This window comes from Dreissena polymorpha, chromosome 6 (genome assembly GCF_020536995.1).
Source record: "Dreissena polymorpha isolate Duluth1 chromosome 6, UMN_Dpol_1.0, whole genome shotgun sequence".
NCBI classification, from domain to species: domain Eukaryota; kingdom Metazoa; phylum Mollusca; class Bivalvia; order Myida; family Dreissenidae; genus Dreissena; species Dreissena polymorpha.
Genome location: NC_068360.1, coordinates 75,282,025 through 75,354,113, shown reverse-complemented (window position 1 = coordinate 75,354,113; position 72,089 = coordinate 75,282,025). Strand labels below are relative to the sequence as shown.

The window sequence follows — 72,089 nt, the reverse complement described above, 5'->3', positions numbered from 1 at the left end:
GACGTATGACCTTGAAGGATGACCTTGACCTTGACCCTTCACCACTCAAAATGTGCAGCTCCATGAGATACACAATGCATTTCAAATATAAAATTGCTAGCTTCAATATTGCAGAAGTGACATAACATGAGCAATTTTGACCAATATAGTTGACCTTGAAGGATGACCTCGACCTTGACCTTTCACCACTCAAAATGTGCAGCTCCATGAGATACACATGCTTGCCAAATATCAAGTTGCTATCTTCAATATTGCGAAAGTATTCATAAAATAAGCGATTTGGGCCACATATATTTGACCTCTGACCTTGAAGGATGACCTTGACCTTTCACCACTCAAAATGTGCAGCTCCATGAGATACACAAGCATGCCCAATATCAAGTTGCTATCTTCAATATTGCAAAAGTATGAATAAAACAAGGGCTGTTTGTAAAACATGCATGACCCCCATATGGGCTGTCCGTTGTAGTGGCAGCCATTGTGTGAATACGATTTTTGTCACTGTGACCTTGACCTTTGACCTAGTGACCTGAAAATCAATAGGGGTCATCTGCAAGTCACGATTAATGTACCTAAGAAGTGTCATGATCCTAGGCAAAAGCGTTCATGAGTAATCATCCGAAAATCATTTTACTATTTCAGGTCACCATGACCTTGACCTTTGACCTTGTGACCTCAAAATCAATAGGGGTCATCTGCAAGTTATGATCAATCTACCTATGATGTTTCATGATCCTAGGCGTATTCGTTCTTGAGTTATCATCCGAAAACCATTTTACTATTTCGGGTCACCGTGACCTTGACCTTTGACCTAGTGACCTCAATATCAATAGTGGTCATCTGCGAGTCATGATCAATCTACCCATGAAGTTTCATGATCCTAGGCATATGCGTTCTTGAGTTATCATCCGGAAACCATTTTACTATTTCGGGACACCGTGACCTTGACCTTTGACCTAGTGACCTCAAAATCAATAGGGGTCATCTGCAAATCATGATCAATCTACCCATTAAGTTTCATGATCCTAGGCTTATGCGTTCTTGAGTTATCATTCAAAAACCATTTTAATATTTCGGGTCACCGTGACCTCGACCTTTGACCTAGTGACCTCAAAATCAATAGGGGTCATTTGCGAGTCATGATCAATCTACCCATGAAGTTTCATGATCCTAGGCATATGCGTTCTTGAGTTATTATCCGGAAACTATTTTACTATTTCGGGTCACCGTGACTTTGACCTTTGACCTAGTGACCTCAAAATCAATAGGGGTCATCTACAAGTCATGATCAATCTACCCATGAAGTTTCATGATCCTAGGCGTATGCGTTCTTGAGTTATCATTAAAAAACCATTTTACTATTTCTGGTCACCGTGACCTTGACCTTTGACCTAGTGACCTCAAAATCAATAGGGGTCATCTGCGAGTCATGATCAATGTACCTATAAAGTTTCATGATCCAAGGCTCAAGCGTTTTTGAGTTATCGTCTGACAACCACCTGGTGGACGGACCGACAGACCGACCGACAGACCGACATGAGCAAAGCAATATACCCCCTCTTCTTCGAAGGGGGGCATAATAAGCGATTCGGGCCACATATATTTGACCTCTGACCTTGAAGGATGACCTTGACCTTTCGACACTCAAAATGTGCAGCTCCATGAGATACACATGCATGCCAAATATCAAGTTGCTATCTTCAATATTGCAAAAGTATTCATAAAATGAGCGATTTTGGCCACATATATTTGACCTCTGACCTTGAAAGATGACTTTGACCTTGACCGTTCACCACTCGAAATGTGCAGCTCTATGAGATACACATGCATGCCAAATATCAAGATGCTATATTCAATATAGCAAAAGTTATTGCAAAATGTTAAAGTTGGCGCAAACCAACCAACCAACAGACCAACCAACAAACCAACCAACCAACAGACCAACCAACAGACAGGGCAAAAAAAAAGTGGACCTAAACACAAAACTTAACCAAATTTTCAATTTTCTAAGTATAAAAAGGGCACATAATTCTGTCAAAACATTTTTTTAAATAAAATTCATTTTAATAATTAAATACTTACCCGCTATCCTTAGCTATACCTTCCCTGGTGGGTAAGCTTCTCCAGAAATCTTCAAGTGCCGGAATTCGGCCACCTCTCCTACTGAAAAAGATCAGGTTAAGCATAGTACAATGTAACCTAACCGGAAATCAAAAACCGCAACTCATCTTACTTTTCAAATTATATATGAAAATATAAAACGATGAGCGGGGTTGGGAGGTGGGACTTACCGATAGCAGGTAAGTATTTAATTATTAAAATGAATCTTATTTTTTAAAAAAATTGTTTTAATATCATAAATAATTACCTGCTATCCCTAGCTGATTTTGTAGCTATGGTGGGAGGTTCTCGTTATATTTTCCCATCACAGCAAAAAAAAACATACTCAGGTTTTTCAGCCAGGAATAGCAGAAATGTGTCCTCATACAATCTTCGTTAGTACAGTATTGTACTTAGTTTCAGAATAGGACCAGTACATTACGCCATGGAAGAAACTACTGTTTGATCAACCACACAAGGACTGGACATATATAAATTGTCCTGATGACACTCAAGAGAACGAAGATAGAATGAGGAAAAGGTGGTCGGATTCCTACAGAAAGCAGCTTGAAGCACTTTAGAAAGTGGAACATTATTAATATACGCCCACGAAGCCGAAAGAGCTTTTAACTCATGCGATCTTATCTTAAAAAGGGATAAATCTCTAGATGATAGAAACGAATACGCCTTCTTAATAGTCAAGGCTACCCAACGATAATTCAAAGCCTCAGACACCCCCCCTTTTAATGGAATGAAAAGTCTCTTACGAGAACCTCGAGTAGACTTTACTCTTAAGATAGAATTTAACGTCCTGACTGGGCAAAGAATTCTATCATTATCATTTTCATGTCCACAAATATTAGAGAGATTTGGAACTTTGAAGGATTATAAGCCATAAAGGGGAGTTGATTTTAAGCAATTAATCCTGGTTAACATAACAAATTTACAGATCCAAATGGTAAAGACCATAATAAGACGAAAACAGTCTTAAATATATATTGGGACTGTTAATAAGCCCGATGAAACAAAGGTTCATAGGAAGCTCATTAAGCAACCCAATTACACAAGCCAAAGCTATTAAGAAGGTAAATGAACGAAACACATAATGTTGACGTTTCATAGATTGGATCAGTATAAATATGTCTCTCTGAGATATGAAATTGACCTGTGAAAAAGTTTCCTGAAAGTAATTGTACAGGAGACTACAAAAAACAAGGTCGTAGAACCATAATCCCATGGTTCATTAATTAGTTTCCATGAAATTATGGCACAAACTCACGAAGAAGGCAAGATATTTACAGTTATGTAAAGTGGACGAATGTATAACAATCGCACACCCTGCTGGATCGATTTCTGTGAATTGCATTATTGACGTTTTTCAGTATTAAACTACGATCTATGATTACATTAGGATTACTATTAGCGTTCGATGATAAAAAACTTTTTCCGATTAACTTGTTTATACATCCACGCCATTGTAAACATAATGCCGCGCATGCGCAAATTATATTCCATTTAATCCAACGGAAAATAATTCGACAGAAAGAACTGCAAGACAAAATGCCCAACAGGGCGTTGAGACTACCTGGTATGTGTAAGACGATAGAGATTTTTTCTTGCAAAGAATGAAAAAGTTCCTGGTTTCCAGACAGACAGAGTGATAAAATGTTCACCTCTGTGTCTGGAAGTAAACAACGACAGATGTGTGGTAGTTGAAACGTCGGTTTATTGTCGTTTCATCTAATCCCCGTTCCGTCTAACTTATCGGTATAACAGACGTGAAGTCATTCCGTCAAACCGATGAGGTCAGCTCATCTATGTGTGAATTTGTATTGTTTCTGGTTCACACTAAGGCCTTCGTTTGCAATTACTAACAATAGTAATTATAAAAGACGTTATTTACTCAAAAGCACGCGTGGTTTGTGTTTGTGAGTTTTGGTATCACAGCTTTTGAGTTGTTGTTCGCACATCGGTGTTGTGGGTATAAATAAAATGTTTCACAAAGGAAAAGTCACAACTGATGTTTTGTCTGTTGACACCATACACTAAAGTCCCGAAAATGTGACTGGAAATTAGATACAGATAGAAAGACCGTTCGCATTTCTACATTGTTGATATGTTAATGTGATTCCTGATGAGACCACAACCCTGAAACTGTCAGACTGAATGCTTCCAGAGGAGCACCATACCCTTCCTTGATCGCGTCCGTCATAAGATACAGAGACGGTTGCGGAGGAAGAAGGAACACTCCTCTCAAGAGAGTCTACTCGTCTAGCCACCATTGAAGATGTGGTATAAACTACGGAAGAATTGGAATCTGTGATAACATATTGTCCGGAAACCATTTCCAACAAACTGAGAGGTTTGTAGTTTATAGTCCGTTCATTATGTTAGGATCAGATAAATCCTAAGGCACATTCCACAGTTCTGCTCGTTTGGAATGTCTATTAGCTGATTCCAACGATTGGAATACTGGTAAGATAGTAGAACCAATAGGAAGGCGTGTATCAATGCGAGAAGCATCATTAACAAACCTGTTGGAATCAATATTAATGACTATTTCCGTGATTGAGATTGTCGAATTAGTAGACATCTCCGCATGTATTGGGCAATAATCATCACTAAGATTTGAAATATCATTCATAAATCCGATTAATTGATTACAATTATTGATCCGTGACATCATTGGAATCTGCCTCTGAATCGGCTTCATTGTCTACAACACCAGAAGTGTGTAAATAATCAGCAGAAACAGAATGGAAATACTAGGCCTAGTATCATGTTCCAAATTGCTAGTATCTGATAATGATGAATGACCATCCACCAAATCAATCATCTGATAATTAAAACCAGAATATGGTAAATTATCAGAGTAAGTATCCGTAAGGTATCGCAACATTACAATCCGAGACAGGATAATAATGTGTAAGATACGAGTAGTCAGAGCGAGGCTGTCTACGTGAAGCATGATGACGAGCTTATACCTGCAAAACCGAGAATTAGATCGGATGCAATGGAAACGACGTCTCGTAGAGTAACGTCTCCTAGAGTCTCGAGATGATCGGAAACGATCAAATTGACGCCGTAATTGAGGGTTACTCGATGAATGAGATCGTGTAAGACGTCTACATATTTGTCGGTACTAGTTAACAACCCAGATGCCTTAAAAGAAGAAGAGGATAATATTCCGATGATGAATATCAATCTCTGTTCTTGATCGATGACCGGTGCCCGGTCACCGTTAGTATTGACCGGTGACCCGTAGTATTGACCTGTGACCAGACCGATACCACGGACCGGTGATCGGTGACCGGACCAGCCCAGGTGAGTACCCGGTGATGTACCGGTCATGTTTTGACGGCCGTATGGCGTCTGTAATCCTTGACCAATGCCATCGAGCATAAACCGGCTGACAGTTGTCATCATATGGTCTGATATTGATCGACTTAGTAAAGAAGTTAGCATAGTAAGATCTCCATCATGCCCTATACCCGGTGAATGATGTTGCCATTCTCGACCGTAGAAAGTGGTAAGAATGAAAGGATTATCCTCCGATATCGAATAATGACTATCCGCAAAGTCAACACACTGATAATTAAAACCGAAAATAGACGGTGAATTATCAGAAATGACAGGTACATAATTCCAAAGGAATATTGAACCATGTGTCACGCATAGACGGTATAGCAGCCGGGGGTTCCGACTAGCAATAAAAGTAGATGCCCTCGGTGCAGATAAAACAGCTGTTGTGGTGAGATGAACACCAGAATAGAAGGGCTGTGAAATCGAATCAGTCACTGCATCATGTGTAAACATCATAATGGAAACTGGTGCAAAGGGTATGGCAACATTAAAATCAGAAATAGAATAGTAATGTGACCGGTCGTAAAAGTCGGAAAGACAATGCTTCAATGAAGCTTGTCTACGACCTTTATTCCTGTAATGCCGTGATCTAGAACAGCTACGATGGCGAGAGCTAGAACGGTTACGACAGTAATAACGTATCCTCGAGTATCGTTTCCGTGATGATCGATGATGATCATAACGATGACGTGAATGAGAACTGCTCGATGAATAAGAGCGTGTACCTCTATAATCGGAACTAGTCGACGACGAATGTGCATTCGACGACGAAGATGTGTGACCAGCAACTGTAGAAGTTGAATAATCCGATGAAGAACGTATTCTCATCGTTGACTGATGACTATATGACCGGTGACCGGTATTCGGTGGGTCTGACCGATGACCGGACCGGTCATTGTTGACCGGTGACCGGTGGGTATGACCGGTGACCGGTGAAAATGACTGTTGACCGGACCGGTCTCTGTTGACCGATGGGTCTGATCGGTGACCGGACCGGTCAATGTTGACTGGTGACCGTTTGGTCTGACAGGTGACCACTGACCGGACCGGTCAGTGTTGATCGGTGACCGGTGGGTCTGACCGGTGACCGGTGGGTCTGACCGGTGCCCGGTGGGTATGACCGGTGACCGGACCGGTCTATATTGACCGGTGATCGGTGTGGATGACCGGTGACCAGACCGGTCAATGTTGACCAGTGACTGGAATGTCTGACCGGTGACCGGACCGGTCAATGTTGACCGGTGACCGGAAGGTTTGACCGGTGACCGGACCGGTCCCTGGCGACCGGTGAGTATGACCGATGACCGGACCGGTCAATGTTGACCGGTAGGTCTGACCGGACCGGTCCCCGATGACCGGTCGTTGTCCGGACCGGTCCCCGGTGACCGGTCCGGTATCCGGTGACGTACCGGTCATGAAATGACCAGCGTAATCACCGGATAATGACCGCATCGCGGATGCCATTTGGTCTGGCATTGGTCGATGTCCTTGACCAATGCCATCAGGCAAAGACCGGCTGACGGTTGTCGAAATAAGGTCTGATGTTGATCGACTTTCCATAGGAACAGTCCGATCGCCATCCTGCCTGATACTCGGTGACTGATGTCTGCAATGCATCATCTGTGTTCTTCAAAGTCACCGGGTATATTTCCACTCTTGTATCTGCGACCATCGTGTATTCGATGATATGAAAGACAAGAGCAAAACATATTCGACAATAAAACTGGTCGCAGACCAGATTATCATACGGTACATAAAATCATTATTTGCCCATAATGAAAATAATAAACATTCTCTTCTTATTATTGTAAAAGAGAAAGTCAACAGTACCTATATTACGATTGCAGAAGATCGTAAATTAAACAAAGTTTAATTTAAAAACAGATTGTCATATGGAAAATAAAATCATTATTGCACACAATGGCAAATGATCAACATTCTGTCATTGTATAAAAGAAAACCTTTGCACGTTCTTGACCAATGCCGTCATGACTGATGCTGCAATAGATCATCTGACGTTTGTTGTAACTTCATCGGAAATTTCTCATTTGATGAAGATTCGTCTGTACGTTTTCTGCAAGAAAACGTTCTGACGTTTGCTTCAAGAAAACGTTCTGCGACGGATTGCTTTCTGCCACGTCACATCTTCTTACGCAATACAAACAGAGAATTTATGTTCAAAGGAACAATTAGTGCATAATAAACAAGTCTTGTGGGAATCCCACGAAGCCTTAATATGCCTATACAAACTTCTAGTTTGTAAACTCATTCTTATTCTGAAAGTAGAACAAGATGTGTTTGTGAAACACAATGTCCCCCTTTATGACGTTTGACCTTGAAGGATGACATTGACCTTATGAAGGATGACCTTGACCTTTCACCGCTCAAAATGTGCAGCTCCATGAGATACACATGCATGCCAAATATCAAGTTGCTATCTTCAATATTGTTTTCATAAAATAAGCGATTTGGGCCACTGTACAGGGTTCATACAGATTTTCTTGAATGAAATTCAAGCACTTTTTAAGCACTTTTCAAGAGAAAAAATCCAAATTCAAGCACTTTTTTAGTCCGACATACTGAAAAATGTATATTATTTCAGTGCCTAATATTGACAACATTTTCGCTAAATTGAACATTCTTTGTGACTTACAACAGTATGCACTACCCTGATACTGTAACAGCTGTTTTAATCAAAAGTAAGATATTTTTTATTATGATATAGTACCGTAATTGACCAAAGGCATTACACATACAAAAACAAAACCCGTTATTTGTAATGAATATGCATTCTCAATGTTCACTCTTCTGGTGGCTTTACAACACGGATTCCCCCATACTACCCATCTCTATATCTGTTCTGCATACTTAGAATTTGCGTTGTTAATAACCCAAGGGTACTTCAAAAGCAGCCCTTTCTGAAAAATGCACTTATTCACTGGCATTTTTCAACTTGTCAGCACCGTAATGGCATAATGCATACAAAAAAAACAAAGTAGACCAATTGACGACAAATGAGTAGTAGTTACCTCCCTTACATTATAAAACCCGTACCGATCCAGTACCTAGTATAAACAGATCGGAACTGTCATAAATCTGGAAAAAAACTACGACTTCGGACTCATGGACAAGACATGAAAATATGTTTTCTTACCCTTAGTACAGGCACTGTGTACTTAAACAAACGCCACTCGCTGCGGTGTTCATCTCAATGTGTTCGTTTACCAATATGCCGTTTGCCATAAGGCGAACACCGCGAATCATTGCAGACCCTTAATATATACCGCCAGGTTCATCGTGTTCGCTTCAAATAAAATAATTCAACATAAACGTATTGTATTGATCCCTTTCATTTAAAAGTGATAATGAATAATGTATTTCACACCCATGCCCACGACAGTGTTTTTTGTCTTATAAAACGCCGCGTATAAAAGAAAACATTGTTCGCACCTAGCTGTAAGATACCGCACCTAGAGGAGTGTAAATTGAGTATTTGATTATTCAATTAACAGTTTGAAACCAAGGAGAACTCATAACTGATTGTAGTAATCGTATTATCCCAAGTCTCAAGATCCCCCGATGCATACGTTTCAACTGTCTCAATCGCATACATGCAACTTATCCATTACTAAATAATCCCATATATGCCCGATTTCCATTTTTAAAATCAAATAATGGGTGGGTAATATATACGATTAGAGTCATAAACACAAACGTTTGCAATTTTCGAAAGCATCAAATGATTTTCCTCATATGATTCTATTTAAAGATTTGATGAAATAAGCGCCCAATCAGGATAGTTGTATTGCAACATGTGTAAATCATCTGACACGGCTTGCACGCATCGTGTACAGCTATTTTAGGTTACAACTTCTACAATGAAATAAATGAATTTCTTTGTTCTGATAAAAAGCGCGCGAAAAATGGCGAGGGTCAGATAGTAGGAGCGATCAATATCATCGGATCGATATGACGTGAAATTATATGAAAGCTTGGAAATAATGAATCTGTTTTTAACATTTTTAATTGTTATTTCATTTCCAAGCACTTTTCCAGCCAAAGTCAAGCACTTTCTAAGCACTGTTCAAGGCAATGGTTGAAAATAAGCACTTTTAAGCACTCCAGATCGTTTTTAAGCACTTTTCAAGATAAACCTTGATTTTCAAGCACTTTTCAAGGTCTGTGCGAACCCTGCCACATATATTTGACCTCTGACCTTGAAGGATGACCTTGACCATTCACCACTCAAAATGTGCAGCTCCATGAGATGCACATGCATGCCAAATATCAAGTTGCTATCTTCAATATTGCAAAAGTATTTATAAAATAAGCGATTTAGGCCACATATATTTGACCTCTGACCTTGAAGGATGATCTTGACCTTGACCTTTCACCACTCAAAATGTGCAGCTCCATGAGATACACATGCATGCCAAATATCAAGTTGCTATCTTCAATATTGCAAAAGTATTCATAAAATGAGCGATTTTGGCCAAATATATTTGACCTCTGACCTTGAAGGATGACATTGACCTTGACCTTTCACCACTCAAAATGTGCAGCTTCATGAGATACACATGCATGCCAAATATGAAGTTGCTATCTGAAATATAGCAAAAGTTATTGCAAAATGTTAAAGTTGGCGCAAACAAACCAACATACCAACAGACAGGGCAAAAACAATATGTCCCCCACTATAGTAGTGGGGGACATAAAAAGAAGAGAATCTGCGTAAGAAAACAATGTAAAAAGAACAAAATAACTGAATAATCAGTTAAACACAATATTTACAATGTACAAACTTGTCAATAAGTTGTTGACAAAAATCACGAAATCCTCGTGCTCAATTCATGAGCACATGGAAAAACCCGGCAAAAGGTAAAACAATGAATTATCAACAAAATAATTTACAAGAAAGATTTCTGAACGAAGTAGCAACGATAAATTATACAATTCATCAATTTCAAACCCAATTCTACCACGCAGAATTGAACTAAAAGTCCAAATTTAAAGCCGATAAAAAATGGCGATCTGCACGGTGTGTTGTCCAGAAAAGTAAGATGAGTTGCGGTTCTTGATTTCAGGTTAGGTTACATTGTTCTATGCTTAACCTGATCTATTTTAGTAGGAGAGGTGGCCGAATTCCGGCACTTGAAGATTTCTGGAGAAGCTAACCAACCAGGGAAGGTATAGCTAGGGATAGCAGGTAATTATTTATGATATTAAAATGCCAGTCAGAGTTTCATAACTTTGCCTGCACAGTTCCCTTACGATAGTTAGTAAGTGTTGCAAGTATGAAAGCAATGGCTTTGATACTTTAGGAAAAAAGTGGACCTAAAACACAAAACTTAACCAAATTGTCAATTATCTAAGTATAAAAAGGGCACATAATTCCGTCAAAATGCCAGTCAGAGTTACATAACTTCGCCTGCACAGTCCCCTTACGATAGTTAGTAAGTGTTGCAAGTATGAAAGCAATGGCTTTGATACTTTAGGAAAAAAGTGGACCTAAACACAAAACTTAACCAAATTTTCAATTTTCTAAGTATAAAAAGGGCACATAATTCTGTCAAAATGCCAGTAAAAGTTACATAACTTTGCCTGCACAGTCCCCTTATGATAGTTAGTAAGTGTTGCAAGTATGAACGCAATAGCTCTGATACTTAAGGAATAAAATGGACCGAAACACAAAACTTAACCAAAATTTTCAAATTTTCTAAGTATAAAAAGGGCACATAATTCTGTCAAAATGCAAGCCAGAATTATCTAACTTTGCCTTCCCAGTCCCCTCATGATAGTTAGTAAGTGTACCAAGTTTGAATGCAATAGCATTGATACTTTATGAGAAAAGTGTACTTAAACGCAAAACTTAACCGGACGCCGACGCCAAGGTGATGACTATAGCTCTTTTTTTTTTCAAAAAATAGATGAGCTAAAAAGGGGTTTCAAAACTACCAGTTAAATGCACACAAATCATGACCCTTCTTTACAAGCCCATCAATCCTTAACCACTTAGATACGTGTTTTGACGCATTGTGTCCCCTAGAAAGTTAGATGTTATTAAAGACCTTTCATACTAGATTCAAATTTTAAAGGCTTCAATTCTAACCCTTAGATACTGATGAGCAGCAAACAGCATAAAACCTGAACAGACTGCGAGTTACACGCAGGCTATTCTGGTTTAATTCTGATTGCAAAAGCCATTTTTTACTTCCCTTCTTATGAAGGAAAGGGTAAAAAGATCAATAATTGCAAGATCTTGCACTATAACGTACAGACATATCTAGAAGTTGTGCTGTTGTAATACATAAACGTGAAACAATATTTACCAGCTTCTAAATTTTCAAGGAAATGCTTAATGCTATCGAAAAATTAATGGTTACAGACTGGTCATATATACCTTACAAACAAGAGGGCCAAGATGGCCCTAGTTCGCTCACCTGAGAGGAGTCGGTTCATTCAATCTTTACCAAATGTCAAACTTGACCTAGATATTGTCCAGACAAACATCCTGGTCAAGTTTCATTATTATTTCATCTGCCAGTCATGATCAATGTACCTATTTAGTTTCATGATCCTAGGCGTAAGCATTCTTGAGTTATCATCCGGAAACCATTTTTTAAGTTGAATCACCGTGACCTTGACAGCCATTGTGTGAATACGTTTTTTGGCAATGTGACCTTGACCTTTGACCTGATAATCCGAGGCCTAAGCGTTCTTGAGTTATCATCCGGAAACCATTTTACTATTTCGGGTCATGTTGACCTTGACCTTTGACCTAGTGACCTGAAAATCAATATGGGTTATCTGCGAGTCATGATCAATGTATCTATGAAGTTTTATGATCCTAGACATAAGCGTTATTGAGTTATCATCCGGAAACCATTTAACTGCTTTGGGTCACCGTGACCTTGACCTTTGACCTAGTGACCTGAAAATCAATAGGGGTCATCTGCAAGTCATGATCAATGTATCTATGAAATTTCATGATCCTAGGCATAAGTGGTCTTGAGTAATCATTCCGAAACCATTTTACTATTTCGGGTCATCGTGACCTTGACCTTTGACCTAGTGACCTGAAAATCAATAGAGGTCATCTGCGAGTCATGATCAATGTACCTATGAAGTTTCATGATCCTTGGCATAAGCACTCTTGAGTTATCATCCGGAAACCATCTGGTGGACGGACGGACCGACAACAGCAAAACAATATACCCACTCTTCTTCGAAAGGGGGGGGGGGCATAATGAGAAAACTGCCCCCCTCCCAGCAGCCATGTTATTCAACTGACCGGAACCAATTTTTAACTCAACTCTTGTATCAAGGAAACAAATGTTGTGAGCAAATTTCATGAAAATTGGGCCAAAAATGTGACTTCTACTGTGTTTACATGTTTTCACTGTATACATATAGAGAAAAATACCAAGCCCACTGACCGCCATGTTTTTTCACCGATCCCGACCATTTTCAAACTCATCTGAGATATCAATAAAACAAATGTTTTGACCAACTTTGATGATGATTGGTCAAAAATTGTGACTTCTAGAGTGTTTACAAGGTTTCTCTATAGCCAAATAGGGAAAACTGCCACTATATACATATAGAAAAAATGCCCCCCCACTGGCGGCCATGTTTTTTCACTGATCTCGACCATTTTCGAACTCGTCTAAGACATCAATTGAACCAATGTTATGACCACATTTCATGATGATAGGGCAAAAATTGTGACTTCTAGAGTGTTTACAAGGTTTCTCTATGGCCAAATAAGGAAAACTTTTTTTGACCTAGTGACCTAGTTTTTGACCGGGCACAATCCAGTTTTGAACTCGGTCGAGATTTCATTGGGACAAAGCTTCTTACCAAGTTTCATGAAGATTGGACAAGAAATGTGGCCTCTAGAGTGTTTACGTGCAAATGTTTACGGACGGACGGATGGACATACGACGGACAAAGACCGGTCACAAAAGCTCACCTGAGCAATCAGGCGAGCTAAAAAATAGGACGTCGTCACTGCAAATATTTATGACATCCTTTATATACTGGTAACACTCGCCCTAGGGAAACTGGGCCTAATGCGTACGAGTAAAGTGTCATCCCACTAGGCAGTCCCCATATGCCAATCAGAAACAAAAGACATCATTTAAACAAAAAATACCATTTAAGCGGAACTTGTTGTCCCTGATAAGTCTGTCAGACTGCTCTGGCTAATAAGGGAGGACACTTTAAGCACATGCATTAAGCCCAGTTTTGACAGCTAAAATGAAAGGCCCATTGTAGTTTCCAAGGTGTGCTTACTGTCCTGTCTGCCCCAGGTCCAAAAATTCTCTTTGGGTGGCTTTGCAGGCACAAACTCTTTCTTTGCCTCTTGACGACTAGGAGCTGCCTGCAAACCAAAACGCATGAAATCGCATGATATGCATTGAAGCGTGTGAAACTGGTATATTCCTTTAAATTGATAACAAGAGGCCAGAAAGGCTCAAAGTCGCTCTCCTGAGATAACAATATATTATTGGGACAAATCTTCTGACCCAGTTTTATGAAGATCGGAAAATAAAAGTGGCCTCTAGAGTGTTAACAAGGTTTTACTATAGCCATATAAGAAACAAGATATGTGTTTGTCAGAAACACTATGTCCTCTTTTGCGCCGCTTTGAAGCTATATATTTGACCTTGAAGGATGATACTGAACTTGCCCTTTTACCACTCAAAATGTGCACCTCCATGAGATACACTTGCATGCCAAATATCAAGTTGCTATCTTCAATATTGCAAGTGCCCATTAAATGAGCAATTTTGACCCATATATTTGACTTTGAAGGATGACCTTGACCTTTCAACACTAAACATGTACAGCTCCATGAGATACACATGCATGCCAAATATCAAGTTGCTATCTTCAATATTGCAAAAGTGTATATAAAATGAGTGATTTTGACCCATATATTGACCTTTTACCTTGAATGATGACCTTGACCTTTCACCACTCAAAATGTGCAGCTCCATGAGATACACATGCATGCCAAATATCAAGTTGCTATCTTCAATATTGCAAAAGTGTACATTAAATGAGCGATTTTGACCCATATATTTGACCTTTGACTTTGAGGGATGACCTTGAACTTTCACCACTCAAAATGTGAAGCTCCATAAGATACACATGCATGCCAATATCAAGTTGCTATCTTCAATATTGCAAGTTATTGCAAATGTTAAAGTTGGGGCAAACAAACACACGAATAAAGCAACAAACCAACAGACAGGGCAAAAATACCCCGCACCCTAGCGGCAATGTTTTCCAACCAAAGAACATCATTTTTGAACTCGTCCAAGATATTATTGGGATGAATCTTCTTATCTAAGTTTAATGAAGATTGGACAATAAATGTGGCCTCTAAAATGTTAACAAGATTTTACTATAGCCATATAAGGAAAAATGCCCTGCCCCTTGGCAGCCATGTTTTTCAAGCAAAGGTAACCATTTTTTGAACTCATCCAAGATATCATTGGGACAAGTCTTCTGAGCAAGTTTCATGAAGATCGGAAAATAAATGTGGCCTCTAGAGTTTAAACAAGGTTTTAATATAGCCATATAAGGAAAAATGCCCCACCCCGTGGCGGCCATGTTTTTCAACCAAAAGGCATCATTTTCGAACTCGTCTAAGATATTATTAGGATGAATCTTCTGACCAAGTTTCATGAAGATCAGACAATACATGTGGCCTCTAGAGTGTTAACAAGATTTTACTATAGCCATATATAGCCATATAAGGAACAAGGGACAAAATTGTCACAAAACCAGGTTTTCAGTTGAAAAAAAGTCTGATAAAGAGAGACAATTCAAAATGTGTAATGTTAACCCCCTTGTGTAAAATAGACCTTGATTTCAATGTAAAAAAAGTCTGATAAAGAGAGACAACTCAAAATCAAAATGTGCATTGTTACTAATTGTTCATAGTTACATAGTTGTTTTAAAATCAATCTATTTTTAGTTGTGGCGACCTTGACCTTGGAGATATTGACGTAATTCTTTCGCGCGACACACCGTCCAATAATGGTGAACAAATGTTGAAAATGATTTTAAATGTCACAATGAATGACATAGTAATGGCCCAGACAAGCTAATTTATGGCCATTTTTGACCTTCAAACTCAAATTGTAATCTGGACCTTGGAGAAATCGGCGTGATTCTTTCACGCAACACACCGTCTAATGATGGTGAACAAATGTGCCAAATGATTTTAAAATCTCACAATAAATATCAAAGGAATGGCCCGGACAAGCTCATTTATGGCCATTTTTGACCTTCAAACTCAAATTGTGACCTTGACCTTAGAGAAATCGACGTAATTCTTTCGCGCGACACACCTTCTAATGATGGTGAACAAATGTGCCAAATGATTTTAAAATCCAATAATGAACGACAAAGTTATGGCCCGGACAAGCTCATTTATGGCCATTTTTGACCTTCAAACTCAAATTGTGACCTTGAACTTGAAGATAAAGACGTAATTCTTTCGCGCGACACACCGTCTAATAATGGTGAACAGATGTGCCAAATGATTTTAAAATCTGACAATGAACGACAAAGTTATGGCCCGGACAAGCTCATTTATGGCTATTTATGAGCTTCAAACTCAAATTGCGACCTTGAACTTGGAGATATCGATGAAATTCTTTCGCGCGACACACCGTCTAATGATGGTGAACAAATGTGCCAAATGATTTTAAAATCTGACAATGAACAACAAAGTTATGGGCCGGACAAGCTTGTTTTTTTCCTTCGGAAAACCTGGTTAAAAATGCCCCGCCCCTTGGCAGCGATGTTTTTCAAGCAAAGGTTACCTTTTTTTTAACTCGTCCAAGATATCATTGAGACCAATTTTCTGACCAAATTTAATGAAGATTGGACAATAAATGTGGCCTCTAGAGTGTTGGCAAAGTAGAACCCGCACTATGCATGACGGACGACGGACAAAAAGGGATCACTAAAGCTCACCATGAGCACGTTGTGCTCAGGTCAGCTAAACACACAAACATGCACATATACTTAGTGATGTAAGTTACCCCAATTAAGTGACCAACTTGCTTAGATAATTTCTACTAAGACTAAGACTGATCATATTTGCAAATAAAACAAACTACTCCATGAACTGATTTGGATCATAGTTGCAATGATTACCAACATAATTATCTAATTATTAACCTTAATTGAGCTAAGATTGGGGGTAAACAATTTTTATTTAGTTCAACATTGAAAGAACTTTCAAAAATGCCATATTTGTACAGGAAGGTAGATAATAACCAAAACGTTTTACATGCCAAAAACATGTCAGACAAAAAGCAAGCACAGAAAACTGACCTGGGAGGGTGAAGATGCCGGCTGGACAGGCTGGTTCTCGTGTTTTCTCTGGTTTGTCACTTCAGCTGGTGGCTTCCCATGTGAACCAGTCTCAGTGTTCCCTGAGTCAGCAGGGAAAACCCTGGCATCAGATGGCTGACTGGTCTGTAAGGGCACATACACGTTATGAATTGCCAATCAATACCAAGTATAATTTGACATTCCATGTGGTTAACAAAAGAACATAGTTGGCTTTGTTGCAAACTCGAATTAATTAACTTTTATTTATGAAACTATCAAGCTTAGAAACAAACCGAAAAGTGGAAGAACAAAGTTTTAACAACTGGGCAAGTGTCCCTAATGTAAATGAGGATTGTTCTGGGAAAACATGGCTTAATGCATGCGCCTTAAGAGACATGCCTGATAAGCCTGTGCCGTTTGCACAGGCTAATCCTGGACGACACTTTCCGCCTAAAAATGGATTCTTGCCAAGAGACTTTTTAATGCGAAAAATACCATGTAAGTGTAAAGTTTTGTCCCTGATTAGCCAGTGCAGACAACACAGGCTTACTTGGGATATCATTTTGCACTTGCATCAAGCCCACTTATCTAATAACGTGGCTCAAATATTTGTTACCACAGTGTCTGATACCTGCGCAATCTTTCTCTTTTCCCAGATGTTCTCCTTGGGCGGCGGGGCGGGTACCAGCTTGGCGGGCTCATCAGGCTGTCCCGGCGGGCTCTGGGCCATGGTGTACGGGCGCTCCTCCTCCCTCTTCTGAAACACTTCCCCAGGCCCAGCTCCTTTCTCACCGCTGTCCTGACGGGATCGACCCACCGAGGACACTGAACCTGAGATTATGCCTTAAGCACTTAGATACGCATTTTGACACATTTGTTTCTTAGAAAATAATATTGAATGAAATTACTTTCTCAATATATTAAAGTTGTAAAGGCTTCATTTCCAACCCTATGATATTGATGAGCAGAAACAGCATAAAAGCTGCTTTTTTGTTTGTTTCATATAGCCATTTTCACTTTGCTTCTGAACGAAAAAGGTTAAAAGCAAAACAGCAAATACCAGACGCAGACATTGATGCGGTCAATTTCCAATCTTAAAGCCACACAACACAACGTATTCGGCATAGTTAATTTAAGTATAAATAAGAAACGCATTTTATCTATGCCAATTACAATATATCTGGTGGTAACAAGGTAGAAATCTGTCTTTTTGGCGCTTTAAAACTGAAAAATAATCGCGTTTGTCGAAATGGGCGTATAAATATAGAAGTCCTACTTTCGGTTTTAATTTTTTTTATTAAAAATTAAACATTAAAATTGCTAACTAGGCTTTAAATTTAATGACAATTTTGCACACTTTCAAATTGCATCTATATGTATTGATTAAAATGTATTTCATATCAAGGTGTGTGGCTTTAACCACCGAAAGTTAAACATTTCTAAACTAGAGCTTTGTCACCGACGTGACGTATACCCCCACATGCTGCATTGACACAGAACATTTTGCATGCTGTCCAATGATTGTGAACAAATATACCAAGTAATTTAAAAATCTCACAATGAATGACAGGTATGGCCCGTACAAGCTCATTTATGGCCCTTTTTGACCTTTGAACTCAAAGTGTGACCTCGATGTTGGAGATATCGACATAATTCTTTCGCATGACACACCGTCCAATGATTGTGAACAAATGTACCGAGTAATTTTGAAATCTCACAATGAATAACAGTCATGGCCCGGACAAGATCAGTTATGGCCATTTTTGACCTTTAAACTAACAGGGTAACATTGACGCTGCAGATATCTATGTTATTCTTTCGGGCGACACACCCTCCAATGATGGCGAACAAATGTGCAAAATGATTTTAAAATCTCACAATGAATGACTTGGTTATGGCCCGCACAAGCTCATTTATGGCCATTTTTGACCTTTTAAACTCAAAGTGCGACCTTGGAGATATAGACGTAATTCTTTCGGGCGACACACCGTCCAATGATGGTGAACAAATGTGCCAAATGATTTTAAAATCTCACAATGAACGACTTGGTTATGGCCCGGACAAGCTCATTAATGGCCATGTTTGACCTTTAAACTCAAAGTGTGACCTTGACCTTGGAGATATCGACGTAATTCTTTCGCAGGACACACTGTCCAATGATGGTGAACAAATGAACCAAATGATTTTAAAATCTCACAATGAACGACATAATTATGGCCAGGGCAAGCTCATTTATGTCCTTTTTTGACCTTTAATCTCAAAGTGTGACCTTGGAGGTATTGACGTATTTCTTTCGCGCGACACACCCTCCGATGGTGGTGAACAAATGTGCCAAATGATTTCAAAATCTCACAATGAATAACATCGTTATGGCCCAAACAAGCTCATTTATGGCCATTTTTTACCTTTTTACTCAAAGTATGACCTTGGTGAACAAATAAGCCAAATGATTTTAAAATCTCACAATGAACGACATAATTATGGCCAGGGCAAGCTCATTTATGGCAATTTTTGACCTTTGAACTCAAAGTGTGACTTTGGAGGTATTGACGTAATTCTTTTGCACGACACACCATCCAATGATGGTGAACAAATGTGCCAAATGATTTTTAAGCCTCACAATAAAAACGTCAAAGTTATGGCTCGGACATGCATTTGACCTTTGAACTCAAAGTGTGACCTTGACCTTGGAAATATTGTCGCAATTCTTACGTGCGACACACCATCTAATGATGGTGCACAAATGTACAAAGTCATTTTTAAAACTTACGATAAATGACATAGTAATGGTCCGGACAAACTTTCATTTTAAAATGCACTAAGTGACCATGTGACCTAGTATTTGACCCGGCATGACCCATATTCAAACATTACCTAGACATTATCTATATACAACTTCTGACCAAGTTTGGTAAAGTTCGAATGAAATTTTGGGACAGACCGACAGACCGACAAGACAGACTTAAAAGTGACTCCTATATAGTCCTAATTACCAATGGTAATGGGTGTATAAAAATGTGTGTATATTACTGCAAGAGAAAATAGGATTTTTATTAATTTAAGGATGTTCTCAAAGTAGGAAGTTTTCAAGACACAAATCCGTTCCCAAACTTAAATAATTTGCAAGACATGTATAGGGTCAAATCTGCCTACCTTTCTTACTTGAGCTGCCGCTGGTTTTCCTCTCCCTGCGTCCCTCCCCGTCTTCAGACCTGTCACTTCCTGAGCGTCTGCCACCAGCCTCGGCCCAGGATCTAGAAGAGACAGGACTCATGACCAAATCTAGGTCACTGCTACTGAATAAAACAACAGAAACTAGGGTACATGTGAACATCTTGTGCTTTTTTTAATCATTTTGGGCATGCGACCGTGTCCCTTTGGATTGGAAATATCGCGAACTTTTGTCTACCATTGGGAAATTAATTGTTAATTTTATGCTTACATGTACACATACTTTAAGATTGGCAGTTAATGTGACTTCAGTATTATATTTTCTAAGTGTCAACTTATAGAGCTAGATTTGGAGATAATTGACATGTTTTGACTTCTTTTTTGGAAACCTTCAATTGGAAATTGTAAGGTCCCATTTGGGAAAAATGTATACTTTTTTCCATTGGGAATGGTTCCCCTTACCAGAACCAAATTTGAACGAAAAAGCAAACATTGACAGCTTAATTCACAAACACAGGATTTTCTTCATAAGATAAAGAGACAGTACCCATGTCAAAATATTTATCATCAGGGGTGTGATGTTAAGGTCCAATGCCGATTTTATAACAAAAAATGCTATTTTCTAAAAATGTTTATTCTTAAACGAGTGGAATGATCGAGAGCAATGGCAAATACTATACTATAACGATTATCTTGTTTTCCGTAAACCGCTTGGGTATTTCCGCCACCTATTTTGGTTGTGACGTCACTTTTACATTACGCCCATGACACAAAAACTTGTCCATTGTTATAACGGATAATAGCGTGAACACTTGGCGCTTTACGTCAACTTTGACACTCAATATTATGCTATGTTAATTCAATTCTTTTTATTAAAAACATGTTCTTTTTCTGTGTTTTTATGTGCATGACCATCGTTATTCGTCATGGTTCAGTGTGTTGCCTTCGGGTGCAAAAAATGTATGGAAAAGGGAATCAAGGGACTTTTCGGTTTTGCCAAAGATGATGTTACTCATTAAAAATGGAATTATATAGAGAATACTAGGTTAGCGTTAAATACAGAGAAGTTTATGTTGCGAGGCTTAGAACGCCGGAAGCGCGAGCCTTGGCGAGCGCTTTCGGTGTTCGAGCCGAGCAACATAAACTTCTCTGTATTCAACGCTAATCCTAGTATTCTATTTATCCCATTTGATTTTTTCAACGTGACATTTAACATAAATAGATCTAATAACCTTAACAATAATTTTAATTCAGTCATAAAAGCGCTTTAAATCTAACAAATGTAACCATGCGTAGTGATATACATGTATTTGTTCTAGTACGCAAAATAGTCTTTAAAAAATTCATACACAAACTGTAAAACAAGTAAAAATATCACCATATGCCTACATTCTATTTTACGCAGTATGCGAATTTTAACACAGTACGACCGCGAAAAGAAGATTTTACTTTACTATAATTTATTTTATTTACGAAAGAAAATTATCAAAATCCAATATGGCGGCCATTACTCCTGACAAAATGCTGTCGATGTCAACATACATGTAGGACTACACCATCGACGACCTAGTTCTGGCTACCATAACTTTAAATGTCGCTTTTTATGATTTTTGACTGGCGCGACTTTGTACAGGTCTGTCAATACTAAATAAACTGTACGCTGAAGTTTCTTTAGCTATCGAAAACCTTGACAATTTTGACAGACAATTGCAGCGACTGACACTTTATTTGACAAAATATACAGGGCAATACGTTTTCCGACTTCGGACGACGAATTTAAGGACGCGCAGAACGTGTTTTTTATATAATGTTATGGGAATGCCGTGTGTGATCCGATGCATCAATGGCGCCCATGTTAAAATCATTTCCCCGAGAACAGGGAACGACAAAAGTACAAACAAAAATCAAAACATTTAAGAGCTAGTATCTTACCTTTAATTATCCTATAAAATCCATCTTATAATCCATTTAACTCAATAATTGACGATTTTGCATCTAGGGTCTTTAATAATTATTTTAGCATAAAAATAAGGACCCTTATGCCATTCTATCACTTTATTCAAATGAGTTTATGAACGCGATAAACTTTCTTCTTCGTCACACGCTACGTCATGTACTCTACATTACTGCTGTTCAAATGAACCGGAGCAGTTTATCTAATAATAGCCGTTGGTAAACTCGGTTGCATTTGCAGATTTTTGCATACAAACATAATTATGTTTAAACTTGCACAATGTTTTATTTATCTATGGTAAATGCCCTTAATGTACGAGAAAATAATCTAATATATAATATTTTATGCATACATAAAAAATTTTATGTGATTGTTCGCCTTCTAGTCTAATTATAGAGATTAATCACGTGACCGATCTAACCAATAATAATCTATCCCAGCCACGCTATGTTATTAACCAATCGGCTTAAGTTATAAGACCACGTGAACCCTTTGGCCAATCAATATTGATATTGGCCTTTATGCGCTCGGATTTTCTACTTGCAGCTGCTAATACAATAAATTGAGCTTATTTTCAATATTTACGCGTCTTAACGGTAATTTCATAGTTACTCTTTATACCATACGACGCATTATCACTTCGTTTTTACAGAGGATTACATTTCATTTGGCGGCGACCATTACTTTTTGTGTTAATTTGGGATAAAGGTGACAACCTTTGTTAGCTGATATTCAGTACAACGAAGTCTCGGAAAGAAGTCTCCCGTGACGAGATCCAAGATGGCGGCGCCCATACCGAAGAGGATTCTGGTATTCGGGCACTCTTTCGTGAGCAGGTTGAAGGACTTCATTCGTTATGATTCGTCACTCCGGTACGATTTGGGTCTCGCGGGTTGTCCGGTTATCCAATACTCGGGTTTTCCCGGTGCCACGGTTGATCGTCTTCACAGCAGGTTACAAGAAATCTTGGATTTTAATCCGGACATAGTGATTCTGGTAATAGGGACTAATGATCTTTATCAACCACATCAATCACCACTTTCCGTGGCTTCGGCAATTCGCGATCTAGTGGACACGATTCTTTATGTTGATGGAATATCTCAAGTTATAGTCTTGCAAACACTTCATCGACACTTACCTACCTGTCAAACGCGTTACCCAGTGGATCCTCAATGGTTCAACACCAGAGTTGATGAAATGAACAGGCTACTCATTCAATGGCTCAATTCTTCACCCAATGGGCGAACCTACCTGTGGCGTCTGAAGGGGTTCTGGTCACCTGACTGTATACTTTCGAACTTTGCGGAGGATGGTTGTCACCTTTCATCTCGTGGCCTGCTTCGTTTCTTCAACAACATCCGAGCTGCAGTGGTCGCCGCCTTGAATCAGTCAATCTGATTCAGTATAGATACGTATTCTTATATTTTGTATATATTGTGCCTGATTTCAATACAGGTTTCTATCTAGTCTACCTGATTAAGATATCAGCTTAAGAGTCCTAGTAGGACTATATTTATAACTGTGTAATATTTTGACAGTTTATTAATTACATGTAGTTCTGACTACTCAGATATTTTCTCTATATCCTTACTGATGTTAGCTACCAACACAAGCTTTCATTGCTATCCACTTATGGCTCAGTTAAGTTAACTGTTATATTGGATATTTATGTTATAATAGTTATATTTAACTTAGCTGTCAGGCCGGGCTTTTATTATAGTTCTCTACGCAGGACCTATTATGCCCATTATAAATTAACAGCTCAGGCCAGGCTTATGTTTCAATATTTTGTCTGACGTTACTCAGCAATTGTCTGATATTGATGATAAATGGCCCTCCTCGCGGGATCCTTTTTGCCTGGTCTGAAACTGATTTTACAGTTCTCTACGCAGAACTATGTTGCCTGATTTTAGTCATTGGTTCAGCAAGGCTTATTTATTTTCAATATTTTTGCCTGATATTCTACGCAATTCAGGCTGATATTGATGTTATATTCCTCTACGCAGGAATTGCCTGATATTCTACGCAATTCAGGCTGATATTTATGTTATATTCCTCTACGCAGGAATTGCCTGATATTCTACGCAATTCAGGCTTTTATTAATGTTATATTCCTCTACGCAGGAACTATTTGCCTTGGCTGATACCAATGTCAAGTTCCCTACGAAGGAACTATGTTACCTGAGCTCAGTTTCAAGTCAGTCCATGGTTATTTTGGTTAATACTATAGCTTATATAGTCAGACTGACAGGTTCATTATATTTTCCAGATGAAACGTGGGGGAAAACGTAGCAGGACGGCTACATTGAGCGCCTGTCCCTGCTGCGATGGGTCTACAGCCACCCCCAAGCCTTCTAAAAGGTCAAAATCGTCGGCGCCTAATGAGGAGCCGGCCCCGGTCACAGTGGAAGAGCTCGCCATTCCCGATGCACCGAACAGACGGCCGGTTAGTGCTACCACATCCATGGTTCCCTCCCCTGCTGGTCAAATCCAAAATCAACACTGCTCAGAGGTTCGGCAGGACACGTCAGCTGTCCATCAGCCACTTCCCCTTCCAATCCCATTGGGACGTCCAGGCCTAAATGCGGAACCGGCCATGCCTCTAGTGGATTATGACAGCGACTCCTCGCGTTCATCGGATGAGGACCATGACCTGACTTTTCATCAGGCTGTTCGTTCACATGGGGCGGACCTTCTTCAAGGTACGGGCATGCTGTATGCTGAACCGATCAGTACCCCAATTATCAGCCAAGTTAAAAAGTCGGTGTGCAAAGACATCTGGAAAAACAAATATGTGGACTTGGCCCTTCTCCTACCATCGGCAATGTCTGGCCAAGCCACCCAATATACCCTACAAATGGATAGAAACGCACAAATATCCATAACACCTAAATCAAGCTCAAGGAAGATAACCAACATTGAGCTCTGGACAACCGCTTTCCTCCGCTTTATAGCGGTTTATACGTTAAAGTTCCCAGCAGAGACTCAAGCTCTGCTAAAATATGCAGAGATCGTTAGAGACCTTGCAACCCGTCGTCCGGGCTTAGCATTTTCGTATTACGACAACCATTTCAGAATCCTACGGGAAACTATTCCACTTCCATGGGACCGACTCCATACGGAGTTTTGGCTCATGGCAAGCACGTTGGCCCCCTCCATTACCTCTTTTCGTCCCCAAAGACCCACCCCAAAACCATCGTCGCCCGTCAAAAGATTCCTTGACAAAACCTGCTTCCATTACAACAGACGCTCCCTCTGCCACGTCCCTTCTTGCCCACACCCCCATGTCTGCGGCTTTTGCAGGGGTTCACACCCAGCTTACGAATGCTCCTTCTTCTCAAAGGAACACGCTGCCAGAGCCCCCTCCACCCCCAAACCCGCTGCACAGCATAAACAAGCCAAATAAAACAGCTGTGGTTACCCCAATTTACATTCATAAACTCTCCCAATTTCTGTCAGGTTACCAATGGGCTGACTATTTGATAGAAGGTTTTACTTCCGGTTTCAAATTAGGTTATTTAGGTCCTCGGGTTTCAGCTTCAGCCTCTAACCTTACATCATGCAAACAACACCCTGATATTGTCCGTCAAAAACTTAACGAAGAACTTCAAGCCGGTAGGGTTAAGGGTCCTTTCTCATCCCCTCCCCTTGGCAATTTTCGAGTAAGTCCCATTGGCGTGGTTCCTAAAAAATCTCCTGGTCAGTTCCGGTTAATACACCACCTCAGTTATCCTCCAGGTCAATCCATTAATGATTATATTGAGCCCGAACTAGCTTCAGTTTCATATTGCTCTTTCGACGACGCCGTAGCCCTCCTTTTGAATATTGGCCCGGGGGCTCTTTTCAGCAAAACAGACATTGATTCGGCTTTCAGGTTAATCCCAATCCACCCTTCTGACCATCACTTACTAGGTATACAATTTGAAGATAATTTCTTTTACGATACTTGTCTCCCAATGGGAGCCTCGTCTTCTTGTGCCATTTTTGAACGTTTCAGTTCCGCCTTGCAATTTATTTCGGTCACACATTTACACATCCCACATATGGTTCACATTCTAGATGACTTCTTATTCATGGGTCCAGTTAACTCTCCTATATGTCAAAGAAGTTTAGACAATTTCTTAAGATTTTGTGCCCAAATTGGCGTGCCCATCAAATCAGATAAAACTGTCACGGCTACTCCTATCATTACCTTTATGGGTCTTGAATTAGACTCAATCCTTATGGAAGCACGTCTTCCTGCGGACAAGTTAATAAAAGCCAGGACACTTTTAAGCTCTTTCGTTAAGTCACGTAAGGTCACCCTTAAGGAACTGCAATCCCTTTTGGGTCTTTTAAATTTCTGCTGCCAAGTCATAGTTCCCGGTCGCGGTTTCTTGCGCAGACTCATAGATTTGACACTGAATGTCTCCAAACCTCACCATCACATTACGCTAAACAAGGAAAGCCGCAAGGACCTACGCGCTTGGCACTTATTCCTTGAACATTTTAATGGGAAACAAGTACTCACTGAACAACGTTGGCTCACGTCCGATACTTTGCATCTTCATACAGATGCATCTGGAACTTTAGGTTTCGGAGCTATTTTTGAGTCACACTGGTTTTCAGGTACCTGGCCAGAAGCTTGGTTGGCTTATGACATAACTTTTAAGGAAATTTTTCCAATTTCTCTTTCATTGGAAATCTGGGGTCAACAACTTAGAAATAAGTGTATCGTTTTACACACTGACAATGAAGCCGCGGTTCACATTATTAATAAACAGACATGCCGAGTCCCTGTCATTATGTCACTAGTCCGCCGTATCATTTTAGCCAGTATGAAATATAATATCCTTTTGCACGCACAACACATCCCGGGAAAATACAATTTATTACCTGACCTCCTTTCTCGTTTACAGATCGCCAAATTCAAGGAAAGGGCTCCCCTCATGGACCAGCTTCCAACAACCATTCCAGAGTACCTGTTCATAATTTGAATCAAACAGTTTACAATTTATTAAACAGATCCCTTGCTCCTTCCACAAAAGCCAGCTATAAAAATGCTTTTCTCCAATACCAACGCTTTCATTTGGCTCATTATCCTACGCTGCAATGCTTACCCATTTCATCTGAACGCTTGGCACAATTTATCGCGTACTGTCACAATCAAAATTTTCGGGCTAACACTATTTCTACATACGTTTCCGCTCTTGGTTACATTCATAAATTATACAATATGGTCAACCCCACGGAATCCTTCGTGATAAAAAAGTTATTGTACAGCATCCGCCGCATGTCAACTGCGGACAAACGCCTGCCTTTCACTGTGGCCAACATCCAAACTTTACTGGCTGCCCTCCATTCCCACATACTGGACCATTACAACCGGGTCCTTTTAAAGGCCATGTTTCTTACTGCCTTTTTGGCCTTTTCCGGGTAGGGGAACTTTCCATTTCCCAAAACGGTCACCAAAATACCGTGTTGCGCAAGGACCTCACTTTCATATACACAAATGCCAATGTCTCATCGGCAGTAATAAATGTTCGTAATTACAAACACTCACAAGGTCAAGCTACCGCTGTTCCACTTGCCCTTCAATCTGACAAACAGCTATGCCCTGTTCGTGCATTAGTAAGATACCTACGGCTATGCCCTACGCAAACAGGCCCCCTTTTCCAATTTCGTAATGGGGATCCTGTCACCACTGCTTTCTTTAGGTCAAATCTTCGAACATGTGTTGTGGCTTCTGATCTAAATCCACAATTTTACACATCCCACTCTTTTCGCATCGGAGGTGCTACTCACGCCCATTCCCATAAAATGCCTGCCTCCCAACTACAACGTTTGGGACGTTGGCGATCAAACGCATATGTTAAGTACATTCGATCTACACCATTACCCCTTTAATACCCCCAACTTATCAGACACTGACTGTGTAGGCGGCAGCGTTTTGATTACATTATGGAGGGGAACCATACGTGCTTTGCATCTCTAGCCAGTTCATTTTTATTTTCATCCAAGAATATGGACTCTACGTCTTGGAAGTTTCCTTTTTGTTACCTGACAGTTTAAGGCTGCAGGTATTTATGTGTTTTTCAATTATTTTTTTTCCCTTATGTACATAATTTATGTAACATTTGCTGTATCAATTATATTTTATGCTTTTGTATTGTCTAACGGTTTAAAAACCACAGCCTCATCGCTTTCCTGCAGGATTGCTTACATTTACATCTAACAGTTGTTTCGGTCACTGTGCAAGCGTAGTAGCACTACGTCTTGCAAGTTTCTCTTGAGTTTACCTGACAGTTTTAGGCTGCACATAATTTTTAATATTTTCTTTTCTTGTGTACATAATTTATGTAAAATTTAATGTATTAATTTTCCTTGTTTTGTCTGACGGTTAAGGCCGCAGCCTTCCACAGGAGGGCTTATATTTGCATCCCTACATGGTTTATGTCACTGTACATTTTACCATAGATTTATGTTCACTGTTCAGTTTAGGGTTATACGTAAATTATACCCTTTTTACAGTGCCAGTAGTTTTTAGTTTATGCCAATGTCTGCTGCATAGTTTTTCTTTAGTTGTCTGACAGTTTAAGGCTGCAGCAACAAAGTTACATGTTTCACATGTTTTACTTAACATGTTCAGTTTTTCCTTTTTTTTCGTATTTTGGTTTTCACTTGTTTTGTTTCGTGTTTTATATTATGATTTAGATTTGACCTTCATGTACAGATCTCATCATTTATCCATTGTTCACATCCGTGACATTTTTGTGTGTTTTTCTAGTCATACTTTGTCTATTTTATTAGCAATTTACATTGTGCAATTGTTAAACCTGCTGGTTATTTCTCTAGTCTGTGTTCAATTTTAATAACCTACCTGCATAATACTTCAAAATGGCAATGTCTACTATTTTACACATATTTTTGACTTCACCTTAAATTATTTTTGCCCTAGGCAATCCATTACTCTTCATAATGCTTTTTTACTATTATTTTATGCAGCTTACATGCAATTTTCGATTTATTCTCAGTAAGTGTCCAGGCCACACGGCTGTTCACTTAACCATACAGTCTACAATTTGTTTTTGACGGTTTAAAGCCACTACATATACCTTTAGGGGTAGCTCCCCCCTTTCTATATGAGGTCCTCTCCCGTACTCCATGGGCGGCGGGGTTACCTTTCAGGTTCCCCTTGTGGCGGGTTTTTACCGCCCATTATGCCATTCAGTAAAATATGTTTTCTGTTTCTTTAGTTCTTTTATGGCATTTTAAAATAAATGCCCTTTTTCAATCAATCATTGTCTTTGTTATTTCCTTCGTGGCATACGAGTCCGTCCGGTCTATGACCTTTTCTTTACCACTAGGACAATACATAAATAATATTTTATGCATACATAAAATTTTTTATGTGATTGTTCGCCTTCTAGTCTAATTATAGAGATTAATCACGTGACCGATCTAACCAATAATAATCTATCCCAGCCACGCTATGTTATTAACCAATCGGCTTAAGTTATAAGACCACGTGAACCCTTTGGCCAATCAATATTGATATTGGCCTTTATGCGCTCGGATTTTCTACTTGCAGCTGCTAATACAATAAATTGAGCTTATTTTCAATACCCACCGCCACCCCTTCTCCGCCTAGAACGGAATTGTTTGTTTTTTATGTGAATTTTTTATGTAGTATTTTCATTTTGTCTCATAATACCTTCAAAGTGCCTTTATGAAAATGTGTTTTTATGATATGTTCTTTTGCTACATGTCTTTATGACAATGGGTTTTTACGATATGTTCGTTAGCTACATGTCTTTTTATTACTGTTCTTGTATAGCTTTATGGGCGTGGTTTACCGCCCATTATGTTTTGGCGGGCGGGTTTTTACCGCCCATTATGCCATTCAGTAAAATATGTTTTCTGTTTCTTTAGTTCTTTTATGGCATTTTAAAATAAATGCCCTTTTTCAATCAATCATTGTCTTTGTTATTTCCTTCGTGGCATACGAGTCCGTCCGGTCTATGACCTTTTCTTTACCACTAGGACAATACATAAATAAATACACAAAGAATGGAAAACATTCCAGTACACAACAGATAAATGAGTACAAAATACCCGTGTATAAAATGGGACGTTCCCAATTCCAGTGTGGTGCTATTTTTACTATCTTATACTTTACACACCTAACGTGAATTAAATAGGAACGCAAACATAGCAGATTATTCATGAACTGTGCGATATGTGTATGGCTTGTTGTACATTCTTAATATTTAAGTTGAATGTCAAAAGTATATGCTTTGGTTATAAACAATGCACATTACACGAAATAAGGAAAATGTGATCAATTGACAATTCAGAAAGTTCGACATACAGTACATGTAGAAAACATGTGAAATAAGTCGCGTTTATAATAAATCGTCAAAACAATGGGGAAAATGACGCAATAAGTATGTCATTTTATAACGCCATCAATCAGCTGATTCATTTTACGGATGGCGAAAAATTATGTCATATGACTATATTTCAAGGTTGAAGGTCGTATAATTTTGAAGCTTAAGTTTTGTCGACTTTGTTTCTTATGAAAAATCATTCAGTGGTAAAGACTTAAGTAAATATAAATAAAAAAAATAACAAAACAAAAATCGTGTAATTTTATATATTATTTCAGCATTTCTTTTGGTGAATATGTCATATATATATATTTCTGCAAAATATGCACATTTTCTTCTAATGGGTGACCTTAAAATTCGATAAATGAACCAAACAATATCGACCTAATTTTAGCGCATATCGCATGACGTCATTTAAAAAGTAGTCCGTGCACGCGATAGGTATATTCCACAGTGTTGAATACAAGCAAGTATATTCCACAACGTGTTATACCGTCAATGTCGCGGTGAAAATGGGATAAAATATATTATATGCATGTATGTATTAATGGCTTGGAAATAAAAAATACATAACAACCCTGGTAACAAAAAAACATTACAACCCTTCCCTTATTATAAAGGACAAATAGGATAATCAGTGAAACAGCTATAAAAAAACAAGAGCATCGCATAACGGATGCCAACGCTCGGCTGCGGGTGCATTTTAAAATAAATGAAAGCTTTTCAGAATTATTTTGTTTAGAGGTCACAGTGACCTTGACCTTTGACCTAGTGACCCAAAAATGGGTGTGGCGTGTAGAATTCATCAAGGTGCATCTACATATGAAGTTTCAAAGTTGTAGGTAGAAGCACTTTGATTGTAGAGCAAAATGTCTAAGTTTTAACACGACGCCGGCGGACGGCGAGCTGGCTATGACAATACCTAGAACAGCCGAGCTAAAAAAGACAAATACAATATTTGATAAATAAATAACTCAACTCGTGTATCTAGGAAACAAATGTTCTGACCAAACTTCATGAAAATTGGACCAAAAATGTGACTTCTAGAGTGTTCAAATGTTTTCACTATATACATATAGAGAAAACTGCCAGGTTCACTTGCAGCCATGTTCGTTCACCGATCGCAACCATTATCAAACTTTTCCAAGATATCAATAAAACCAATGTTTTGACCAAGTTTCATGATGATTGGGCAAACCATGTGACTTCTTGACTGTTCAAATGCCTTTTTACTATATAAATATAAGGAAAACTGCCCCGTCCCCCTGGCAGCCATTTTTTTCAACAGACCAGAACCATTTTCTAAACTTAACCCGCATATCTAGGAAACAAATGTTCTGAACAAATTTCATGAAGATTGGACCAAAAATGTGACTTCAAGAGTGTTTACATGTATTCACTACATACATATAGAGAAAACTGCCTCAATCCCTGGTGGCCATGTTTTTTCACCGATCTGGACCATTTTCGAACTCGACCGAGATATCAATAAAACAAATGTTTTGACCAAGTTTTATGATGATTGGGCAAAAATTGTGAGTTCAAAAGTGTTCACAAGGTCTCTCTATAGGTAAAAAAGGAAAATTACCCCGTCCACTGGCGGCCATGTTTTTCAACGGACCAGAGCCACTTTTGAACTCAACCAACATTTCATTAAGACAAACATGACGACAAAGTTACATGAAGATTGGGCATGAAATGTGACTTCAACAGTGTTTACAAAATTTTACTTTTTTATACCTAGTGACCTAGTTTTTGACCCAGCATGACCCAGTTTCTAATCGAGGTATCATTGGGACAAAACTTATGACCAAGTTTCATGAAGATCTGGCAAGAAATGTGGCCTCTAGAGTGTTTACAAACCAAATGTGGACGGACGTACCACGGACGGACACACGATGGACAAAGACCGATCCTAAAAGCTCACCTGAGCAATTAGGTGAGCTAAAAACAAATTCAGCAATTATTTTCAGTATTTTAACCCTTAGCATTAAATAAAAGACCTGTTTTATTCACTACCATACCTGTACTGCTGCTCTCTGCCTCTCCCCTGGGGGGCCCCTCTGCCCCTGTCTTCACGTCCCCTGCCCCTCTTTGCCCCTGTGGTGGGGCCTTCTATCCCAGCCCAGGGTTTAGGGAGAGGTCCCGGAGCTGATCCAGATGGGGGTTCAAAACTTGGACTTGGACGTGAAGCTCCACCTCTTATTACACCATCTGCTAATAGACCATGGTCTTGGTAATGCTATATGCAAATGGGTACTAAACAGTCTTTGTTAAAGAGAACCTGGAACCCTAAACATCTGATTAATGTTAAAGCATGATTTTCAATGTGCACCAGTAGTTATTAATTTTCAAATAGCTTACAAATCCTTTATTTTATCTTTTCTTAAGTTTTTTTTACAATATTAAAAACTACCAGATCAATGCACGCAAATCATGACCCTACTTTACAAGCCAATCAACCCTTAACCGCTAAGATACGTATTTTGATACATGTGTGATCCCCTAGAAAGTTAACTGTTATTTAAGACCCTTCTTTCTACATTCAAATTTTGAAGACTTCAATTCTAACCGTTAGATACTGATGAGCAGCAAACGGCATAAAACCTAAACAGACTGCAATTTTTTACATCGCTTCTTATTGGGGGAAATATTTAAATGATCAATAGTTGGAAGATCTTGCAATATAAAGTACAGACATATCTAAAAGTTGTGCTGTTGTAAAACAGAGAAGCGTGTAAAAGTATTTACCAGCTTCTAAATTTTCATGGAAATGCTTTTTGCTATATCAACATGACTGGAAACAGACTGGCCATATATACCTTACAGCAAAATAGGACCCTGTGAATTAAAATACTCATGACATCCTTTATAAATACTGGTAAGTCTTGTTCTAGAGAAACTGGGCTTAATGCATACGAGAAAAGTGTCATCCCACAGTTCAGTCCCAAAATGCTTTAATCAGAGATAAAAGACATTATTTAAACAAAAAATACCATTTAAGCGGAACTTGTTGTCCCTGATAAGTCTGTCAGACTGCTCTGGCTAATATGGGAGGACACTTTAAGCACATGCATTAAGCCCAGTTTTGACAGAGCTAAAATGAAAGGCCCATTGTAGTTTCCAAGGTGTGCTTACTGTCCTGTCTGCCCTGGGTCGAGGGATTCTCATTGGGTGGCTCTGCAGACACAAACTCTTTCTTGGCCTCTTGACGACTAGAAGCTGCCTGCAAACCAAAGCGCACGAAATCACATGATATGCCTTGAAACTGGTATATTCCATTAAATTGAAAGAAACACAAACATGCACATATACTTAGTGATGTAAGTTACTGCAATTAAGTGACCAACCTGCTTAGATAATTACTACTTAGATATTTCTACTATGTTGTCTTATGAGCAGGGTTTGATCATATTTGCAAATATAACAAACTACTCCTTGAACTGATTTGGATCATAGTTGCAATGATGACCAACATAATTATCTAATTATTAACCTTAATTGAGGTAAGAGTGGGGTTAAACAATTTTCATTAAGTTCAACATTTTGAAAGAACTTTCAAAAATGCCATATTTGTACAGGAACGTAGATAATAACCAAAACGTTTTACATGGCAACAAGAGATTTGTTCGTCAGAAACACAATGCCCCCTACTGCGCTGCTTTGAAATAAAATTTATATTTATCATTTTGCAGGTATAGAATTCATCTCCCTTTAAAGCTTATTACTTCCCTTGGATTTTGTCCAATCCAACCGGAGGGGGGAGGGGGGAGGCTGTAGAAGACAGTCAAAAATGACCAAGTCAGACATCACTGACAACCAAGGCCTGTGGTTTATCAAAGATATCATAGCCAGAGTTCATCATGTATCTATGGACATAAGTCCACAGGTGTGTAATGAATCCTACCATTCACAAGTTAGTACAGGAAAGAAATGATAATAATATCATTAAAGTTCACGTGCCGCGATTTTAAAAACCCGTAAAACACCTTTATTTATCGAATTTAGTGCATATCTAAACTATTTCGCACCTCACTTTATTTCAAATACGGTGTAATAAGCGAGAACGAATAGAACAAAGTCGCGATTTTCCACACATACCGATGTACTCGCCATTTTCATTAAAACCGGAAATGACGTCACAAATCTTCCATTGTTCATGCTCTCAATAAGGAACCGGCGTTAGAAAGCTTTGGATGTATTATCTCTCGAAACTTTAGTTAGAAAAATTGATGGAAAATGGAATATGATAGGGATTATGACGAGTTTTCCGTTCAACCTTGAATGTATGAGTCAGAATTTAGTGACAGTCTGTCAGATTTTTTATGATTCTGACTCGGACAGCGAGGTTTATTTTGTCAATGCTCAAGATAACCATCGTGTTGGGAACACGGATTAGTAAATACATAACTGTGTTTCATGCACGCGTCGGGGCAAAAAAAATATTTTTGATTGTTATTCTACAGTCCAAGCTTGTTGAATATGACTAGGTTACACAAAGCACTGATTAATAATAAAACAAGAATATCAGTGAAACTGATGGATGCTCCCCGATGATGCGCTTTGTCAATGTATGTGTTAATAAACACCTAAAAAATCTATTATTAGCTTTGGTGACATTGACCCAGTGACCTCAAACCTCATCAAAAGGTAGAGGTCCATGCAAGGTACCTACATACCAAATATGAAAGCGATTGGTAAAGTATTGAAGGCACTATGAGAAACGGTAGCAAAAGTGTGACGGAAGGAAGTCTATTATTAGCCTCGGTGACCTTGACCTTGACCCCAGTGACCTCAAATCTCATCAAAAGGTAGAGGTCCATGCAAGGTACCTACATGCCAAGTATGAAAGCGATTGGTAAAGTATTGAAGGCGCTATGAGAAACGGTAGCAAAAGTGTGACAGAAGGAAGTCTATTATTAGCCTCGGTGACCTTGACCTTGACCCCAAACCTCATCAAAAGGTAGAGTTCCATGCAAGGTACCTACATGCAAAGTATGAAAGCGATTGGTAAAGTATTTAAGGCGCTATGAGAAACGGTAGCAAAAGTGTTACGGAAGGAAGTCTATTATTAGCCTCGGTGACCTTGACCTTGACCCCAGTGACCTCAAACCTCATCAAAAGGTAGAGGTCCATGCAAGGTACATTCATGCCAAATATAAAAGAGATCGGTTAAGTATTGAAGGTGCTATGATAAACTGTAACAAAAGTGTGACAGAAGAATCTATTATTAGCCTCAGTGACCTTGACCTTGACCCCAGTGACCTCAATCCTCATTAAAAGGTAGAGGTCCATGCAAGGTACCTACATGCCAAATATTAAAGAGATCGGTTAAGTATTCAGTGCTCCAGCTAGGATTTAAAAAGGGCAGGGGGGCTTTTTTGTCAAAAGGGCACTTTCCACGCGCGGTATTTTGCCAAAAGGGCATTTTCGAGCATGGGGCTTTTCCGAAATGCTTCCTGTTGCATGTTAATTTATATGTTATTAATAATTGCTAGAATATATTATTCCCATTATTATTGAACCATTTAAATATAATGTGAACAATGAGAAATTAATTAATTACTTGTAATGTAATAAGAGATTTATGAATTATATGTAAAAAAAATAATTTATGAAGGTGCTATGAGAAACTGTTACAAAAGTGTGATGAAAGTGAGGAAGTAAGGAAGGAAGGAAGGAAGGACAAACTGGCAACTATATGCTCCGCCAACATTTTATTTCGGGGAGCATAAAAATAGAGTGTGATAATTGCACCGGTTCTGATTAGGAAGGAATGTTAGTATTTCTGATGACATGAATTTTAATTTAAAACATTGTTTCAAGCAATAATAAGGGTTTAAGTGTGAACACTTATATTAATTCATTGATAAATACAACCTTCGTTATAATCACATGATAATCAAAACAATAGCATGGTGTAGGTCCAAGTGGGCAGAGTGGGACATTTATGGGACACGGAGATGCACCCCTTGGTTAGCTAAGCTGTAGCACTGGTCTGATAGTAATACATTTTATGACTGTTTGTTGATATAATTCGGCTTGGGCTAATCTCTTATCTTAAATCATACTGAGTCTACAATAATCAACTGTGATATATCCACAGATAAGGCACATTTCATCAGCCAAATAGCCATAAAGTCCATGACACTCTGTATGGACTAATACACAACATTGGTAACTGGTGTGAATTTGACTGGTAGCCATGGAAATTCTTGAAACGTAAAAAACTTAGAAATCAATCATAATGTCTATGTATATAGTGTTGTCTAAGGCTATTAAAAACTGAACATTCGAGTAAAAAATGAAAGTGATCTTGGAGATCGTTACATTGATTACATAAAACCGCTTGAGAAGTTTAAATATTGTTCAACTTGTATTTATGATAGTACGCACAAAGTCAATTTAATTTTCGGATAATTATAGGGTTTAACCTTTGATCCGCGTATACTATGTTTTAAAATTTTGCATATAATTGTATGAACCAATGGCCGTGGTGTCAAAATAATGTAGGAGCAAACGTCCGCCTCGTCAAAATTAGCGTGAGAGCGATTGTCCTTTGGAGCCATTGTTCGGATACCCATTACAGAGAAATGCCAAGCTGTTATTGTAATGAAATCAATAAAGTGTACTAATAATAACAATCCATGCACAAACCCTCCTCAATTTACATTTTTATCTGAATATTTCAATATAACATAATGAATGATGTTAGTAAATAATATTACTATTTTAAGTAATACTATTCCAATTCCATTTTAAAATGGCTTTTAATAATTTGTGTAATAGACAGTAATTAATTTGAATTAAATATCAGTACAAAAATGTTATTTTTGATACTTTGTTGGTTATTTAGCTGTAGCTTAGCTTGTTTATTTATAAAATGAAATGAATTTGTCCTTTTTTATCGCTGTTCCACTGATTAACCATTTTGTCCTTAATAATAAGAGCAGGGCTGTAATTTATTGTTTGTTACTAAGCCGTTAATACATACATGCGTATAATATATTATTCATCCATTTCTTACGAGTAACATCATCCTTGGCAAAACCGAATAGTCCCTTGTTTCCCTTTCCGCACATTCTTTGCACCCGAAAAACACACACACTGACAGTGGAATAACGATTGTCGTGCAAAAAACACACACAGAAAAATCACATGTTATTAATAAAACTTGTATTAAAAGAACTGTATTAACATAGCACGATATTGAGTGTCAAAGTTGACATAAAGCGCGAAGTGTTCGATCCGTAATAACAATGGACAAGTTTCCGTGTCATGCGCGTTGAGTGAATGTGACGTCACAACCAAAAATAGGTGGCGGAAATACCTGGGCGGTTTACGGAAAACAAGACCATCGTTTTTAGTATTTTAATATTTTTTGCCATTGCTCTTGTTGATACCACTCGTTTTAGAATATACATATTTATAAAATAGCATTTTTCGTTATAAAATCGGCATTGGACCTTTAAAAAAAACTTTGACAAATCCATCATTTGAGTTATAAATAATCAAAATAAAAAATCTGTACAGTAACTGTGAAAAGAAATAAAATTCTTGGTAAGGAAATATATAATCTGAGATTTATAATTATATAAATTACTTCTCTTGAAAATAATTGTCTCTAACAAATCTCTATTTTTAGTAGCAAAGAATTAAAAGCCACTACCGTGACTGTGGATTCACCACTCAAAATGTGCAGCTCCATGAGATACACATGCATGCCAAATATCAAGTTGCTATGTTTAATATTAAATAATTATCTCCCTTGAAAGCTTATTACTTCCCTTGGATTTGTATTTTTTGACCTTAGACCTTGAAGCATGACCTTGACCTTTTACCACGATGTGCTTGTCAGAAACACAATGTCGCCTACTGCGCCGCTTTGACTTATTTAACAAAAATATATAAGTTAGCAGGTCAGACGATTATGTCCATTTACAGCTTATTACTTCCCTTGGATTTGTTTTTTTCAACCCCGTGACCTAGTTTTTGACCCGGCATGACCCATATTCAAACTTGACCTAGATATTGTCTAGATACAACTTCTGACCAAGTTTCGTAAAGATCGGATGAAAACTATTTGAATTAGAGAGCGGACACGAAAATTGTGACAGACTGACAGACAGACTGACTGACATAGATAACAATATACCCCCTTTTCCTCGAAAGGGGGCATAAAAACATGTCAGACAAAAAGCAAGCACAGACTACTGACCTGGGAAAGTGAAGATGCCGGCTGGTTCTCGGGTTTTCTCAGGTTTGTCACTTCAGTTGGTGGCTTCTTATTTGAACCAGTCTCACTGTTCCCTGACTGAGCAGGGGGAGCCCTGGCATCAGATGGCTGACTAGTCTGTAAGGGCACATACATGCCATGAATTGCCAATCAATACCAAGTATAATTTGACATTCCATGTGGTTAAAAAAGAACATAGTTGGCTTAGTTGCAAACTCCAATTAATTAACTTTTATTTATGAAACTAACAAGCCTAGCAACAACTGGTCAAATTCCCTTATGCAAAAGAGGCTTGTTCTAGGAAAACTTGGCTTAATGCATGCGACCAACGAGACATGCCTGATTAGCCTGTGACATTTGCACAGGCTAATCCTCAATGACATTTTCCGCCTAAAATTGGATTCTTGCAAAGAGACTTTTTAATGCGAAAAATACCATGTAAGTGTAAAGTTTTGTCCCTGATTAGCCAGTGCAGACTGCACAGGCTTACTTGAGATATCATTTTGCAATTGCATCAAGCCCACTTTTCCAATAACGTGGCTCAAATGTTTCTTACCACAGTGTCTGATACCTGCGCAATCTTTCTCTTCTCCCAGATATTCTCCTTGGGCAGTGGGGCTGGTAACAGCTTGGCGGGCTCCTCAGGCTGGCCCGGCGGGCTCTTGCCCGTTGTGTGCGGGCGCCCCTTCTCCCTCTCCCCGGACAGGAAGTCAGTCAGGCCCATCTTCTTGCCCTTCTGCTTCTTTCCACCTGTACATTGAAAAAGGGTCAAATAATGAAAAAATATTCATAATATAATACTCTTCATAAATAATTAACATTTAATAAAATAAGTTAAAACTTTATAAAACATTTGTTCCAAATGAAGTATTATCACAATTGAAAGTAAGCATGAAATAACATGAATGAAAATATATTGACATCACTGGAGTCAAAGAAATGTTGTCATATCAAAATTAGTGGACAGTTAATTTCCACCTAATGTTTAAGCAAAATGAACTATAATCAATCATTCAAGTATTTGGAACAATCATTTATTCGTAGCTTGAAATTTAAGCATGGTATTGTTTGATCATGGTTAATTATCAAAACCCGACTGAACAAGGAAAATCGGAATACTAAACAAGATGGCCATGATGGCCCTGAATCGCTCACCTGACTAACCAAATACAATTCCAACCCAGATTTCATCAAGATAAACATTCTGACCAAATTTCATAAATATTGGATGAAAACTGTGACCTCTATTGTCTACACAAGGTTTTTCTAATGTTTTAACCTATTGACCTATTTTTGAACCCAGGTGACCCAACCCAGATATCATCAAGACAAACATTCTGACCAAATTTCACGAAGATCGGATGAAAACTGTGACCTCTATTGTCTACACAAGGTTTTTCTATTATTTGACCTAGTGACCTAGTTTTTGACCCCAGATGACCCAAATACAATCCCAACCAATATTTCATCAAGATAAACTTTCTGACCAAATTTCATAAGGATTGGATGAAAACTGTGTCCTCTACTGTCTACACAAACAAAATCGTTGATGGTTTTTATATTATTTGACCTAGTGACCTAGTTTTTGACCTCAGATGACCCAAATACAAACCCAACCCAGACTTCATTAAGATAAACATTCTGACTAAATTTCGTAAAGATTGGATGAAAACTGCGACCTCTTTTGTCTACACAAGGTTTTACTATTATTTGACCTAGTTTTTGACCTAGTGACCTAGTTTTTGATCCCAGATGACCCAAATACATTCCCAAGCCAGATTTCATAAAGATAAACATTCTGACCGAATTTCATAAAGATTGGATGAAAACTGCGACCTCTATTGTCTACACAAGGTTTTTCTATTTTTTGACCTAGTTTTTGACCCCAGATGACCCAAATACAATCCCAACCCAAATTTCATCAAGATAAACATTCTGACCAAATTTCATAAACATTGGATGAAAACTGTGACCTCTACTGTCTACACAAACAAATTGTTGATGATTTTTCAATTATTTGACCTAGTGACCTAGTTTATGATCCCTGATGACCCAAATACAAACCCAACCCAGATTTCATCAAAATAAACATTCTGATCAAATTTCATAAAGATTGGATGAAAACTGTGATCTCTACTGTCTACACAAACAAATTGTTGACGGACGGACGCACGCACACAAACACGCACACACAACGGACGCAGGACATCATACAGTCACATAAGCTCAACATGTCACTTCGTGACAAGTGAGCTAAAATGTGTTCTATCATTTTGTGCCACACACTGAAATTTTACTACTATTATAAGTCGTGAGAAAACCTTCAAGATCACAATCATCATACGGGCCAAAATAGCTTTAAACTAAAATAATTATGTCCCAGGTATGACAGACAAAAAAGTAAACATAAGAAAAAAAGCAAAAAATTTAAGGTAGCGCACCTCTAATGATTTGCCCCGATTTATTTTACGATCATTGCCGATCTTCAATGATCGGTTATTTCCGAGAGATGCATTTTATTTTTTTCAAAGTTCGAATTTTGTTATATGTTTACATAATTCCTTTAGAATACATTATTTTCACAATAAATATTGACTTTGATCCAAATATCATCTGAAAAAATACGATTTCACGATTTCTTCAAAGATTGGCGAGCCTTTTTACCTGTTTACTTATGTATATCTAATTTAAGCTTTCACAAATGTGAAGTTGTCGTGGCCTAGCGGTTAAGGCGATGGACTACACATTTTTTAGGATCTTCCCGCGCGGGTTCGAATCCTGCCGACATACTTTTTGCGACACGTTTTATTTCTTTTCTAACGTAATTTGATTTAATGTAGCATATATATGCTATGGTTTTTGTTTAATATGTTTACATTTGTATGCACATCCTTCAATTTTTAAAATTAAAACAACGTTATGGCTAAATTGGGTGATTAACTACTGAAAATACGAATGATGCATGTTGCATTTTTATTTAAAAAAATAAACGGTAAATCTGTATATTTCTTGGTATTTTTGCTATTTATAGTGTTTCTATAAAAACTATGTTTAAAATATAACTTAAATGATACTATTTTGAATTTTATGACACTTTGTTTTTAACCGACCCAATTTTTACTTCGCTGAAATCACTTACATTTCATGGCGCTCTTCCATAGATAAAATTTGTAAAAAATAAATGACTGTAAAAGAATACTTATTTCATCTTGTTTATATTTTAAACACCTTAACTGCATCTATACACACGTGTCTAACGTGTCAATTGACGTTCTGTGGTGCGTTATAACTCAAATAAAAACAGCGTCAAAAGACGTCATTTGGTGCGCTATGATTCTTCAAAGAAAATCCCCCAGTCATTTAAAAATATTATTTTAATTGTTTTAAAACTTTCCCGCATAGATAGTAAAATCCCGACTCAAACGATTCCCCAATACATCCGTTTCAACCCGACTCTATTAATGTATACTTACTACTTTAAGTTTTTATTTATTACCCGACAATACCGTTTATTCCGTTTTTATACATTACTTTCTGGTAAGTATTTACGATAAAAGCTCTCAATTATTTCTTTAACACAAACCTTGCCATTTTTTATAGTATCAAATAAATTTAAAGTGACTATTTATAGATTTGATGACATATTGCCTCTGAACATGCGTCAATCCGCTGACGTGTTGTGTGCTTGTTAAAACGCTCAATTCACGCACGTTTTCTATGCAAATGATGCGGCGTTGTACGTGCTTCATAATTTTTGCGCTCTTTTTAATTGAGAAAAAGAATCAACATAAAATAAATGTGCACTGCTTATTCGAAGCAAGATTATTTCAACGTTGCGGTAACATTTGCATTCGGAAGTGTGTTTCAGATTAAAGACGCGTAAACATCGACTTTCGGGAATGGGTTTCGGATTACAAATTTAATTATTCCCATTTGAGATTTAAACAAATTTTAACAGTTGTGTTATGATTTCAACAATAAACACTTTACGAGTCGAATAAATGTTTTGACGGAATTATGCATGAAATTCACGTTGTCCACGAGGATTACGGTCAGTTGCCATAATCAGTATTTTAAGCAACTGGCTAAGATTTCTGTGGCAATTACATGTACGTCACAAGTCCTCTGCATGATTTAACTGCAGGTATTGCCTGCCTACTGCTGTCACTCATACAAAGCGTGCGCTCTCATTGGCCAATATTGATTTTCTAATAGAGCGACGCTCCGCCTTTAGACGGGCTTTAGTTGGGTAAAGCGACAAAGGATCGTAAATTGGCTTTCAAAATTTTTGGCGAAGTCGATATCGCTTTGATCTTAAACTGCAATAACTGTCAGAATACACTGATCGGACAATTTCAGGCGCCCCACGGAATCTGATTTCGAAATTCAAGCGCCCCGCTGAGGGACCGTTAAATTGCCTGTGTGAAAGCACTGTGTTAAGTAATGTGCACGAAATCTGAGCGCAAAACTGCGATTGAGTTTATATATACTTCCAGAGCCGCCATACTAAAAAATGTCAAAGGCTCTGGGAGTACGTTGATGTGTACTAGGTTTGAAGGTACACTTAAGGTAGCGCACCTCTAATGCGCACATATCCAAATATAATTTAATTAATTATTTTCCTAATCAGCATCATTTCACTGAACTACATGCAAATTTGTAGGTAGGCTTTCCATGCTTTAAAAAAAATATACCGATTTTTTTCAAAACCACACTCACGCTCGGCTTTTGTCCAGTTAATTTTCACCCCTGGGGTATATAAAAGTTCCATAATTCATTCAAATTTCCAAATATGGACATGCAGTTGGTGTGTACAGATGCAGTAAAGGTGTTTAAAGTTTAAACAAGATTAATAAGTATTATTTTACAGACATTTATTTTTTACAAATTTTAATCTATGGAATAGCGCCATGAAATGTAAGTGATTTCAGCCAAGTAAAAATTGGGTCGGTTAAAAACAAAGTGTCATAAAATTCAAAATAGTATCATTTAAGTTATATTTTAAATTTAGTTTTTATAGAAACACTATATACAGCAAAAATACCAAAAAATAGACAGATTTACCGTTTACTTTTTGAAATAAAAATAAAAATGCAACATGCATCATTCGTATTTTTAGCAGTAAATTAATCAATGTAGCCATAACGTTGTTTTAATTTTAAAAATTGAAGGATTCGCATACAATTTTCAACATATTTAACAATAAACATAGCTTATGTGTTATATTAAATCAAATTACGTTAGAAAAGAAATAAAACGCGTCGCAAAATGTATGCGATGTCGGCAGGAATCGAACCCGCGCGGGAAGATCCTAAAAGATATCTAGTCCATCGCCTTAACCACTCGGCCACGACAACTTCACATCGGTGCAAACTTAAATAAGATATCCATAAGTAAACAGGTAAAGAGGCTCGCTCGATCTTTGAAGAAATCGCGAAATCGTATTTTTCAGATGATAATTAGATCAAAGTCAATATTTATAGTGAAAATAATGTATTCTAAATGAATAAGTTAAACATATATCAAAATTCGAAGTTTGAAAAAAATAAAATGCATCTCTCGGAAATAAGCGATCATTGAAGATCGGCAATGATCGTAAAATGAATCGCGGGAAATCATTAGAGGTGCGCTAACTTAAACAATTGGTATAATTTTCACCTTGCAATGATATTTCCAATTGAAGCAACAATAAAACCTGTTAAAATCACAAATCTTTCATAATCACACACAAACTACCGAATGACTGCAAACTGTAGGCCTAAAACATTTCAAGTTGCAATCTATCTATGCATGGTGTCCAACTGACATTAAGACAAAGGTCTTTGATGGCAGTGCCAAGTTAATTGGGGCGATTTCCAGGGAGTGTTACACATTAGGAAGGCATCAGTCAACACTATTGTACTGAAACAATGCACAGGTATAAATGAGTTTTCTTGATATCATTAAAACAAATGTTCTGACTAAGTAATATGAAGATTTGACTAAGATTGGACAATAAATGTGACTTCTAGAGTGTTTGCAAGCTTTTTCTTTAATTTGACCTAGTGACCTTGTTTTGACCTCGCATGACCAAGTTTCAAACTCGACCAAGATATCATTAGGACGAATCTTCTGACCAAGTTTCATGAGTTCAGACAATAAATGTGGCCCCTAAAGTGTTAACAAGGCAAAATGTTGACGACGGACAAAAGGTGATCACAAAAGCTCACCATGAGCAAGTTGTGCTTTAATAGATGAGCTAAAAAGACATATGAATAAAATTTTAATGTTTCATATTAATTGTATTACTAACCTTTTTGATTGACTGGTGTACGACTCAATGTGTTCTCTTCATTTCCCATTAGTCTTGGTTCCATTTCTGACCTGTTCCCTCTGTCGGATTGCACATTATCTACACTCACATTGTCCGTTTGGATGTCAGGTTCAGCTACAACATATGTTTTGCTTTTGATTATTAAACAACAAAAACAACTTGTATATCATCTGCCGGTTGTCAGTTTAGATAAGTAAAGCATTCATTTATTCAAATACTAAAGATTGACTATGCCCATTTGTTTGAAAATAAGAAAATTATTTATTGCTTTAAATAGTTAAAACTTATGATGATTTTGTGGACAATTTACATTTAAAATACATCAGAAAATAAGTTGTGCTGTCGAGACAATCACAATTATGGCACAGCAAACAATACTTAGTTCTGTTTTAAAAGGATAATGACTTTGAACCAGAGAATCAGAGGAAGGAAACTTTTCAGAGACTCAGAGAAAGGAAACTGTTCTGAGACTCAGAGGAAGGAAATTGTTCTGAGACTCAGAGAACGGAAACTGTTCTGAGACTCAGAGGAAGGAAACTGTTCTGAGACTCAGAGGAAGGAAACTGTTCTGAGACTCAGAGGAAGGAAACAGTTCTGAGACTCAGAGGAAGGAAACTGTTCTGAGACTCAGAGAAAGGAAACTGTTCTGAAACTCAGAGAAAGGAAACTGTTCCGAGACTCAGAGGAAGGAAACTGTTCTGAGACTCAGAGGAAGAAAACTGGTCTGAGACTCAGAGAAAGGAAACTGTTCTGAGACTCAGAAGACGTAAACTGTTCTGAGACTCAGAGGAAGGAAACTGTTCTGAGACTCAGAGGAAGGAAACTGTTCTGAGACTCGGAGGAAGGAAACTGTTCTGAGACTCAGAGGAAGGAAACTGTTCTGAGACTCAGAGGAAGGAAACTGTTCTGAGACTCAGAGGAAGGAAACTGTTCTGAGACTCACTCAGAAGAAGGAAACTGTTCTGAGATTCAGAGGAAGGAAACTATTCTGAGACTCAGAGGAAGGAAACTGTTCTGAGACTCAGAGGAAGGAAACTATTCTGAGACTCGGAGGAAGAAAACTGTTATGAGATTCAGAGGAAGGAAACTGTTCTGAGACTCAGAGGAAGGAAACTGTTCTGAGACTCACTCAGAGGAAGGAAACTATTCCGAGACTCAGAGGAGGGAAACTGTTTTGAGACTCAGAGAACGGAAACTGTTCTGAGACTCACTCAGAGGAAGGAAACTGTTCTGAGATTCAGAGGAAGAAAAATATTCTGAGACTAAGAGAAAGGAAACTGTTCTGAGACTCAGAGAAAGGAAACTGTTCTGAGAATCAGAGGAAAGGAACTGTTTTGAGACTCAGAGGACGGAAACTGTTCTGAGACTCAGAGGAAGGAAACTGTTCTGAGACTCTGAGGAAGGAAACTGTTCTGAGACTCAGATGAAAAAACTGTTCTGAGACTCAGAGGTAGGAAACTGTTCTGAAACTCAGAGGAAGGAAACTGTTCTGAGACTCAGAGGAAGGAAACTATTCTGAGACTCGGAGGAGGGAAACTGTTCTGAAACTCAGAGGAAGGAAACTGTTTTGAGACTCAGAGAAAGGAAACTATTCTGCGACTCAGAGGAAGGAAACTATTCTGAAACTAACTCAGAGGAAGGAAACTGTTCTGAGACTCAGAGGAAGGAAACTGTTCTAAGACTCACTCAAAGGAAGGAAACTGTTCTGAGACTCAATGAAAGGAAACTGTTCTCAGACTCAGAGAAAGGAAACTGTTCCGAGACTCAGAGGAAGGAAAATTTTCTGAGACTCAGAGGAAGGAAACTGTTCTGAGACTCACTCAGAGGAAGGACACTGTTCTGAGACTAACTCAGAGGAAGGAAACTGTTCTGAGACTCAGAGGAAGAAAACTGTTCTGATACTCAAAGGAAGGAAGCTGTTCTGAGACTCAGAGGAAGGAAACTGTTCTGAGACTAAGAGGAAGGAAACTGTTCTGAGACTCAGAGAAAGGAAACTGTTTTGAGACTCAGAGGAATGAAACTGGTCTGAGACTCAGAGGAAGGAAACTGTTATGAGACTCAGAGGAAGGAAACTGTTTTGAGACTCAGAGGAAGGAAACTGTTCTGATACTCAGAGGAAGAAACTGTTCTGAGACTCAGAGGTATGAAACTGTTCTAAAACTCAGAGGAAGGAAACTGTTCTGAGACTCAGAGGAAGGAAACTGTTCTGAGACTCAGAGGAGGGAAACTGTTCTGAAACTCAGAGGAAGGAAACTGTTCTGAGACTCAGAGGAAGGAAACTGTTCTGAGACTCAGAGGAGGGAAACTGTTCTGAAACTCAGAGGAAGGAAACTGTTCTGAGACTCAGAGGAAGGAAACTGTTCTGAGACTCAGAGGAAGGAAACTGTTCTGAGACTCAGAGGAAGGAAACTGTTCTGAGACTCAGAGGAGGGAAACTGTTCTGAGACTCAGAGGAAAGAAACTGTTCTGAGACTCAGAGAAAGGAAACTGTTCTGAGACTCAGAGAAAAAACTGTTCTGAGACTCAGAGGAAGGAAACTGTTCTGAGACTCAGAGGAAGAAACTGTTCTGAGACTCAGAGAAAGAAACTGTTCTGAGACTCAGAGGAAGGAAACTGTTCTGAGACTCAGAGGAAGGAAACTGTTCTGAGACTCAGAGGAAGAAACTGTTCTGAGACTCAGAGGAAGAAACTGTTCTGAGACTCAGAGGAAGGAAACTGTTCTGAGACTCAGAGGAAGGAAACTGTTCTGAGAATCAGAGGAAGGAAACTGTTCTGAGACTCAGAGAAAGGAAACTGTTCTGAGACTCAGAGAAAGGAAACTGTTCTGAGACTCAGAGAAAGAAAACTAATCCGAGACTCAGAGGAAGGAAACAGTTCTGAGACTCAGAGGAAGAAACTGTTCTGAGACTCAGAGGAAGGAAACTGTTCTGAGACTGAGGAAGGAAACTGTTCAGAGACTCAGAGGGAGGAAACTGTTCTGAGACTCAGAGGAAGAAACTGTTCTGAGCGGGTAGCGTTAACGAGGTTTTACAATATAATTAGAAGAAAACTTTACTAACACCTGGCAGCAACTTTTTGGACAAAAAAAGATAATCCCAAAACTCATCCCAAATATCATGATATTTTTACTATTCTTAGAACCTTTCATGATTAGTGGGTAAACAAAGTTACTTCTATGGTGTTCTAGTGCATTTATAAAGTTTAGTGCTTAGCTTCATCAGAGGTCTTTCTGCTTTGTAATAAAAGGCCGTAAAACGGACCCGATCCCAAAGCAAAGTTTCTTATGACTATTAAACTCTATATCTGAATTTTATTTTTTAAACAATCTACTCAATATATTGCCATAATGTATATGATTTTATCCAAAATGGCCAGGAAAAGACCTGTTGTGTAAATATTTGTTGTAAAAAATCCCAATTTGGTCCTTATCGTTGATAACAAATTCCCATATTTGCCACTTTTATCAATTAAAAAATCCCAATTTGACCAGACTCATTTCCACAAAATGACTCGAAAAACCCCTGCTCATGGTGGCCATGTTTTGCCTTGGCCTTGAACCAAACCTCACTACACAAGTAAATAAAAAGAACAAATGTTCACAGCAAGATGTCAAAAAGTTTTTTGCTCAAATTTTATCTTGTGACCTTGTTTAGATTTAATAGTCAAGATTAAGTAATAAATGTGGCCTTTTACATGGTAACAAGGTTGTTCGAAGATTTGAGTAGGTTACCTTTTTAGACGCACATGACTCAGTTAGGAAATCGGCATTGATATTATTATGGTATGCTTTCAGACTAAGATTCGCAAGATTGAGCAAAACGTTTTGCCTCTAGAGTGGAAACAAGGTTTTTCAAACATTTTACCTGTCGACTAAGTTTTTGGATGCACATGACCATAGTGGAACTCGTTTTTTATATTGTAAAGATAAAGATTAATACCAGGATATATCAAAGTTGAGTCAAACATGAGGCCTCAGGAGTGGTAACAAGGTTTATATTACATGTAGATTTCATCATGATGATCAGTAAAGCTTACATTTATTGGAACTTATTTAACCTTTAAAAATTGTTCACATTGAGATGTGTTTGTCAAAAACACACTGCCCCCTTTTGCGCCGCTTTGAAATAAAATTTCAATGTCATTTGGCAGGTTTAGAATTTATCTCCCTTTTATGGCTTATTACTTCCCTTGGATTGTTTTTGTTTTACTTTTGACCTTGAAGGATGACCTTGACCTTAAAATTTGTTTAAGATTATATCCTTTTAAAAAATATTAGTTCCCTTGTCCCGGTGGGTGACATAAAAAATTCTTTTTTTTGACCCCAATTAAAAGTAGAGGGTTGGCGCTGTTTCGGGAGATATGGTCCGGTGACCGGAAATGGACCTTTTTTGGCCTCATATGAATTCGGGAAAGTGTGTTTACCATCATGTTGTCCTATCCCTGACAGTTCAGCAGACGGCTGTCCTGTTTCAACTGATGGCTGTCCTGTTTCAACTGATGGCTGTCCTGTTTCAACTGATGACTCTCCTGTTTCAACTGATGCCTGTCCTGTTGCTCCCAATAAAGAAGATGACGGCTCATCGTTTCTTTCCGATGGCTCATCACCAGTTACAGCTACAGTGGAAAATATAATCCATGTATGAATACAGAACTTAATTGGGAAATGGAAGGTTCATTCGTATAAAAAAGTGTACAAAATAGGCTGGCATGTTTGAATAATCACATCATGGTAATTAATTTGTGCATATTGGGCAATACATAATGCATCTAAGACAAGAATGGGACTCATAATGTGATGCTTCACATTTTGATGTATGCACGCAATCTTCTGACTCAAAACAAAAAAGCTTTAGCCTGCAGATTAGATGACCTTTTGGGTCAAATATAGTATTTAGCATTAATACACTTTAATCTGTTATTTGGTAAAATTGCTACTCATTTTCGCTTGTACTTATTATCAGGTAGCGACGAGTTTTAGGGAAACCTGCTTCTTTAGAATGTTTTGCAATCATTTGTCGATTAAAGCTGCTAAAAACATAACATTTTTATATACAAACAAAAAGCAAAATGGAACCTTTAGCTTTCTGTCGTTGTGTCCGTTTCGGTTTCTTTCGTCCCATTGTGTCTTTATTGCGCGATGACTCCTTGCTTCATGCTTAATCAAAACGCTCATGGTGTGGGAAGGCTGATGACAAGAAATAAGAAAAAGAAATAAAACTAAATGAGGGTAACTGTCTTTGAATATTTCCTTAAATACCAGGTTGTATCACATTTGTATTGGGTTGGTGGGGCAGTTGTACATGTTTTAGATGGGGTTTTTTAAATACTAACCAAATAAGTTTTTGTTTTTTCAACATTTATTCTTGTTTTGTTGTACATTATTTCAACTGTGATTTTGAATCACATGCAAATTTGCAATTTAGAAAAATCAACTTTTTATTGTCTATTTCAGGAATTTTTGGGTCCTGCGTTGGTGGGGGGTAACGTGTTTCAGACCAGAATCCTGACGAACCATCCGACTGCAAGGACATCTAACATAGCTGAAATGTATCTGTAATGAATTGTTAAAAGTTTGGATAAAAAATGTGTTCTTAAATCATTATTTTAAACAAATTATACACCCAGGTTGACTTTTTTGAAAAAAATGAAAAATGACAATTTTTACACAAGGGATTTTTCAATGTTTCCGCATTCACTAACAATATTTTAGACAATGTAAGATACACAAACCATACACATTTGGAAACGGTTTACTAATATCTATCAGAAAATGTATAATTTAACTGGGTTTATGTCAATTTTCAAAATCAGTGGTTATTGCTAGTTGACGACATTTTAGAAGAACTGAGCATGACGGCAATCTACTCGCTTTGCTTGACAGGGCACACGAGATAGGGTACGTTTAAATCCAGAGAAACTCCTGATTGACGTAAAAGAAGTGCCATTCTGTGGTCATGTCATTACAGTTGTCCAAATTGTTGACGCTCTCAAATATTAAGCTACTTTTTATATGGGTAATATTTGGAGCGTACAAAGGGAAAGACCAAAACAATGGTGGGAATTTTTCCTTCTTTGTCTATATTGTTGCGCAAGGATTTTGTGCGCAACATTCAAGCCCCGATATAAGACACTTAATATCAACAGATTGCAATAATATTTACATACCTGTGTAGATAATTCATTTCTCGATAATGTTCCGTAGAAATTATGTAACGACACTTTGAATTTTGCACGCCTGATCAATTTAAATCCAACCACTATTCCATTTTTCAATATCTCTCGATTCGCTCGCTGTGTAGATATAAATCGATAACACGACCTCGATGTAAAGCATCTGGTTTAAAGTGGGTGAATAAACAGCGTAAAATACAATTTGCGTTCGTCTGTTGTGGTGCAGAGCGTTACATAGTAAACCGATGTTATACTTTTCAGTGTTCGACACTAAGTACACACGTAATCTGAGTAAGGAGTCCAAGGACTCCTAACTTTTGAAATTTAGGAGTCCGGACAGATTTCAAGGAGTCCAACAATTAAGACACTTTTTATATAATATTTTCGGCCATTAACACATGTCAATCCAAGAAATGTTAAATTTTGATTGTATGTTTGTTTTTAAATTGAAGTTGTGACTGCTGTTCAATATTTGTTATATCACATTGCAAAATATTTAACGCATACAAGTAATATTTAAGTTAATAATTTACTTAATCATTGTAAGATTTCAACATATACTATGTTCTTTTATGCATTATGATTGCTTGTTTAACCTCGACATAAGGGTTAAAAAACATTCTCGGAGCTTTCTGTTTTGTGCGTGTAATAGTTACTAAATCACATCATAGGGTGTAAAACCCCTTTTTTCTCATTGCTTTATATATTTATTTTCCTCAAAATATTTTAAAGAACGTGGAAAATGGGAAACGCAATATAATTCTAATTTAATTGTAATATCATCATTGGGTTTTTACACCATGAAAACATTTTTAGACAATATATTGAATGCAAAGCACAATTTCCACGAGGATTACACCCTGTTGCCATGATCAGTCTATTAAGTAGCTTGCCACGATTTTATCGTAGAGGAGTACACGGTAGGAACCGATTAGTGTGGTTGGTATGACAATGCCTATAAATTGCAATAAACCACTGAAATCATCGATTGGTAGTGACACGGGTCATTCACGCTCAAATGATTCACAGCCGGTCCGATCTTTAGTACCTTGGGGCCATAAAACGTACAATGTGTAAAAAATTTGGGTATTGTGATGATCTTTATAGTAATGTGACATTGTTTGGGCGAAGCTAATTTACTACTGCAGAAATAAGTGATAAAAAAACGGCCACAATTGTTTCATAGTTCACATGTTCCCCTATTACTACACGCACGGACACTGACAGGGAACCAAAATTTAAAAAATCGGATTCTTTTTTTGTGTTTGTCCATGCGTTGAAGCAGAATGATTTGTGGCACATTTTTCGGATCCACAAAAGTTCAGACATTCTTATCTTGCGAAACAAAAAAGGAAATCAACAGATTTTTTTTAAATCAAAGTTGATTTTAAAGGAGTCCGACGGACCCCCCTGACGCAAAAACAAGGAGTCCTAGTCTCATTTTAAGGATTATTGGACTCCCGTTAGTGTCGAACGCTGCTTTTCTGGATTAATTTAGAATTGTTTTTTTTTTCTTAATTGACAATTAAAAAGTTCTGAAATAAATTACATCTTTTATTTTCAAACTGCACACAAATAATTTTGATACAGATCGTACAGTATACCGTCCTCCTATGTAATGTAGAATGTAAGTAAATAAAACAACACAGACAGAGGTGCGAAAAAGACATGCATAAAAACTTGCTGAAACTTAGAACAGTGAATAGAAACTGCACAATATCTGTTTTGAACATATGCTTATTAAATCGACAAAGATTAGCTTACTAGATCTAGTTAGGTAAAAGTCGGTGTTAAAAGCTTATGTTAAATAAAATTACGCGTACACGTTACACCGTAATGCCTTCTTCTGATTGGTTCATATTCAAATCAGTTTCATGACATGGCTACAGGTCAGTGATTGTTTTGCGATTTAAGCAGAAGTTTAACTGAAGAATTTATGCCTTTCCAACTTCAATTCGACGATATTTGAGGTAAAAATGGACTTCTGAACTAAAACTGAATGAGTTGGTAATGTTATTTTGCAGTTTTACGCAAATTGATGAAAATTTAAACTTTCTGGTTTTCAACACATTTTTGACTTTTCCCCGATAAGACGTTCCAAAGAATTTAGCCCATATAAAAAGTATCTCTAAACAGAGCTCCAGATAAGGGTCGTATTTTCGTAATTACGACTTATTTTCAAGTCCGTTACGTATTTATTTTAAAATCTTGTCGTACCATTAAGAATTACAAAATCAAGTTACGAATATTATTTTTACATCGGTTCATATCGATTTTTATTGAGTTCTTTTCGCGTATTAAAGATCTTTGCGGTGCTTATATAGAATGGTTATCGGGTTTGTTTAGCGCCATGACTTAGTATCCTCTATTCCTATAACTTTGTGCAGCCCTATAAGATCCTGTACTTTTTTATGACGTAAACTTCTAAGCAACATTCGAACGCACGTGCCCGAAATCTATTCACTTTTGTAACGCGAGAATTTCCACAGCCGATAGGACAACAATCATGAGGAAAAAAGAATAAATATGATATAAATTGTCAGTTTTTCTGACCTCGTTCCAAAGAAATATCCTTAAAAATGTTTAAAATCTGCACATTTCTTTCATTAGACGGCTATGTTTGGCAATGTTTTGATGTAAAATGTTTTAAGAGTAGTTTCCCTTGGAGGCCCGTCTCGAATTTGTATAGTACTCTCTGTACTTTGCATTACAATACGATTAAAGTATGCTGTGTATGCGGAAAATTTTACCCCCAAATGATGACACGAGACCATACGTTAAGATCGTGACCGGCCTATGGTGAAAAAGATTCTCGCTACGTCAGTTTGATATTTTGTCACAAACTTCTGTTGCTTAGAAGTTTACGTCATAAAAGAGTACACGATCTTATAGGGCTGCACGAAGTTATAGGAATAGAGGATAATTATTCTTCAAAGTTTCATTGATTGTTGTGGTTGTCACCAGCTGGCGTTTGAAAGAAACTCAAATATATTTGAATGAAAAGAGAGACATGTTAATCTTTAAAAATAAGTTGGTTTGAAAGAAACACATTTAGCTTCCCTTTTTGTTTTCCTTACAATATTGACACTGGGTCCATTGACACGACACACCTGTAGACCTGCGTCGAGTCAGAATTGTTAGGACAATTTGGCAACATGGTTAGAAAACAAAAAATTTGCTGTAAAGAAACTGCTATCGCATGTTTGTCAAAGTTTTCAAGATGTTGTCTGCCAATCTTCACAAGAGAAATCGCAATGAAGACAAGATACTTTTATTTAATTGTTTTAACTATGCAAAAGCACAAATTTAAAAGCATGAAATTGATAGTATAATCGTTAAATAATCGGTTATAGCACCAACAAATTCGGCATTTCCATTTTTGTTTTCCTTACATTATTGACACTACCGTTTTGTAAACCTTGACTAGAGTGAATATTATTAATGAAATTGTTGTCAAATATTATCAATTATTAGGTGAAGAGAAATACAATTACCTTCCATTATTGTCATTTTGAATACATTGACTCGAGCTCTGATTATTAAACACATTATAATCCCAGTGCTTTTTAAATAAACACAGTAAACTTCTAATGGAAAATAACGGTATCGACTGTATCAACTGTTGGCAATACAGCGTACATTGTTCTGCATGCATTTATTTTCATTTACTTATTATTAAGTAACAGAAGTGCAATCTGTTAATACTGTTCTGGATGCATATTTATACCCAGGTGATGATAGCCATGTATTCACAGCCATGGCTACACAGGGGCTTTAAACAGTGTATTCTCAGTGTTTGATTACTATGTTAATAAATAAATCACTTGAACTTGTACTAAAAAGCGTATGTCCTTCAAGATGAACCATGTTAAAGAAAAATATTTAAAAAGATGTGGAGTTTATTTTTTTTAATGTTATTATTATTTATTCACCATTTACTAAATTGATACTAAATTAACACTGGCACCTATAAATTCTGCCACACTCATATATTTCTTAAATGGTGAAATGTTTGCAATACACCATGGTATTAATTATTTTTATACAATAAGTTTGTAAAGACGTTATCAAATCTATTAAGCTTTTATGTGGCCTGAATATTTATCACACCGGGTAAGTAGAAAAAAGCATGACTCACAGATAGCTTTTGACTTGCATTAATATTTTGACTTAAAAAAATTGAAATAATTTTTCCCCAATTGATTAAGTATTGTTCATTCCCATATCCTGTCACAAATTTCCTTATGAATTGTCTTTCAAAAATCAAATAAAATTTTAAAATGAAGACTTATGAAGGTGAAAACATTTGTACTTTCTCTTTTTTTAAGAACAATGTTATTCTATGTATCTTTATCAATTATTGTTATGCCCCCAGATCGAATGATCGGGGTTATATTGTTTTTGGCCTGTCCGCCTGTCATTCTGTCCCAAAACTTTACCTTTGTAACATTGCAATAACTTTTGAAATATTAACTTTTGAAATATTGAACATAGCAACTTGATATTTGGCATGCACGTGTATCTTATGGAGCTGCACATTTTGAGTGGTGAAAGGTCAAGGTCATCCTTCAAGGTCTAAGGTAAAAAAAATCAAAGCAGCGCAATTTGGGCCATTGTGTTTCTGACAAACACATCTCTTGTTCCTATTAAATCAATTTATTTATGATACGGATTGTTTTGTTCAATTTCATGTTTTTGTTTGTTTTTTAAAGACTTTTCAATTGTATACAGTCGATTGGTGTATAGCGGATAGCTAAGCACTCCGAGTCTAATTTCAATTAATACATCATGCATTCGGTAATTAAACCATTAAATCTCGAAAGACACAAGTCATGTCTTTCCTATTGAAACATGCCAGCGGTTTTAAATTTCCGAAAAATATTATTTGTTTACAGTGCGAATTTCATGGTACACTGATTCAGCCATTACCGGATCGCTTAGGTCTTTATCGGATTACATGTGTATCATGTTATTTCTTGAAATTTTACTCAGCATTTGTGAAAAATAATTGCAATATATGTACATTTCCAGAAAGGAAATTCTTTTTTGCGTTTAATAAGACCAAATATATGGAAATCGCTGCAAAATTGATGAAGTAATTGCTGTTCAAAGCGATGCACCCTATATTCGGGTCATTTTGAGTTGAATCTATATATGGATTTGAAAGCGGAAAATATGTTTTCAGAGAAATCGATTTTTCGTTATAATTTGATTGTTTTTCATTAAAAATGATGGTTTTACTTATTAATATCATAGCCACACGCTTACCATATGGACAACTTCAATTAAGTTTATATTTATTTTGAGACAATCCCCACATTTCTGAATATGGGTCATCACATGTCCGTTATTCACTAAATCCCGAGTTGCAGCTTTCATGCTTATTTTATATGTTACGCATCAATTTGGTTTCTGAGCATTCTTACTTTTGTAAAGGACACATAATACTAAAATATTACATCAATGAACATTAGGTTTACCAAACAAAATCTGAAAAATTCAAGAAATCATTCGTCTGCACTTTTCCTGTCGTCATAAAAACGGTGCGAACATAACGTGACCTTGTTTTGCTTTCGAAAATAGAAACAGTTGTAAACATTGACACACATCAACAAAAACATGAATCGACTTAACAATGATAGGCTTGTTGTATTCAATTAATAGAAAACTATAAATCTTAACATAAATGAATGTATTTTGCAAAAAAAGTTTAACCTATCCTTTACTCAGTAAAATCCGCTATACACCAATCGACTGTACATAAGCAGAAAATAAATCAAAACTTTGTTGATGAATAATTTCAGTTGTTACTTCATCCTCCCATAAGGTTTGTTGGGTCCATGGGGTGAACCCTTACATGTATGAGAGCCTTGGACATCAGGTTCTGAAATGTCACCATGGTACAGACAAGCATAAGAAGAAAAAACTGGAAAAGGAAAAGGTATTGGACAGAAAAATGGTAACCTTCCCCTCCCTGCTTGTCATTGATTTTTAGCTCGGCTGTTTTCGAAAAAAAAGAGGTATTGTCACAGCCAACTTGTCGTGTCGTGTCCGCCGTCGTGTCGTCGGCCATCCGGGTCATGCTAAAACTAGGTCGCTGTGGTGTAATGGATATGGTGTCCGCCTAGCGACCGGGAGGTCACGGGTTCGATCCCCACTGTGGGAGCGTTCTTTAGATCTTCCCCAAAGACACCAAGTATTGGTTCTAGGCCCAGGAAACAGACTCGAGAGCGTTTATATAAGCCTTAGGCATTCGATGCAATCAAGCTAAAATAAATAGGTTTAAACTTAAACTAAACTAAAACCTTAAAATTTTGTTATTGGCTCTAAAATCAAAGTGCTTCAACCTACAACTTTGAAACTTCATATGTAGCTGCACCTTGATGAGTTCTACATGCCATATGCATTTTTGGGTCACTAGGTCAAAGGTCAAGGTCGGTCAGTGTGACCTCTTAAAAAAACATTCTGACAAGCTTTCATGTATTCAAAACTGCACCTGCAGCCGAGCGTGGTACCTTTTATGCGGTGTTCTTGTTAGCTTACCTGAGCACCTTGTTAGTATGCAGAATCTTTATTTTCATAAACAATACAATAGCAATGTCTCATATAAATCAGTCTTTACTGAATTGGAAAGCATTGTATGTAATAACAATTTTGTAAAAAAAAATAGGATCCAGGTGAATCAGCTAAATTAACATGAATCTTTTATATATAAACTTTGAAACATCAATGTAGCGCATCCTGTAAGCCATTTAATGCAAAAAATATACAATGTACATGTAATGATGGACAGAGGATTTAAAAACTATTCTTAAATGGTGTTGATTTCATTGCAGAACAATAAAGTTTTGTTTTTATTGTCTTGATGAATGCTCAGATGAAAATATAAGATTTATTTCTTTGGACTTGGTAAAATGCCAACATTGAGCAAATCATTCCATGAAGAGTAAAATGTTTACCCTTTGTTTTATACTGACTAATATTATGATGAAATTAGACTTACAGTATCTGTCCTTAAACAAATTTGATTCAAATAGTTGTCAAAACTCAACACTGTGTGATATCAGATAAAATATGCATTTTCATAAAGTGTACATAAAGTTGTAAAGATATAATGAAAATACTTTTCAGACAAAGACAGTTAGCAGTGAGCAGCACTCATATGCTAAAAAGAAAACAAGGCATGCAGTGCAGCCCTCTAAAAAATGGACTGTCCTGCTTCTATCATTATGAAGGAATTGTTGATATTCACCCCTGAAGAGGTTGGATGTGTTTTTTTTATTTTATTTAATTTACCCACAAGCAGGACAATTACATAAGTCATTACATTGTTTTATTTCAATCATAATACTTAAGAAATCTTACTATTGCACCAATGCTCAAAATCCACTGGTTATATAAACAATTTTTTCTGATTCATACAAAATGTACATTTTTATTGTGTTTGCTTCATTTTCATTTTCTTAAATCTCTACTTCATGCTTATTTCTTGTGCATGTAAAATGTTTACAAAATTTATAACTTCTCATATCTTATAAGTTCTTAAGCAGAAAACAATGCTATTCACAATTAAAATTAATCTTAAAATGCACCACTAGTTACGACTTAAATTTCCAGCTGTGTGAATACCGATATGTATTGTATTTTCGCAGATTGATTCCCTTAATATTAAACAAATTTTATTTTACATCACTAGTCTGGGGGGAGCCTACGTGGAACATGTCCTGGTACGTGAGGCTTTGGCAGCCGTCTTCGTAGCCTTTACATGGGACGCCTATACTAATGCCAATGTTGAATGCTGTTCTGTTATTCATCGGTCAACGTTAAGAGCAATGCAAGCTGCCTGTGCGATTGGTACTGTTTTGTTTTATATTTTAAACTTGTCATATTCTAGTGAAATAACAATTCTACAGAAATTGTGGTGATACAAGAGGGTGCAAATATTTATTGAAATCTATATCATTGATAACGTTGCATCAATACAAAAGTATGATTGTTTACTAAGTGCTAAAATACAGAAGTAGAAAGATATGAACACATGCCTAAAATAAATTATTGTAACTTTTTAATCATACTTCTACGGTATTGTAAATCATATTATGGAAAACGAGTACATAATTCGTCGCCATGCATGTATTGTAGTGATAAAACCAGTTGAGAAAACCGGATTTTGTATTAAATATATTTCTATTAAATGTCACAGAACAATAAATTAATAAATGTTTTGATGTTTTATTCTAGGCGCAGCAAAGAAGAATGAATTGCTCAACCGATATAACCACCTTTCTGGGAAATGTTAGGCGATGTGATCATATTTATTGTGCTTTGACGTGTTTAACGATGTACTCTAACCAATTACAATACATTTCGTAATAATGATAAGTTCGTGTTTTCAGATACAATCATTTCTTAATTATTATATATATGCCTTTTTAAATAAATAATGCGCGTTTTACGTGTTATTTAAAAATGTGAACATTGCATTAATCTAATCGAAAACAAATTAATTTTATTATTGAAAAAGGGAGACAACTCTGACTTGAGTTATACATAACATTTGACAGAGTTATACATCTCATTAAACGAAATTTAAAAGATGGTGTTATTATATTTTCATATATTACTTTTCGGCCTAAGATGCGAAGGTCATACATTGTTTCGTAAATGAAAAATGCGACATAATTTTCCTTTATCATTTTCATTTGTTGTAAATAGTGAGCATATTAAAATTCTGATGTCTGATATTAATTTGCCTCTTGTGAATAGATTTGATGAAATTGATTTTTTTTCAGATTTCAAAATTTTCGTTGTAGTTTTATTTTTGCGAGGAATCGGTAATACTGAACAATTACCAAGCTCTACAATATTACAGTATTTTACTATTTACATATTTTTGCGATTTAAAACATTAAAAAATGTAAAGCATTACGAAGGAATAACTTGGTGAGTTCTGTTGTTATCATTATATTTTGTGACAGTACGATGATTGCTGATATAAAGTATAACATACACATATTACTTACTATACGATCACGGATGGGCGAGTTGTTTAAGTTCTAGTCTTTTACTCATATGGTCACTTGTTTGATACTAGTTAAGGATAACTTTTTATCTTTAATTTTATTCTTGTTTAATTATTAAGCTATTTAATTCCGATGTTAACATTTAACTTTTTACATTATTTTATTTATTTTATCATTTTTATTTTTAAAACTTCAACACATGCCAAAATCCGTGAAAATATCCATATACAGCCTACAGGTATGCCCCTATAATTGTTGGCATCATTTACGTCAATTTCTTCAAAATATGACTTTTTCCCTTCGCACTAAGACAAGAATATTAATTGATTAAACCAATGGTTATTGTTTGCTGTTGAATGTCTAACTATTGAACATTTGATAATATCATCTGGAGGTTGTTGCTTTACCTGGATTTTATTATTATTTTGTTAATTGAATATTTTTCCAATGCTTAGAAATGTAATGTTTTGCTAACATTTATAAATGTATTTCTACTTTTATTCGCACTTTGATCGTAATACTTTCGTTTTTGGCTTTCTTTCACATCGAACAAGTGTTTATTTTTTTATTTATATAAATATCATCTACGCTTTAGTGGTTCGATTTAACTTCTTTAATTTAAGACGCATTCTGCAGAATACACCAAAAAATATCGGGTTTGATGAACCTTATATATTTAATGTTGTGCCTTTCTTTTATTAATACACTCTCCTTTTCGTTGTAATTTGTCCGCAAAACAAAGCGTTCATAGTTGCGTCCCTTTTATTTCTTGATTAAAAAATCGATGCATGTTTTAGCATTTGCGTATAACCATAGTTTATTCGATGTTTTGGTATGATTTTCTTGAAACGTGATGGTTTGCCTTAGACGTGCATGGCAGAAATGTGTAGATTGTGTGTATACCATTTCACCATTTCTCCCATTTCACCTTGTATTGGTAAATACTAAAGATGAAGTTCGTGTTAATAATGCGTTGTTAAAACGTAATCTTTATCTGCATTTTAGGAGACGTATGTATTTTTAATAATGGTATGATTGATTGAGTGTTCCAGCCTGTAATTAATGCGTTTTTGTGATGTTATCTGTGTATAGTTGTGAATTTAACCATATTCGTCGTTTTCGCATTAGTTATGGTGACACTCTTCAAAGATGATCTAACAGTACTTAAAGCTGTAATTATTTGTTATTTGTAACCTTTTAAGTCTAGTCCGGGTTTTCGCAACAAATAAATTAAACCAAACATAGGACTGCACTCAACAGCACTTATGTGGCTAAGGATGGTTAAATCTCAAAGATGTGTGTTCATATTGAAATAACATATAAAGATGTATATATTTATGTATGCATGCATGTATGTATGTATGTATGTATGTATGTATGTATGTATGTATGTATGTATGTATGTATGTATGTATGTATGTATGTATGTATGTATGTATGTATGTATGTATGTATGTATGTATGTATGTATGTATGTATGTATGTATGTATGTATGTATGTATGTATGTATGTATGTATGTATGTATGTATGTATGTATGTATGTATGTATGTATGTATGTATGTATGTATGTATGTATGTATGTATGTATGTATGTATGTATGTATGTATGTATGTATGTATGTATGTATGTATGTATGTATGTATGTATGTATGTATGTATGTATGTAATGATATACATATTAGATATATTTGGTTTTATACCCTAAACATTGATAGATATGCATCACGCACATTAACCCATTGATCATTTACCAATAATGTGTACTCCTTTTTATCGTGTTAATGTCATTAATTAAAAAAATGAAAATTCAGTATCAATATGTTTGTCCCCATACTGCAAATTCTTCTCATAGTATGTCTGGTTAGTAAATTAGTAAATTTTAGATATGCAGTTGCAATATTAGATGAAATCATGTATTCCCTTCATAAACATACCATGTAAACCAGTTCATAACAATATCGTCCAACCTTTATCTTCTACCATCACTTATAAATTGTATAATCCATATATAATGTAAGCTACGAGCTTGTATAAGCTTTATTGCTGAATAAATGTTGTTCTTGTTCTAAGCATTTTTGTTTGTAACAATTTTTGTATTAAAAAGGTAGATATGACATTATCAGAGAACATAAAGTCATCGGCAATAACATTCCATCAATTATAATGTAATTACAATGTATAACTTCTAAAATGTAATATAGACCGTATAACCCTTTCCCCCATAAGAAGCAAAGTGAAAATTGATTTTGCAACCAGCATAAACCCAGAACAGCAACCTCTGTTAAGGTTTTATGCTGTTTGATACGCATCAGTACATAAGGATTGGAAATGAAGCATTTAAAACTTGAATATATTAAGAAAGGACTTAATTTAATTAGATTTTCTAAAGGACTTCAAATGCGTCAAAGAGCATTTCTGAGAGGTAAAGGGATTAGCACATGAGATTGTTTGTTTGTTGCTGCTATATAGGGGTCATTCATTTATAAAACCCGATTTATAAGCACTATGTGATCATTGTCTAGACGCATACCAATATGGGTTCATGTGTTCCCCAACGCTATTAAATCAGTAAAATAACGTGGATATTCTATGGACACAGATAAACATAATTATTTCAGTTTCTTCATGCAATTGATACCGTATAAAGAAACTCGATTTATTCACTCGATGATGATTGATTGGGTTTTATTAGGCCATACGATGCAGATTTATTGGGTTTTATTACACTATATTGCAAATAAGACTATATAATCGCATGTAAAATTAACTGGGCGCAGATAAATAAGGACCCATCCCTGGTTTCACCCGAATTGTACCGTATAAGCACGACGTGGACGTTGTCTGGATGCTTTTTTGGAGGGGGGGGGGTATTAGTTATACAATGGTAAAAAAAATATAAAAAATAAAAAACGCGGAGATTTTATGCACGTACATTATTCTAATTAACATAGTTATTTGATGCAATTAATAGCATTAAAGCACACTCAACAAAAGCCCCCTCCCCCGGAAGCTCCACGATTAAAGTGATTTTGACGACTTTGACAACCACTTTTTGAACATGTAAGGCTTTATTTACTTTCATCAAAGTACCTTCTTATAATGCCAAAATATGCATAGTTTAACCGCCGGGCAACAGAGAGTATAACGTTTAACATCTTTGTCTGTAATTAGTGGGAAATGTTGTGTACGAAGAAGAAGAAAAAATGAGTTTAAATACGTGGTTTAGATCTAGCTAAGTGTGAAACATCAAATGATTTGACTTTACTTTGAAGATTTTAGGGGGGGGGGCGTACGCCGCGTCCGCCCCATCCCCTCCATTGGATCCGCCTATGCTAAAGTTGTTGACTCTCGACTCAGATTGATAGGATTCTAAATGCTCTATATTGAACGTACGACCGTATGTAAATGTTACTGGGCGCAGAATACCGTTAACCATCATTTTACAACACGAATATAACCGTTTACGCGGGATATAAAAAAAACGTTGTCTGGACGCAGAATAATCGGCCTTCATTAGTTCCCAAACGCTATGTATTCGCGCAGATAGTCCATAGATATAAGTCACGGAGTTATCCCATGCATATCCCAAGCTCACTCAATTTTGGGACGCATATATTTATAGGGTTCAACTATGGGGTAATGGACGTATATAAGCGCATGTCATGTAAACTGAGCACAGATCATTAGGGACCAATAATTTACCCAATTTTAAGGTACATTATCAGCATGATGCAAACGTTATATGGATAAAGATTTATAGGCGCCCATTACTTCACCAACGCTATAACACCCGTATAAAAACTTGCGAAGAGACGCAGAGACGCTGGTAAATAGAAGTTACAGGATCTTCACCATAAATCTTTATTCTGAACTCCTTATAGTGTGCCTGTCTGTATCTAATGCTGTTTGAAGAACTCCACGTGATGTGCATGTGTGCATCTAAAGCATCAAATTTGTTCACGCAGACAAATAGGGCTTTATAACACCCGTAATTCATACTTGCCGATCCGCAAAATAAACACCTCGCACACGTAGTGCACAATCAGCGCTATAAATCTGTATTCCAAATTTAATATGTTTATTTACAATATTTTCAATATAAATAGAGATATAACTACTTATCATTATCAAAGTAACAAGTTTTATTAAACACTTTAAAATCCCAATATCCACACAGAGTTGTCGTTCCTTGCTCTCACATACAACTCTGCGAAAGGCTCAGAACGCCATTTTGTCTATAAAATAGCTAAAACCGAACAAACGCATTCAATGTATATTTGATCGCATGCATTAAATTAAGAAATATTATTTTTAAATTTACGATAAATCGTGCAATTACTTGCGAGTTTTAATGCAACTCTTTGGAACTATTTTATTGCCCATTTACGCAGATGGAATCATTCCACGCACTTTACATATGTAAATAATTGAACATAATGTTTATTGAGTGATGTTAGGAATTGCTTCGACGTGTGTATGTATGTTGGTTTCTTAACAACAAAAAAACATATCAATTTTATAATAATGAATTAAGACTGATATAAGATATCATGGTATGAGATGGTTTTGTTGAATGCAGTGAATGCAATGTAACCGTCGTGCAAGAGATTGTTTCAATCTGAACGCTTCGGACAGTGGGCTACACCAGACGATCGCCCTTATGGCGGAATTGTCCGAGGATTCCCGATTGGAGATTGTTTATTATACTGTAACCTCAATGATGAACGCTTGGTATGATCATGACATGAATGAGACGCTTTCATAACAATAGTCCGTTCTGAGCCCAACACAGAGGTGAATGTAATGTAACCGTCGTGCAAGAGATTGTTAAAATCCAATGAAAACAAGAATAAAAAAATCATTGTCGTAAATGTTGCTGCAAATCGTTGTCTTTCCATATCTTTTTGCCAAATAATTGTCCTTACCAAACTGACACGACCATGATTTTAACATGGGGGCCATTAATGCATTGGATCACACACGGCATAAAATTATATAAAAAACACGTTCTGCGCGTCATTAAATTCGCCATCCGAAGTCGGAAAACGTATTGGAGTCAATATATATAAAACGTACGAGAGAAACCACTTGATACGTATGAATACATAGCTTGCAATAAACGTTTAGAAGGGTTTATATGATTGAAATATATTAATTAATCGCATGGCCTTTTAGGTATTGGGCGAATTGATCACAAAAAATATGAAAATCATATTCTTATATTGAACATCTGTCAAGAAAAAATATCACTACCGTTACAAATAATAAAACATGCTTTATTTAACAAATAATAGCTAGTGCTACAAAATTATCGATTTTATGAAGAAATTCCATTGTAATGTTTTAAATACAGCCGCTTTTGAAAACATGTTATGAATAATGTACCCAAGACTTATACATATACGCAAGAATTTCCAAATACTACAAAAATGCGCACTTTTACTTTTTCATTTACATTTATCAAGCGAAACATTTGAGACGGCTCTTGCACATACACATACTATTCAACCTATTATTTACTGATGTCACTGATTACAAAACTAGAATATGAGCTTTATTCTTAGAAATCACTTAAACTTTGCTGTTACGGTAAATCGTAACGGTATTTTCAATTTGGTAACGGTAGTGATAACATCATGTAACACAAATTAGAAACAATTTATGTAAAACACAACACATTTGCTAACATTATAAACATATTAATTCGCTTCTTCATATTACATGGCATCATGTAACACAAACTGGAAACAATTTATGTTAAACACAACAGATCTGCTAACATTTTAAACTTATTAATTCGCTTATTCATATTACATGGCAACATGTTTGACACTGATCTTGATAACCCTAAAAACAAAATGCCACATGAGACGATGCCGAATTTTATATTTTGTTTTCAAGGGTTGACATCTGATGTAACGTAATTGATACGGAAATATAATTTGCGAACTAGCACGGGCCCTTTTCACACAGTAAACTATAAGTTTTAACTATCAAAGACGAGACAATATTTCAAGGCACGTTACGAAATCAGTTAATAGTGTAGCCGCACTTAAAAATACCACACGGGAAGTTAAAATTATGTACCGAAATGTATATAGGTATCGATAACAGTGAACCATATCATCGACGCAATCAGGTACAATACAAATACAACAGCTTTAAGTAAAATATTTGTACAACCATTCTGGAGTAATTCTGCTTACTGTTTTATTAGTAAGTGGATATTCTGAACAAGGTATTATGTTTGAGCATTTTCTCCCATTGAATATTATTTCTCAACATATCTCTTTACGAAAGCAAAATACAGCTGTAAATGCACTGCAAAAAGTTAACAGTCGGTATAACTATTTTGTCGCATAAATTCAGATACTTCAATAAAAACATGCTGTCGATTAGTCGATAACTGAATGCGTTTTAATCCTCTTAAATATTACCATCGCCCAAGCGTATTAAACGTGTTAAAGAATACAATAGTCAAAACCCTAATGATCTCTTTGCGTGTAATGGAGTGGAAACGCATATTAAATTACTGGCTTCATAGGGATAGTAGTCTCGCATCTTTTCTTATGTTCGCGACAGCTGGAATTCGACCTTACTAATTAACAGAACCACCTACATACTCCCCCCCCCAAAAAAAAAAACCACCTACATACTTACATACACAACCACTTCTATACTCAACTTCACAAACACCTAGATACTTACATACACGCAGCAACCTACACAGCCACATATATACTTACCTTACACCAGCCTATATACCTAAGCAGCAACTTTTATTCTTACCGACACATCCACCTACATACTTACCTACACACCCACCTACATACTGACCTACACACAGCCGCCCATATACTAACCTACACGACAACCTAGATACTAACCTAACCTAAACAGCCACCTAGATACTTACCTCCATACCTACCTATAAACTTACCTAAAAACATATACGTACCTAAACAGCTCCCTTGGTACTCACTTACACAGCCACATACATAGTTACCCACACATCCGACTACATACTTAACTTCATAGTCACATACATATTTACCTACTGCTACACAGCCACTTACATACCTTACCTATTTTAAATGCGCACCGTCACTGTTCTTGATATGTCAACCTCATTCCGTATAAATATTTTTTACGACGACACTAGATACTTTGCTGTAACAAATTGATAACACAAATGACAAAAATGTATTTATTTACTGTTCATAACAGTTTACTTTGTAATCCCAAAGCAGATGTCTGCACTAAATTGCATGTTACTAAAACCATATGAAATTGTCATTAACATGATTAAGTTTTAGAATCTTAAATTCAACGTCTAATCGTGTTTATTACTCATCATAATTCATGATAGTCATGATATAATCTTGCTACATTATACGTTTACCTGCATTGTGTACAATATATATTGACAAAGAGCAATTATATTTCTTTGCTGAACCATTTTATAGAAAAATCGTGTGTACCACTTTGCTTCGTTTATTTACATTTTGAATGCCCATTAAACACTAAATCGATTGTGTATAGACATTTAAGCAAGTATTCAACTTTTTATTAAAGAAAGGTTTAATATTGCAAACACGCAAACGTGTTTAATAGTCGAGTCTCGTTTTTATATTTCATATATAGCCGACCTGTTTCTTTGATAGACCTAGCCACGTATTGCCAAGAGGGAGTTACTTGCATGTAGAAGGGCAATTCTGTCATTTACTATCAAGTGATTTGCAATATCGTCAATTTCGTAACGCGATCTTAAAGCCTCAATGTGAATTTTATTTTAAGTGACACATTGGTTTATCAGAAACGCGTAGAACTTCACCTTGGTCTCGTAGTGAGGCATAATGAACATAATGATATATAAGAAGCTTAATAACCAGTAATATCCTGCCATTAGGGAATACTAAATCGTTTTATAATTACATTTACAATACTTTCATTCCCGGTTATTCAAGCTGAAAATTACAAATTGTGTAACCCTAAACCTGGTCGAGATATAATATTGATTACCGAATTTCAAATACAAAGAATAGCGATGCCCTTGTGAAAAAAAAGAAATACTACCATAGTCTGATCACGTAATTACAGATATTTGAATACGCTTCAGCTTTTAGTATTTCCATGATAAGATCAAACAAAGTCTTTAAACAATATTTAGCATACCATATATATATAAGGTTTTTAAGCTAAAGGCGCAAAGTAAGACCATTATGTTATCATTATGTTGGCTTTTCTAGTTTCAAATATATAGTTTTCAGTTTACGTTAAAATAAATATAATGCATGGTCGTTAATCAATCCAGTTATTAGATGGGCAAGTTGCACTAACTGTGCTTTTGTATATAGAGAAGGCTTTCACCCAGTGCTATTCTTTTTCAACTTGTCTCTAGTATTCAAAGGAGCGGTTTATTAGCTCCACTGGCCAGAGGCCATGCCATGTCATGGTCCTGTGTCCGTCGTGCGTGCGTCCGTGCGTGCGTGCGTCAACTTTTCCTTAAAACATCTTCTTCTCCTAAACTACTGGTCCAATTCTGATGAAATTTCTCAGGAATGTTCATGGGGTGAACCTCTTTCAAATTTGTTCAAAATATGCCCCTGGGGTCAAATTTGACCCTGCCCCGGGGGTCACAAAAATGAAAATTTGCTTATATAAGGCCTATTTTGTGAAAACTTTCAAAATCTTCTCGTCCATAACCATTGGATATAGGGCTATCAAATTTGGTTTGTAAAGACATCTAATAGTCCTCTACCAAATTTCTTCAAATTATGCCCCTGGGGTCAAATTTGACCCTGCCCCGGGGTCACCAAATTGAACATATGCTTATATAAGGCCTATTTTGTGAGAACTTTCAAAATATTCTCGTCCATAACCATTGAGCCAAGGGCTATTAAATTTGGTATGAAGAGACATCTAATAGTCCTCTACCAAATTTCTTCAAATTATGCCCCTGGGGTCAAATTTAACCCTGTCTCGGGGGTCACAAAATTGAACATATGCTTATATATAGCCTATTTTGTGAAAACTTTCAAAATCTTTTCGTCCATAACCATTGGGCCTAGGGCTATCAAATTTGGTATGCAGAGACATCTAATAGTTCTCTACCAAATTTCTTCAAATTATGCCCCTGGGGTTAAATTTGACTCTGCCCCGGGGGTCACAAAATTGAACATATGCTTATATAAGGTCTATTTTTTGAAAACTTTACAAATCTACTCGTCCATAACCATTGGGCTTAGGGCTATCAAATTTGGTATGTAGAGACATCTAATAGTCCTCTACCAAATTTCTTCAAATTATGCCCCTGGGATCAAATTTGACCGTGCCCCGGGAGTCACAAAATTGAACATATGCTTATATAAGGCCTATTTTGTGAAAACCTTTCAAAATCCTATCGTCCATGACCATTGGGCCTAAGGCTTTCAAATTTGGTATATAGAGACATCTAATAGTCCTCTACCAAATTTGTTCAAATTATGCCCCTGGGGTCAAATTTGACCGTGCCCCGGGGATTACAAAATTGAACATATGCTTATATAAGGCCTATTTTGTGAAAACTTTAAACATCTCTCGTCCATAACCGTTGGGCCTAGGTCTATCAAATTTGGTATGTAGAGACATCTAATAGTCCTCCACCAAATTTCTTCAAATTATACCCCTGAGGTCAAATTTGACCCTGCTCCGGGGGTCACAAAATTGAACATATGCTTATATAAGGCCTATTTTGTGAAAACTTTCAAAATCCATCGTCCATAACCATTGGGCCTATGGCTTTCAAATTTGGTATGTAGATACATATAATAGTCCTCTACCAAGTTTGTTCAAATTATGCCCCTGGGGTCAAATTTGACCCTGCCCCGGGGGTCACAAAATTGAACATACGCTTATATAAGGCCTATTTTGTGAAAACTTTCAAAATCTTCCCGTCCATAACCATTGGGCCTAGGGCTAATAAATTTGGTTTGAAGAGACATCTAATAGTCCTCTACCCAATTTCTTCAAATTATGCTCCTGGGATCAAATTTGACCTGCCCCGGTGTCACAAAATTGAACATATGCTTATATAGGGTCTATTTTGTGAAAATTTTACAACTCTACTTGTCCATAATCATTGGGCCTATGGCTACCAAATTTGGTATGTAGTGACATCTTATAATCCTCTACCAAGTTTTGTTCAAATTATGCCCCTGGGGTCAAGTTTGACCCTGCCCGGAGGGTCACAACATATGCTTATATAAGGCCTATTTTGTGAAAACTTTCAAAATCTTCTTGTCCATAACTGTATGGCATAGGGCTACCAAATTTGGTATGTATTGACATGTAATACTTCACTTCTTTGTTTGTTTAAATTATGCCCCTGTGATCAAATTTGAAACTGCCCCGGGGGTCGCAAAATTGAATAAATCCTTATAAAGGTATTATTGTTTGAAAACTTTAAAAACTTCTTGTTCATAAACATTGGGCCTAGGGCTACCAAATTTGGTATGTAGTGACATCTTATAGTCCTCTACACCAAGTTTGTTCAAATTATGCCCCTGGGGTCAAATTTCACCCTGCCCCAAGGGTCACAAAATTGAACATACGCTTATATAAGGCCTATTGTGGGAAAATCTCTTATCCATAGCCATTAGGCTTAGGGCTACCAAATTTGGTATGTAGTGACATGTAATAGATCTCTTCTTAGTTTGTTCAAATTATGCCCCTGGGGTCAAATTTGAAACTGCCCCGGGGGTCACAAAATTGAATATATGCTTATAAAGGGCTTATTTTGTGAAAACTTTAAAATCTACTTGTCCATAACTATTGGGTCTAGGGCTACCATTTGGTATGTCGTGACATCTTAAAGTCCTCTACCAAGTTTGTTCAAATTATGCCCTGGGGTCAAATGTGACCCAGCCCTGGGGGTCACAAAATTGAACATACGCTTATATAAGGCCTATTTTGTGATAAGTTTAAAAATCTCTTGTTCATACCAATGGGCCAAGGGCTACCAAATTTGGTATGTAGTGAAATCTTTAAGTTCTCTACCAAGTTTGTTTAAATTATGCCCCTTGTGTCAAATTTGACCCTGCCCCGGGGGATCACAAAATTGAACATATGCTTAAATAAGGCCTATTTTGTGAAAACTTCAAAAATCTACTTGGCCATAACCATCCAGCCTAGGGCTATCAAATTTAGTATGTAGTGACATCTTATAGTCCTCTTCCAAATTTGTTCAAATTTTATCCCTGGGGTCACATTTGAACCTTCCCCGGGGGTCTAAAATTGAACATATGCTTATATAATGCCTATTTTGTGAAAACTTTAAAAAATGCTTGTCCATAACCATTAGCCCTAGGGCTAAACAATTAGGTATGTAGTGACATTGTTTAGTCCTCCACTTAGTTTGTTCAAAAAATGCCACAGGAGTCAAATTTGACCCAGCCCGGGGGGGGCCACAAAAAATCGATTATATGCTTATATAGTGCCTATTTTGTGAAGACTATGGCTACCGAATTTGGTATGCAGTAACATCTTATAGTCCTCTACCAAGTTTGTTCAAATTATGCCCTTTGGGTCAAATTTGACCCTGACCCGCGGGTCACAAAATTGATAATTATATACGCTTATATCTTGCTTATTTTGTGAAAACTTTTAAAATATTCTCGTCCTTAACTCTAGGACCTAGGGCTACCATATTTTGTATGTACATGTAGTGAGATATAGTAGTCCTCTACAAAGTTTGCTCAAATTATGCCCCTGGGGTAAAATTTGAACAATCCCAGGGGGTCACAAATGTGTACATGTGCTCAAATAGGGCCTATATTTAAGTATTTGCACATGCAGAGGATATTTGTTTCAGCCTTTTTTAAGCAGTGGAGCGATACAGGGCCATCATGACCCTCTTGTTATCATAGCGCTGTAATAGTTTATATATGCAGGCATATTCTACAACGAATGTGGCCCTGTTTACGGAATCCTGGATATTTAATACTTCAAGTGTTTCGATAACTAAATATGCTTATCTTAAAACGGAGT

The 72,089-nt window shown here is 36.9% G+C and overlaps 1 protein-coding gene across 1 annotated transcript; it reads right to left on the bottom strand.

Annotated features, from left to right (window-relative positions):
* Positions 1-32,323: 32,323 nt before the first annotated feature.
* Positions 32,324-51,083, bottom strand: LOC127835817 (eukaryotic translation initiation factor 4B-like). The gene is made up of 8 exons (XM_052362250.1): positions 51,030-51,083; positions 49,939-50,049; positions 49,287-49,478; positions 44,844-44,978; positions 39,108-39,301; positions 38,534-38,668; positions 33,454-33,541; positions 32,324-32,532 (listed from the first exon to the last, which is right to left on the bottom strand). Exons 2-8 carry the CDS (start codon positions 49,982-49,984, stop codon positions 32,324-32,326), a joined length of 999 nt encoding a protein of 332 aa, XP_052218210.1. The 5' UTR covers positions 49,985-50,049; positions 51,030-51,083.
* Between the last annotated feature and the right edge of the window lie 21,006 nt (positions 51,084-72,089).

Excerpts from the sequence above, each read along its gene's own strand:
- LOC127835817 (XM_052362250.1), bottom strand. The coding sequence starts at position 49,984 with ATGGGACGAAAGAAACCGAAACGGACACAACGACAGAAAGCTAAAG. Across the intron at positions 49,479-49,938 it reads ACAACGACAGAAAGCTAAAG|CTGTAACTGGTGATGAGCCA; the intron begins GTTCCATTTTGC and ends TTTCCACTGTAG. Across the intron at positions 44,979-49,286 it reads AGGGATAGGACAACATGATG|CTGAACCTGACATCCAAACG; the intron begins GTAAACACACTT and ends CATATGTTGTAG.